Source organism: Fundulus heteroclitus, chromosome 7 (genome assembly GCF_011125445.2).
Source record: "Fundulus heteroclitus isolate FHET01 chromosome 7, MU-UCD_Fhet_4.1, whole genome shotgun sequence".
NCBI lineage: Eukaryota > Metazoa > Chordata > Actinopteri > Cyprinodontiformes > Fundulidae > Fundulus > Fundulus heteroclitus.
The window spans coordinates 29,019,797-29,091,885 of record NC_046367.1 but is presented as its reverse complement, the minus strand read 5'-3'; the positions used below and the strand labels follow the sequence as shown (position 1 = coordinate 29,091,885).

General features: G+C 38.2%; 1 long non-coding RNA gene across 2 annotated transcripts; it reads left to right on the top strand.

The window, feature by feature from the left end:
• Positions 1–24,243: 24,243 nt before the first annotated feature.
• LOC110369249 lies at positions 24,244–42,964 on the top strand. 2 transcript variants are annotated; one of them, XR_002428849.2, is made up of 3 exons: positions 24,244–24,423; positions 42,324–42,431; positions 42,534–42,964. It is a non-coding gene; the product is annotated as an uncharacterized LOC110369249 (long non-coding RNA). The 2 variants fall into 2 exon arrangements; XR_002428848.2 differs by having other exon boundaries at positions 24,245–24,411.
• The last annotated feature ends 29,125 nt before the right edge of the window (positions 42,965–72,089 follow it).

Below are 72,089 nucleotides of genomic sequence, written 5' to 3'. Positions count from 1 at the left end.
AGAAGAACAAAGCAACTGAAGAACTACTTTTTTTCCCTTATCATTTCAAAAGAAAATCGCAACATTTCAGTTTTACAATTTTTTTTGTCAGATTAGCAGCCCAAGTTAAGCAAAAATAAATAACTAAATAGATTAATCTGACAAATAAGAAGAGATGGGGCAGATCTGATTCGACATCGACTTTGAAACCGATCTCGTTCTTGGATTGGATATCGGATTGAAGCCAGAACCTGTTCACTAATATAGTCACCACAGTCCTATGTCGCAATGTCTTAATTTAGCTGATTTTACTCTACCTTAGAGCCAAATAACTGTCACACAATTATGTAAAAAAATATACACAGTCATCTCATTGCTTATAAAACAAAAAAACTAAAATCCATTATATTGGAAACCCATTTATTTTTTGGTTTTCTTTATTTTTTTCTTTAAATGTTGAAATGCTCTAAATCAATCAGACAAAATATTTTTTTTTTTTGGCAGATTACATAAACTTAAATTAAATCATACTCAAGTACAAGTAAAAGTTCAGCTTTCATAAAAATTCTGCCCCTACTAAGTATTTATATTTTGTACTTCCACTGACTAGCTTACATGGCTATCTCTAAATTAGAAATTAAAAAAAAAAAATTAATTGCATTATATTTCTATAAATACCTATAATTTATACTTCCTTAGTCAGAGGTATTTAGATACTCAGTCAAAAAATAGTATTAGCAGGAGGAGGAGAAAATGTTTTATTTATGGACATGAAATGACAGCATGCAGGTACGAAATAGTCATCCTGTACAACCAACCACAATGACGCAGCAAAAGAGCTGTCAAAACTTTCTTCAAGGAAAGTTCATCTGTAGACCCATTGGCCCACATAGCTATATTCCAAAAATGTTTCAGGTTCACAGGAGTTTGTTGAAAAGTTCAACTGAACTTCACTGCTCCTATGAGTCAATTTAGCTTTTTTTGTCACACCACTCTCCTGAAAGTTGGTACCTTTTCTTTTCCTACACTTTTTTTCCCTCTCAAAGAATTGTCAGCCACTGACGGAGTGGCTTGTCTCACAAATATTGAGTCCATATTTGTGAGACAAGGGTGGTCAGTCATGGTGAAAAGAAAGTATACACTCCTTTAAGTTCAAGGGTTTGACATATTTGGGTTTTGGATCTTACAAAATTCTCCATTTTGTATAATAAATAAGGGTATAATATGTTCTGTATGGTTTCATACACTTGAGGTTGGTTTAAATAATTTTACATTCTCATAAAAATTGTATACATGTCAAAACTCAAAACAACTGCCAGAGGGTGTACTTTTTATTTACCATGACTACAAATTTGATCATTTGTAGTTCCTTGCATACATTCCTCTTTTACAACCAGGAATTAGTCCCATCCGCATCCCTAAAATTCAAAGGGGACATGGAGCAGAGAGATGAGAGAGGAATGGAAAAACTGTGCGACAAGGATGTCTTGTATAAAAAAGAACAGGGTATGCATTAAAGGCATCTACATGCATTTTTAATGTTTGAGACAAGTAATAGCAACAGCTTCTTTCTCATCCCTCTGAATGACACCTGCTAGGAGACGCCATGAAGAGTGCAAATCCCACAAATGACGAAAGTGTAATTAAAGTCCATGCTGATGCAGCTTGTATTTTGTAACACTTCACAGATTTGTATATTCCATTAAACTATGATGTTTTGCCCTGGATTTTTTTTAGGCTATGCATAAGGGGCTGTTGAACCCAACCTTTCAAGCAGATCAACTTCTGGAAATGGTGTTTTTGACTGGAGCTGAGGAGTTGAATGCGATTGATGCTTGGTTTTCTGTCAAAAATAAAAATACTGATGTTCCCTGAACACCTCGCTCAGACGATCCAATGTTTTTATGATCCCTAAATGCCTCGCATATTTTTTGTTAATTAGTCTGTATACTAAAGAAGACAGCCATGAGGATACACTTCAAGAGGCTTGCATAGGCATAAATACAAAATGCATAAAGAGACCCAGAGACCAAGGAACATTATGAACATAACATGATTTAATTGGACACTTGCTTTGGGTTTAACGCTGGGAACCAGGTTATAAACTGTGAGAATATCTTTTTACATCTGTTCCTATTTCATAACAGTATGTGCTACAGGTTGGCTGTAGACTTGTCATACAAAACACCATCTTAAAGACTTCCTGTACAAACAAACGGTAACTTGGAGCAGATAGACAAATCTAATAAAGATACTAAAGCTTCTGATGAAGGCATTAATCCTCCATCATTTTGCCAGTGCCAAAAAAACAAAACAACAACCTTTACCTGCCTCAGTGATTACTGTCCTGTTGCTCTGACCCCAGTCATCATGCAGTGCTTTGAGAGGCTCCTCCTAAAGTACATCAATGACGTCATCCCTGCTGGCCAGGACAGCCTGCAGTTCACCTACAGGGAGAATCACTCTACAGAGGATGCTGTCTCATTGGCACTTCACACACAGCTCTGACTCATCTGCTGCATCCCAACATGTTAGGAGGCTTAGGCCTGTTGCCCTTGAAGCTGCACAACCTGGGTTTATGCTGCACGAGTCTAGAAAAAGTCAAGATGTATCCCGGGCAATGCAGTGTTTGCATTGCCCGGGAACATCAAATAAAAAAGTAAAACATTCAACAAGAGCTTCTTTCCCCAAGCTTTGAGGGCAGCTTTGGTGTGGCTATTCTTACCTTTCTCTAGCAGGGTGCGACAGGTGGATGGCAGCAGCAGGTGTTTCCCATCACAGCTGATTATGAGGAGCATTTAAGGGGTCCGGAGACGGGAGGAAACCATCAGAGCATTAGCTCACCTGAGCGGTAACCGACCTGAGCTTTGTTCTTCGCCTTCCTGGTTTTATGCCCTTTGCCTCGACGAACACTCCTTGTCTTACCTCCTCTGTTGACAGTTCTGAATCCCCTGAGCCTTCCTGGATTTCCGGTCTACCTACAGCTCCTTAACCTGCTAGCATCCTGTTACAATCCTGGCCTGTTCACCCTCCACCAAAGAACAATCTATCGAGCCTGGAACCACACCTCAGCCTGCCACTGATTTCCACTGTCTGACTTACTCCTCCCCAGTTCTACACATCACTACTATCTGTAAGTCACCCACTCCACTCCTGTTTACTAGCCTGTCCTTTGCCAGAGCTCACCGTTTCTTTCTCCTTCACCGCCCTGGACCAGAGCCTTCCCAGTCGGCCACAGTCTCATCCGCCTCCATAACCCCTCTGTTGTCTTTCACTTCATTAAACATTCTAAACTGTAATCAGTCTCCCTGTTTGTCTTGACATCCTGGCTGAAAATCAAATAAACCACCAGTCCAGTTCAAAGTCTGTTACTTTTTTTTTTACAAACACGCTACTGGTTCCACAGGATCTTGGTCCAATCAGAATTATTTACACTGTCTCTCACATGCTAATGTGTATTTGCACACGTTTAGCTCTTAAAGAGTGTTTGTTGGGACATCCATGCAAATTGCACAGTTCTTTGACTTGAAAATTTAAATTACTTGCTCAGTATTTTACATCATCCAGTAACTGCTAACAGTCTTTTTGTCTTGCGCATCAATTAACTTGAAGAGTTCAACTTGAACACTTAAATGTTTGCTCATGACTGTTTGCACGCTTTTTAACGGTGCATTCAACTACTTGAAAACATTGTCCTGTTGTGTTTTGTGAATCTGTGTGCATTCTGAGCCAGTGTCTTGCCAAAATATCATTATAGTACCATATAATGACAATAAATATTCTTAATTCTTGTTGTGGTCTACATAAAGGTTCCAGTCGGAGGCACTGCAGCCTCCACACACAGAGACAGCTGGTCAGAATGCTCTCTATGGTGCTTCTGTAGAAAGTCGTGTACTCAGCTTGTCCTGCTATTGGGGAATCTATCTATCTATCTATCTATCTATCTATCTATCTATCTATCTATCTATCTATCTATCTATCTATCTATCTATCTATCTATCTATCTATCTATCTATCTATCTATCTATCTATCTATCTATCTATCTATCTATCTATCTATCTATCTATCTATCTATCTATCTATCTATCTATCTATCTATCTCCAGGCAGATGTGACATCATTTGAGGAGTGTGACATTGCTTGTTATTGTTGCCCTACAGCGCCTCTGATGCCCCTGTTCAGAGGTGTGTGTGAGACCAACTCGTTTTGGTGCTCTTTAAATGCAAACGAGGCACTTCACCCATTGTATTTTACCAGAATACAAAGCCAGATAGATCGTGGTGTGGCAGAGAGCTGGCTCCCCAGGCGGTGACAGAAAAATCATGCAGCTAGCAACAGCTTTGCTCGTCGGTCAACTGGATTTTTCAGTTACAAACACACCTATATTTATATCAAGTGCATTGTGACAAGGCGTGTATTTTTGTGAATGTATACAGAGATCTGAACTCTGGTCTGTTTTTCTCTAAGAGCTCTCCACAATATCCAAAGTGGGATGTGCGTTATTAAAATGATCTAGGGATGCTCAATTATAATGTTCCTCTAATACTGTCATGGTCTCTATTTAAATGATGTGAGGTGGTTGTGTTGTCCGTGTGTTGCACTGTGATGGCCTGGTGAGTGGTACAGGATTTACTCCGCCTCTAGCCCAATAACCACTAGATTTATGAACCCCAAACCCTACAGGGATGAACGGGTATAGACAATGGATGAATGGATGGAAATGAAAAGTGGGATTTTTTTCTATGGAGGGTTAATTTATTTATTTAGAGAGTTTTCACATAATTCTATCAGGGGTGCCAATAAATACGGACAGGACCACATGACATAAATAAGGCTGACCTAAATAACTTCCTGAATACTGTTTTACATTGTATGGTTTGCATTAGTATAGATGGTAAAGCAGTCTGCCGATATACAAAAAAATACATAAATATATAACAAATCAGTGTGATGAAATGTTGCCATGTGTGCATAGCACCATGAAATTGGGCACAATCTGGAAAGAAGCTCATAGTCACTTTCATGGTACATGCAATGTGTGTCCAATGCAGAGTGTGAAGATTACCCTGGGCACTCATCCATTCAGTTGTGACACCAAGGAGGATTGGTCAGAGGTTATGTAGGGTTGGTCTAATACTGTTTATTGTGGTGGTAAAAGACAAAAACATGTGAATACTTCATATTGTCAGCCTGTTGTTAGTCTATATTTATAGTATGTAGTACATTCTATGTAGATACTATTGCACAGTATTTGTTTTGCACTGAATAAAACAGAATATTAAACCATATTATGTATTACTAAAACAGATTTCCTTCAGACTTTTCTTTTCTTTTTTCTTTTTTTGTCCTCCTTTTTCTTTTTTTCTTTCTTTCTTTTTTTCTCCCTTTCTTTTCTCTCAGACTTTTAGATTATAAAAGTAACCAAAAGTAACCAAAAATTAAAAGTAACACAATAACTGAAATGATCAATTAAACTCCATATTGGTGACTTAAAGGCAAAACATCAAATTATCTTAGAAACTAGGCTAAAATTGCTAGCCACTTTAGTTGTTAATTTTGATCTGCTGAAACGAAACAATAGAGATGAATCACTCATCTGTCGAAGTAGTTCCTCATAGACGACTTTTCAATTTCAGCATCCTATTGCCAAGCTTCTCTCCCATGCAGTACTTATGGAGTATAAATAATCTGGGTACGCACCAGTGAGCTGAGATATGCTGTTGCGTTACTGCTGCTCTTATGTTTGATAAGATTGTTTCTTTTTTCAAGCAAAGTATTGAATCATGTAATTAAGCTGGAGGAAACGCTCAAGGAACATAACTAAGATCTTTCTTAGAAACGCTAAGTCACTCTGCTGCAGTGTTCAATGTAATACTTCTGATGGAAAAGAGAATAATAAAAACAACTTTGTAGTGTAATTTAAGCTGAACATATATGTGGCTTGAAGAACATGTTAAAATAATTATGGTTGAACTAATCATACATTTCATATTTCCATTTCAAATGCAATAGAATGTAAATTACTATATAGTTATAATAGTTACTACTAGCCACTCAGACCTTATTACTGGCTGACCTGTAGAATTGGGAAATTGTTAAACAGAACCTGTATAACAACATGAAGGAGGCCAATAGATCTCATCCACACATCATACCCTGATCTAAAGAATTTAGAGTCAAGGACTCAGAGAACCACAATGAGCGCAGATATCCACGTATTGGGGCACCATAACACAGTGGTGAAGCTTCTCAATAGTGGCCAGCCTACCAAAATTACTCCAAGTGCACAATAATGACTCATTCAAGAGGTCACAAAAAGTATAATGTAAAAGACTCATTGGCAGTAATTGCAAACTCCTCATTTCAGTTGTTGCTGATAAAGGTTGCACAGCATATTAGTAGGTAATGCAGCAATTAACTTTTCACGTCAGGCCATGGAGGTATGGAAAGCTTTTTTCCCTTTAATACAGAGAATCATTATTCGTAAACTGGTTTTGCTTTTTTTTTTGATGACCTGAAACATTTATGTCTGGCAGTAAAGCAAAAGCAAAGGAAATCTATGAGGATGTAAATATTGTTTTACAGCATTATATAAACAAATAATCAATTTTAACTTTGTTGATTCTAAGTCCTTCCTTTTAAAATCCAAAATGATTTGGTGAAAAACATTGTTTTTGGCCTATAGTGTTGCTCCTCCTGCTAATATTACTACATTTAGAGTTCATATGCAATGCTCTGTGTAATTACATTTCAAAGGAATAAAATGCTTTATTAAATGAAGTCACACATTTACTCAACAATATGAGACAGAATAGTTTCTGTCAGGGGGGCAAAAGGAAGACATTTCACTTTGGAGCAAACCGGGACACTGTTTCTGTTTTGGAAAGTGCAATTATGAGTGTTTTCAGACATCCAGTGACATGTCATTTGTAAACCAACTAGCACTTCCAAGAGCAACGATATTTGTCACACCTACTGTAATGCACCATCGAGTTGCTGAAGCACTGGCTCTTCCCGACGGGGCCCAGGAGGGAAATCAAGGAATCTGTCGAATTAATACATGCAGCAAAGATTCCTCCTGTCATCTCCACTCTCTTTTACCGCTGCCTTTAAAAGCCATTTAAAGGCACCAAACTGAACAGTACAGACAAGCTTGACAGCGACTCTTAAAATACCATCTGTCTCCTTTAACACTTAAATAAACTATGATACTGGCTTTTACACATGAGCTTAATTTTAATTAATGAATTGATTTATCTTGTCAGTGACAAAGCTATATAGTTTAAGATATGCCAGAAGCAGTCTATATATTTCTTCCTAAAAGGAAAATCCCTCTACAGAATCCTTTTTCTAATTGGACAAGTGCTCAAAATTACAAAGCATCGTTAGAGCTTTTGATGTATATTGCAATGAAAACGATTTTTCAAGCTGTTAGGATCAATTTGACAACAGGACATCTTGAATCACTATGTTCACTCCGGGTGGCTTCATGGTTACATTCCTTGGAAGTAGTGACAGAGATTTCAAAGAAGTTAGGCTCATCTTGCTGCGGGTGGAGAAAAAGGACAAAAGTTTCACGTTGATAAGCTCGTGTTTCTGAGTGCTATTGTAGATAAGGAACTGTAATGTTCCACCATAGCGGGGGGTGATCCAGATTAACAAGCTTAAGGCTGCTTCTCGTTATCTACCTCAAATTTATATTTCTACCTCCCACCAAACAGGAAAATAATTGAGCCATTTCCTGGGCTAAATATATTTGCTGTTAAATTAGAGCTCACTGAATTTCCTAAGATAATTCAACCAAGGAAAGTAAGCTTAAAAAAGAATAAAGTAATTTATCCCAGATAAAGACAAAGATGTACATTTATTATGTCTCCTCTGCCTGCTGTAAACTACCTGACAATTGTTCATTAATGATTCCCAGTAAATTCCTTAAAATGGTAATTTGTCATCCTGTCACTTCATTTGTGACCTAAAATTCCTCACTAGGGGCATCATCAAATAAATTAATCACTACCCAGGATCCATTTCTCCCTTGTGCGTGCTATTAGACCCGGCTCTCTTGTGTTTCTCTTCATTTACATATATTTAATGGCCCAGTTGTGCTTGGTTGTGCCACGCGACTTGCATGGCGCGTGTCAGGTGAAATATTCCAACTGCCACAGTCTTTAACAGTGCGAACCATGTCTTGTTCATTTTCTCAGTGAATTCCCCGAAACACAGGAGAATAAAGGGAATTAAAGTCATTTTGTGGAACTGTAAAACCAGAAGTGCACAATTTGCAGGTTTCTGGATGGGGGATTACGCTAATAGGATGGCACACTTTTATGAAATACATAAAATTATGTTTTTCACCTATTTTCTTTTTTCCCTGTCATTTGGTATTGCATTTTATTTTGTTTGCAAAAGAATGGATTAAAGCGGTTTAAATCTTTAAAAAGATGTTAATTAAATACAGGAGTTGTCAACACAATTTGGCTTTATTTAATTGTATCTCATTACTGCACACATGTACAGTACATTAACCAACAAATAGATTGCTTGTTGTGTTCCTCAGGGGAATTGTGCTATTAAGTGTGAAGCTCAAAGCTTGCGCAGGCCTGAACTCCAAGCGTGGACATTTTACAGCCAAAGAAGTCAAGCAGGGACAGACTTTTGTCCATCTTACTTATAACAGAAATATTTAAAAATAAATTGATAACAACCCTGTTTTTAGTTTATTTAAAATGTGTATTAATTGGATAATTAATTTCAAAATGCCCTTTTCTGGTCTTTTGTGTCACACCTAGTAGGACAGGAACTATTAATGGACTATTAATGGATGATGAAGCATCTATAGCATCTATCCCTAGCAGCACTGCCTTGGAATGTGTCAGTGTCTAAGGCTGGATACATACAATGGATTGTTTGCCCCCAAAATATTTGACAGAAATATGTTAAGTAGATGTGTGGCCACTTATTGAAGACAAAATAGGATGTAGGGATCACTTTTACTGCAAAGATCATCCCAGCAGGAAATTTGGCAGTGCTCCATGGATGTAAACACAGATTTACAAAGATTTCTCCTCTACATTAAAAGTAGTCTACACACATAGTCTAAAATCACATGATATAGCCCTTTGAATGTATTACGATATGTGGTCTTTATTGCAATATAGAACGATAAAAAGTCTTCAGTCTTAAAAAATCTTTACAGTAATACATCAGTCACTACATACCATGCAATAGTAGCTCTAAACAGCACACAATAATACTGTTCAATCATGATTTAAAAAAATATACAGAAATGTATCAATATTTTGATGGAACCAGCAGTGTAAAAAAATGTTTTAACAGCAAAAGTAACGATCCCAACCTTACTGTCCATATTTGGAGTCCACTAATGTCATTGAGTAGAGTTTATCATTAGCACAATAAATCATAGCTCTTTTAAAGATAATGTTTTTCCCCCAATAAAGAGGAGCAATATGATAATAGCCCACCTCTACCTTGATGTTTACATTAGAGAAAAACAACGTGTTGTTGTGTGAGAACTACCCGCAGATGGACTGTTAGAGTTTAAGCGGTGTGACAGATAGGGCCGGAGAATAGGTTTGACATCTGCATTAATGTTACGCAGTTAAACAGTCATCAATTAAACATGGGCTGATTATGTGGGAAACAGTGAGACTTGAACAATTCCTCCATGACCACCCATAAACCATTCTGGTAGCACAGTTGTTTGGTAAAATGGTATAGCTGACACATGTTGGGATCAGGGAAATACTGCTGGACAGCAGAAAGAACCTTTAACCAGCACAGAGCTGCCAGAAGTTACAGATTTTGTCACAAGTGGCCACTCCCACTTTTAAATCCCGCCGTAGTTTGCTGGTTTGTTTAGTCTCCAAGCTAAGCGAACATTCCTCCTCTTTCTATTTTATTTTTCATATCTAAAATGCCAACATTTGGCTCTCAGCTGGTTATTGTTTATGTTTCTTTGGATATAAACAAGTGTTAAATGATGATCTAAGCATCCTGGTTACACAACTTTTAGTATAAAAAACTACTTTTTTATACTTCTTACATTTTCATTAAAATGCCTGAAGTTAAAGCATTTTTTGTGAGATTTTATTGACAGATAAAGAAAACAGCCCAATTACTTTTATGACCTGAAAGCGTGTCATGTTTTGATCTTGCATCCTCATTAGGGCTTCCTAACACCAGAGGACATGTGAATGTGTGAGGACTACCAGAGACAACAACAGCAGCATGCATGTCGCCAGAGGATCCCCTCTCTTATCCTCCCTGTTAGAACCTCCCAACCTGTTTCAAAGGAAATTAGCATAATTAGGAATTAACATGCATAAATTGTTGTGCTTGATGCAAACTGAGGACAAATGTGTCACTTACTGCAGAAGAGCTTCTAAATGCTTTGTCATCTCCCCAGTGGCGTTTTGATGAAACGAAAAGAAACAAATAAACCAGTGGGCAAGTAACTATTTTAAATAGATGCAAGGAAGATTTGAGTTATTTACAGTGTAGGTCGTTCAATGCAGGTAATTAATGGACTGAGTGTTACACTTGCTGTCATGCTTGCTTAGAGGCCCACATTTATTTGTGGTGTCAATTAGAGCTGTGAAAAAGCTGATGCTTTCATGCATTTATTCCCAACGAAAATTCCTAACTCACCTCTGTGTCATTCACACAAAACACACTAGTGAAAAAAAAACCTTTATTAAGGCCTTGAATACAATACTACGAATAATTTCCCAAACCAATGGCAGGTCTTTAGGTGGCGATAGAATCCACATGAAAGTAAAAAAAGCAAAGAATCATACCAATGAGGTCAGATGTAACCAATGTTGATAAACTGATTGAAATTGCTTTAATGTTTATGCATGCGTTATTGTTTTTCTACCCTTCACCAATTTATTCCCCTAATTAGTCATCTTTCGTTATCATTTCACTCCAATATGCTTCCTTTATGTTTATTAAACCATTTGGTACCAATGTACTTGGATCTCAGCGTATTTTGAGGATCTACAGGACAAGAACCATAAAAATACTTACAGGTGTGCCCCAAAGCTCTGTCCTCAAACCACTTCTTTTAAGTCTGTATATAAATTATTTACCATATTCATGTGCTGGTGTAGAATTGGTGGCGTATGCTGACGTCACAGTTTTAAATGTAGCATGTACTAATTTAGTACTGATTGCAACGGTTTCAATGCAAATGCCTCTGTTTTTGGAGTCAGTTGCAGCATGGTTTAACAAGTCAGTCACCCTATATATTAATCAAACTGTTTCGATATGAGTTTTGTCAAAGGTACAATCTTTTACTTCAAGTAATATTTTAAACTGCCTACATATTTTGTGAGATGTTCCACATTTCTCACAATTTCTGCTGGTGGGACGAAGCGGGGGCAGGGGTGGTAAAATGTATGATTAGCTAGTTGAGCCGTTTCTTTTCCAGCAGTCACCCACTGCACACCTGTCAATACACCACAGAGAGGGACTGTGATGCCGCCTGTCCTTGCAACCACCTGCTTGGAGCAGCTCAGTGTATCAAGTTTGGTGTCACATATAAAACAGCTTGATGTGAAGATTTCTTGCCGGTGAGCAGTTTATATTGTGACACCGTGTGTGTGGTCGTAAAAATGTAGCTCTGCATGTACCTGTTGTGCACAGAGTCTGCCTTGAGTATGCGAGGACTCCATGCGGACATCCACTGACTCATGTCCGCTCAACTATGTGGGAACCTTTAGGGTGCTCAGGGGCCTTTTGGTTCCGCTTACAAGTTCAGTACATCGCGGAGCACCTAGTGGTTATTGTAAGATTCCTTTATCTAGAACATTTCTGGGACAAACAGCATTCCCTGCAGGACTTAACATGTGTAATACTCAACCTGCAGAACTAAAACTGAGTTCAAACATCAACCTAGACATCAATCTAGGTTTAGGTTTAAGCTGAAGCAGTTTCTCAAGAAGGATCAGCTATGTAGTCCTGTATGTTTGCCAGATTTTTCTTCTTGATAGTATTGTAAGCCATTATTGTTCTGACAGGGTTTGGTAAGTTTTGTGATTTTGTTTTGGATTTATACTTATATTGTATTTATTATTTTTATAACCAAAAGCTCAGCTTGGGCCAGGCATTGCAAATTAGCCTAGTGTAACGAATAATGCTGGTGAACCCAATATTCAGCCAAACAGAGTTATATTTTAAAAGGTTTATTGAAAGAGATGAGTAGGGGCAGGTGAGGCAGGTAAGCAGAAGCCGACTTGACAGAAGAATAATGGCTGATGACGCAGGCAGGCAGGAATGAGCATGCGATCAGAAGATGCAGGTAGTGACAGGTCAAACCAGTGGTGAAGGCAGAGACAGACCAGAACAGGTGATGTGGACTGACGAACCACCAGAAGAGGCAAAGCAAATGGCTGGAACTCACAGGCTACAGACAGTCTTGTGCAGCACGCAGAAATAGGCAACTTTCATGAATACGGGGAAGCAGAGGAGTCCAGCTGGCTGAGAACACATGAACTAGTAGAGGCAGCGCACATCACACGAGACAAGACCTTCTGCCGGTGAGTGGATGACTGAGTCAGGTATAAGTCTGCATGTGAACAGGTGAGCAGAGTTGGCAGTAATTACTGGCAGCAGGTGGAGCTGATCTGGGCTGATTGACAGGTGACTGAGCTGATACAGTGGAGACAGATGGCTGTTGACTGAGTGGAGTGGAAACTAGTTAGTCCAGAAAAGTTCAAAACCAAGCATACACAACCGCCAATAAAAAATCAAGAAGAAGAAGAACCAAGCATACGAAAACCTAAATCATGACACCTAGATTCTAAAGGTAAGGTATTCCTAATGGTATTTGTTAATAGTTAACACTTGTCCATGTACAAATTTCTATTCAAGTGGGTGAAATTTGGCAGTGTGGATTAGTATTAAGCAGGTGAAAAATATAATCAATAAATTAAACTTAACATTATATATAACATTATGTGTAGTTTCTGTACATTTAAACAATTACTCCTTTTTTATTATTTTCTACAAAGCAACATACACACACACACACACACACACACACACACACACACACACACACACACACACACACACACACACACACACACACACAGATTCCAGGTGTTAATTGTTCCTAAAAAAAATTATATTTCTCAAAACAGATAAAAAAACAATTTTTAATACTGAAATTTTATTGAAAAGTGTGTGGTCTTATAGCGCTCCTTTTCCATGAATTTTCCATGAATCAGCCTGTGGCTCTGCCTATGGCATTATCTGTTGCTTTAATGGCAGCCTTCAGCTTCGCTGTTGAGTCTAGTGTTGCCCACCTTCCCTGTTAAAATACTCCTTATATTTATCTAAGTGACTTTTGAGACTTTAGGCAGTGTGCGTTGGAAAAAGGGAAACATAAAAACTGGGTCGGCCTGGGTCGGCCTTTCTGGTACAGCACTCAACTGGTTTAAATCCTATTTGAAGGACAGGAACTTTTTATGTGTCAGTGGGTAACTTTACATTAGAGACGACAAAAATCACATGTGGGGTTACCCTTGGTCCATCCTGGGTCTCCTCCTATTCAGTATATACCTGACCTCTTCAGCTCAGATCATAACAAACATCAGTTATCATAACTATGCAGATGACACACAGCTCTACATCATCATTTCACCAGGTGACTATGAACCCATCCAAGCGTTTAGTAAATGCTTAGAAGAAATCAATGCAAAACTGAAGTAACTACTTTTGGACCAATAGAGGAGTGATCAAGAGTTAGTGCACAGCTACAGTTGATTTTTATTAATTTATTTAAAAAGGGGCAGTACATATTAATGAACATACATAAATATGCCAGATTGTTCCTATCCCAGAGGACTGTAAAAGTGCTGAAACCCTGAGTTCCTTTAAATCAAGGCAACTCTGAACAAACAAGCAACCTGCTTGTTCAGAGTTGCCTTTAAATGTTAATGTGGAAGTTTGCAGTCCTATACTGTGTTAGACCTGTTGCTACTGTTCCAATGCAATGCGCTTGCCTCTGCTATGTCTTTTGTCTCTGTAATGCTTCATTTCCTCTTTTTGTGTTTTTTTTTTCATGTACAACACTTTGTCTTACTATTGTAAAAGGCTTTATAAATAAACTTGCCTTGCCATTAATAAAAGGTATGTAAACGGCTATTTTTTTAAAACAATTTTTGTAATACGAGGGTAACTTTTTATTCCTTTTAATGTTTTGCTTTCCACTAGAATATTTTCAGAACCATACCAACTACTCAGGAGACTATGCCAAGAGGAGACGTGTTAACGCAACAAACAAACATCCCTAAGCTCAGCGGCTCCTTTGTTAAAAGAAAAAATATCAAGCAGCGTATTGATCAAAGAAGTTTGTGATGTTACAAAGATGGGTTTATAACAAAGGAAGTGGGCACATATGAAGTGCTAACCAGGGCTCAACCTTGTAATAAAGTCTGGCATTTGGAGAGTGCAGCTCACAAAGAAGGTTATGCTGTACTGCAGCGCTTTGGGTGGTGGATGAGCTATCCTTTTTGCTTTCACTCTGTGGTCTGTCAGATGGGAGGATGATGGAAGGATGATCAAAAAGAGATCCAACAGATGTCGGTCTCAGAAGACAGCGGGGATATTCCCAGTTGGGTATTGGAAGGGAAATTTGGTCTCTCATTCCGCTTTTAATTTTTTGCAATTATATCTGAGCTTTGAGAGGAAACAGTTATACATCTATACAAAAATATGTGAAAGCATTATAAAAGCAGGCAATGCACTGATTGACTTTTAAATAAATCTTTAGGATTTTCTTTTATTTATTGTAAATGTAGGAATACAGAAAGAATACATTTTCAGCATGTTGCATTATCAGAACTAATGTTTTGAGTCTGATTGGGCAGCAGAGGACTGGAAAACTACTGGGTTAGTTCAAGGATTTTTCTTTTTTGTCAAACTATACTTTTTCCACTTTGGTGAGCACACTTTCGTCTGGTATTAGCCTGGTTTAGTCTGAGGTGTACCTCACTTAGCGGTTTTGAGCTGTAGTATGGTTTTGCAGTTTCAAAATCACAATTTTTTGCAATACAAAACAAGCTTTATGAGAAACCACAGATTGTATAGTGTTTTCTCCAGTCATATGATACAAAGAGCAGTGCTCCATGTTTGCATTAATGGCCTCAAATTAGCAAGTGTCAAGCAAACCAGGACAGCTAAACTTTATTTCAGGCTAATGAGATTCCATATAATTGAAGTTTGTTGTTAATTCATGGGGAATGAATGCTGGAAAGGAATTAGAAGGTATTTCAACTTAGTATGTGTTCAAGGTTGTGCACACTTATGCACATTTTTGCAGCTTTTTAATTTTTGACATTTTCACCGCTATTCATTTTTTTCCCAGTTACACTGCAGAATAACTGTCACGTGTGAACAAAATTATCTATGGTCTAATTTTTTACATTGCAAAAAAAATGCCACTTTTTTACTGAGGTGTGTACAATTTCCACAACCAATGTATCACTTCCATATGCCGAGTGTATCACCATTAGCAAAACCCGGAAATTTCTCCTACACTGTATAATCTGCCTTCACATTAAGTGACATAATGCAACATATTTTCATCTCCACCTAAAGAATTTTTTAATGTAAAAAAAAAGCACAACTCTCCAAATTTGAAATAGCTTAAATATTGTGCATATGCGACAAATTCAAATGCTATGCCGATATCACTATAATAAGATCGATCACGTGTACACTTGGTAGTTACATGAATCGATCATCTTCACAAATGAAGGTTGTTTCATGTCAGCTTCTTGAATTTTTAAAGCTTCGCCAACAGCAGAGCAGTATGATCCATTTTGTGAACGTTTAAGATACTAATTATTTGACCATTTGGGGGCAGTTAAACAAGTTGTGTCGTGTGCTAACCTTTAAGCCCAAGTTGGTCAATCGTTAAGAAAGGATAACACTTATTTATTTTTTCATCTTGGTAGATTATATATAGTTGTTTCTCAAGTTTATTATTTACGAAGTAGCAGACTTAATGTTACAAACAGGGCCAGATCATAAACAACAAACAGACATAGATGTGACAAGACTTGATGCTTCAAAATCGTGTTTGATTTCTTCACATTTAGAACTTTCTAAAATGCCCTTTTAGATATGTCACCATCGTGGCTGGATAACAGTGTGATAGCAGCTTAAAAGAGATTCTTGATCACGGGTCCTTTAAGCAAGCCAGCATGTTGAGATATGATTCTACAGGATGTTCTGTGAAATTAAAAGTGATGCTAGGAATATTAAGCATACACCGGGATCTCACATAGAGAGAGACAGAACAACATGATCTTAATGGTGTTCTCACCAGTTAACAAATGACAGCTTAACCATGTCATAACAAGCATGTTTAGCTGCTAATGTTAGCAATTACCTCAGAGCACAAACATGCATGGTGTACATGCCATGATCATAGCTTTGTTTCTGTTATCAATATCCTTAAACTGTTAGACTTTATCTGAACAACACTATTTATCTTTTGTCAGTGCTGTAAGATAATCCACTGTGCCAATGTACATGCATAATAATTTGTTGCCAAGTTGCACTTTTTAAATCATGGTTTTCCCTATTTTGGCTTATATTCTTTGTTCATAGTTGCAATGAAAAGGTAATTTGTTTTAAATATTTTTTGCATTTTTTTTGTGTCTCCTTTATACAAAGGAGCAGGGCTATACATTTACAAAGAGGTGGGGGATTTTCCACATTAATCTAAATTTAATATTCAATTCAAAATACATTTTTCCTATTAATTAAAAGTAAACCATGCATTGTATGGTACATTATCCCTCTAACGGCCCCATGTGGAGATTATGAAGTGGAAAACTAATGGTCTGGGCTTTAGCATTTGGATTTTGCCTGAGTCATTTACATATCTTTAAGGGGATGTGGATGTATGTGCAAATAAGCAGAACTTTACGTGTCCCATGCTTTCTCCACCACCACCGCTGTCCACCCCTCCCCTGTTTTTTCAACAGAGGAATCAAAGAAGAAGTGTTGCTTCTCTCCCCTCAGCTAGAGGAGGTAATGAGATTCTGTGCACCCTCTATTACAAGGAGGATGAGAAATCTGATTATTAAGGAGAGGCATGTGGCAGTAAGAAAAATCTGTTTGTTTTTTTTCTTATTGTATCACCCCAAGAAACAAAGGTGACCCCTGTGTTCCATTCATTAAATCTTGCCTCCTCTAATTTATCAAGGTAAACTATCAGAGTTTCTGCTGAGCTAATCAGAATGTGGAAACTTGTTAGGTATGCCTCAAAAGGACAACACAAAATTTGGATATCACTTTATACATACTGAGTAGGGCCTAATTCTGGCTTCCCCAACAGCACAACAAATGTATTATGGACATTAGAATGTTGAGATTTTTTTTTTTCATGCAGGAAACTTCAAGACGAGGAGGATGAATTATGACCTCCATAGCAGTACAAGTGTAATTATGTCAAGGACACAGAGTTGCTGCAGGTGCATGCTTTGATGCAAATATCACAGAAAATATAGATTTTGCTGCATGTTAGGATTTTTATGGTAAAATTCAACTGGTGGAGCCTCTTGCATTTACAGTTCGCTACAATAGCTGAACACCAGGTTGAGCTTCAAAGGTTGGTGAAAAATCTACAGGATTTTTTCTCCTTAACATCTACATAATCAATAAAGCTCAAAAAGCTTCTTCAAAGCCTGTAAGTGTGTATGGGTAACAAACAGTTTAAGAACCTAATTTCAGTGTGAAGTTCGCTTCTAGTTCCCACCAACCACTTGCCATGAGTATCCCATCTTATCTAGATTTACTCAGACCACTGAATACTTGTACATACAATCAGATATCTGTATCCTTGTCTTCTATACCCTCTCTTAGCTGATAAGGGTTTCATTTGTGCAACATTTTTGAATTTGAACTGCAAAAAAAGAAGAAAAAGAAGAAAAAAAAACACTCTCAGTCTCGTAGCAACTAGTTTATGCGCAATTTGGAGGTATGCGTGATTCCTTCCAGGCATAAGGCCAGCATGGCCAGTCCTTTGTTGACTAAATTTATATGTGCTACCGACATGTAATGGACAACATATCACTGTTTCTACCAGGCTCTGTGCAATCTAAAACCACCAGTTCCAAATAAAACAATTTCTGTTCAGACACAGAAAATGTGTCATCAAGAGACTCGGTTGGATGGATTCCTGGACATGACTTGTGCTTGTCAATTCCCTTATATTCATAAAATTTCCAGGGATTTCAACAATTGTTTTTTAGTTGTTCATCATTTTTAGTGGATAAATGCTAGTTATGGACCATAATGGGTGTTAATCATTGGCTCCTACTAGTTTCTAATCTGTCATAAACACAATCCAATAAATGCGTTTAAATCTTAATGTGAACTGCTTAGGGAATTTTGGAGTAGCCAGTGAGAAATTGGCATTTATTACTGAACTGGTAATCACATCAGTACCCCATCACTGCAACCCGTTGCCTCCTGACTGTAGCGGAGGTGCGCACAGCAGGCTCACAAAGCTTCACTCCTCAGCTCAAATGACCTGTCTTAGCAAGCGTGGCCACTGCAAACCTGCGACCCAGTATCACCATGAAGTTCCTTTGTAATTAATATGCGCAGTGAAATGCTCCCTGCACGGCCACGGAGGCGATTGGAATCATGCACGGGGAAAGATGTAATTGGGAATTCTTCACGGTGAACAATTTAGTCAAGTGGCATCTGATGGCGAACAAGTTCTCCCTTTTTTTTTCTTCTTTTAATGTCCTTTAAGACTTAGATTAAGACTTTCTCCTCAAATATGCAAATTAATCCTTAAAACTGGATATTTCCCGACATGAGGAGCACAGTGGGGTGATACTGCAGCCCACTGAGTTCATTTTAATCCCTATTGGCAATTATACTTTCAAATGATATCCTGAAGTTAAATCATGTTACACTTAATTGATTTAAACGCCACAGTTTAGGCATGAAAGTCTGCCTATGCTCCACAAGACGAAACCGTTGTTTAATATGATACAGTAGCCTCTGTGATAAGGGGAGATTTGCTTTGTCCAGTTTATTAATTATAAGTGCTTGTTATTTTGCTGTTTATGTTCACATCTGTGCCTGTGTGTGTGGGGTGGGGGATACAGATAAGACTAATGATCAGACAGTAATGGAGTCTGATGACATTTCTTTGTCTTTTTTTATTCAAGTGATCCAATTTGTGAGCGCTATATTTATGAGCTCAAAAAGAGCTTAAACTACTATGTTTTCATAATATTTAAATTTAACATTCAAAACAACAGTATACTATTACATTTATTTCTTATATTTCTTCACTGGTAATGATTTAACCAAAAAAAATTTTTAGTTTAAAAATAATGATTCTTAAATTATTTACTTATTACTAATAACTATTTACTCAATAATTTAGTAAATGTAATAAACTTTCAATTTTAAAAGGTCAGTGTTCATTATTTTATGTTAGTACGTATAACGCACTCTGAAACCAATTATTTTAAATCACATATAATACATTCTATATAGCATAATTTTACTTACATCCTCAAGAAAAACATGAACCACTAAAGGTATACAACGTCCTAAGAATAGCAGTTTGTTTTTGGCATCCTGATGTTCCGGTGTTACAAAGATAAAATCAGTCTCATACGGTTTTCTTTTCTTCATTTAGTTTGGGTGGCATAGAGTCATATGGCAAAAAACATTTTGCCCAGTAATTAGGAGTCTTATCTCAAAATCTTTTTCTATTTGAGGTGAAGAAACATCTCTAACATTTAACATGTCTTCTGTATGGAGTTTTACTCTATTGGTCATTGCAGTGCACAACACACTGCTGTCGCCTATTTGTCATTTTTTCAGACCTGACTTAATTAATGATATGTGTGGACTATTGTTTCTCATTTTTATAATGAATGCATTACTGTACTGTCACTGGGTCCATTGTGACAAATAGGTGGGTGGATGGATATAAAAACATACATTGGTAGCAGCCAGGGGGTTAGATTTTGAATTAATTGAGGAAAATGAATTCAGCAGTAATAGGCCCTGACAGCAGACTGTGGCAATTCTGATGCCGATGATTGATGGTTGATGCGCACACTGGATTACGACAAATAATGCCTCTTTTTCTCTGCTGAATTTTAAATCTTACTAGTATGTTCGTAAGAAATAATTGCATCAAAAAAAAGGAATATTAAACAAAGAGTTTAAATAGATTCTTTGATAGATTGGCTTTTTAGGTGGCTTTTTGGTGAGTTGGAGTCACCACCGTCTTGTGTGATCTGTATGGGAGTGAGGGAGCCCTATCGCAGTTCCCATCACGCGCTTGTAGTCAGAGCCTTTTGACAGAGGCGTAATGCTGATCAGATAGCTGTGTGGAGTCATTGCTTACATGTGTCACAACCGCCGTCTATGATCATGTCATGCTGGGCGCCAGAGCCAGGTTCAGGGCTCAGTGGACCTGGCTGGTTTTTGTGGCTGACATTTCCCCAGCATGACCAGGGCTAGTGGAGCTCCAGTCACGGCCTCTGCTAATGCGCTTTTGGACGGGCCCCACAGCACAGGACTGGCAGCTGGGAGGTGGGGGCACAGGTGGTGCCAGTCCCTGTTAGCTTTACAGTACCTCCCGGCGAGTCATAAACAATCCCAGCGTGAGTCGGCTTTGATACTTCGGCTTATTAAAAGTCTAACGAGTAAACAAGTCTTTGGAGAGTGCAGTTATCAGACCAAAATGGTGGAATTAACTTCTATTCTGTTAGCTTTCTTAGATTATCAGCACACCTAACTAGCATAATCAGCATCAGTTCATGTATCTGCAATAGGGTTAAGTTTGAGTTTGTTTCCTCAGGACCATTTTACAGCAACTTTAAACCCAGAAGACGTGTGCTGCACCAAATTTGGCATCTGGCCTATTTCCACCTGCAAGTCCTAAAGTTCTAATTAGGTAAATTATCATGTTATTAAAAAGTCTGTTTATTTCAGCAACTCAGTTAAATAAGCGAAACACGTTATCTACATTAACTATAGAAGAACTGATGTTTTTTCTTACAATTTATAAAAACACACCATTTAAGATCAGAATATCACATCAGACCAATTCAAACAATTTACAGTATATATTTGGGCTTTGGAAAAATTATGTTTAAAACCTACTTAAAACTTGTTATTTTCAAAAGGCACTCGGTCTACTCTGACATGCAATCCCCATTAGAACACATATTGTAATTAATTGAATATGTCATCATAAATAAAAGCTACAACTGCATCTCAATAAAATAGAAATATGCAGTAAGTCAGTTCAAAAAGTGAAATCTATTTATTATACAGATCCTTACATTCTTAGACACTGTGTAATGCATTGTAAATAATTTATTTCTGTTAATTTACGTTTACAGTTGATCATAATCCGAAAAAACAGTTTTGGAAAATGATTAAAATGCACAGCACCAATTACAAATATGTTTCTTATAAAGAAATGTTATGTCATGGAATACACAGTGATGGGGAAAATTGCTGATTTTACAATAGTCAAGCAGGCAGTCACTAACACACTAAACAAGGAGGATAATCCACAAAAGGTCACTGCTTGCTGTTGTCAGAGCGCTGTATCCAATCATACTGGAGGAAAGTTGAGTGGAAGGAAAAAGTGTGGTAGAAAGAAAGTTCTGAAAAACAACAGGGGTAAGTGTCATCTTGAGATAATTGTGAAACAAAACCCACTAAAGAGTTTAAAGCTTATTCATAACCTTGCTCCGCACCTGAAGTCAGTGCTTCAAAAACCACCACATGCAGACATATCCGGGACGTCGGTTCGCAGGAAGTGGCACAGAATTCAAGTTGTTCAACTTCTAATGCGAAATTATCACAGTCAGTGAGGATTTGGGCTCTCGTTATAATCTTTGGGTGCTGGTCCATTGTGCTTTCTGTGAAATATTATCATGAGCAATATAGGAGACAAATGGCCCAGTAATGTAAATGAGCTGTAGGGCCATCATCAAAGCAAGCTGGGCTTCTCAGCAGAGCCACAACCTATTTTAAAATAAGTCTGCTGAATGAATTCACTGTTTGAGTGGAGAATCACCCTCTTCTGGTTTGACTTGCCCAAATTCCTTAGAAAATAATTTATATTCTATATCCCAGAGGGGCATGTTGTCCATATAGAAAAACACTTTTGCTTTTACCGCTTGCCTTAGACCAGCAAGACATGCAATCGTAGAATAGGAAACAATATTATTTAATTCAGGTACACCAAAGTTTCTTCCTTCTTAAGAGAATTTCTAAAAATGTACATTAAATATAAATGCTTCATCTGTAATTTATATTGGTACTTTTTTCACAAGGTACTTATTTATAGTATTGTCTGATAGTTAAACAGTTGCTTATAAAACAGGGTTGTTAAACCAGATTGATGTATTAGCTCTTTGCGGCGAACACAAGTATTTGTCGACTCGGGGGATCGGCCTGCTTCCCAAACAAGACTGTTTCCTGTCAGACAGCCATGACAGCTAAATTGTTTCACTGAAGAGGTTGTCCCCTTGTCCCTCTTACCTAAACCACTTGGTATCAGAAAGGTATGGTATAATTGCACCCAGAGGAACTCGCAAGCTTGTGTTGTGGAATCTAGTTCTTTTCAAAAGTGCGGTCCTCTGTGGTTTCTAAAACTGCAGAATGAGGTCTTTATTCCCTTTGTTCGAGGTTGATATTGAAACACACTTTCATGAAGTGGAGCACCGTTTAGAATCACTTATTTTCTCCTGAGGTTTGAGTCTCTCTCATGACAAATCTACTGCTCTTCTCCTGCTGTGTTGATTGTATTAACAGGAAACATGATAAATGTTGGTGGGAAATAAAGTCCACATTCTGTTCTAATTACATATAAAGACTTGTAGCAATTTAACCCTTAATTGCTAAATTTCATGATTCTTTATGGGAAAATATCACCAGTGGAATAGATGTCTTTGCAAGGAGACCCCCCCCCCCACCACCCACCCACCCACACACACACACACACACACATACACACACAGTGAAAGATTCAAGCACAGGTGAACATGGTGGAAGAAAGGAGCTATAAACGGATTTTTCTTCTGTGTCTCCGGTGGTGATGTTCTGGAGGGAAGTTACTCACTGACCATTAGTGTGCTCAAGTGCAGTATATTCTTTGGCCTGTCAACTCATCTACTAATGTGTGAGGAAGTAACTCTATTTCCTCCCCCAGTGAAAATTACCAGCTCCGACATGACTAAAAGTGTACGCAGCGTTCTGAGGACCTTTGTGAATTTGCACAACCCTTATCATAATACAGGTTTTAATAAAGTGTAAGATACATACGATGCATATCCAGCTAAACTAAGGAATATAAGACCTATTAGAAAAACATTTAAGTTTCCTTTAACAATGTCACTTGATGTCTTCAAACTTAAGTGAACATACAATAAATGAATGAGAACACATGACATAAAAGAAAGAACAAAAGAGATCCACTATTGTTCTTTATGTCTAAATATTTCCGCCTAAAGAGGGTTTAAAATCCTAAAGCAGTTTTAGAAGGGATTTTATAAGCAAATGACTTCCAGTTTAAAATTAACTTTGCTAAAGGGAGAGCATAAATTATATTTTTCTGAGTGAAGTAAGCCATCAGAGAAACACATTTTCTCATTATAGATTAACAGTTTAGTACAGCGTTAAAGGATACCTATGAGGTCGAGGTGTCAAGATGAGGCAATAAACAATAATGGCTTCATGACAATGAGATTTTACTTATATTTTCAAGAAACTTAAAGGGACAGTGTGTAACTAATTTGGCTTTTAATTAGCAAAAATCAAGTATTACTTTTATAAATACATATTCTGGCAAAGTCTAATCACCTCACATCAAAAATGAAAGCGTTCTCATAACTTAGAATTAGTAGTTTATACTGTGAATACATAGTTGTGGGTGCTGTAAGGTAGTGAGGTCAAGGGTCAGCAAGGTGAACCGAAGAAACAGCCTCAGTCAACAGTTCCAGCTTCTGAAGACTTTTATTTGCCACAGGATTCTGAACACTCCTCTCCTTTCTCTGAGCTTCCAAGAGCTCTGTTTTATAATCAAGTGGGAACACACCTGCACTTGAGTGGACCAAACCACAATTAAACAGGGAAAAGGAAAATTAAAATTATTAAGCTGAGTTACAAACTCCTCTATATAATAAAATGGTCAGCAAAATAAACCATGTAATACAAGAGAAGTCAAAAAGTTACTTTAAAGAAAAAACAAAGCAATACTCCAAAAGAAACCCTCTAATTGGTAGAACCCAGCCAGACAATCAGTGACATCACTCAGACATTTAAGCAGGAAGTACTGGGCCGGCCCCTCCCATACTCCTGCCCTGCTGCAGATCTACAAGGGACAAACAATGGTGAGTACAAAGGTTAACAAATATGAATATACTTTGAAACCAAATAAACAAGTTCAACCAATAATCCAATAGTAGCTTTAACCTAAACATATAGATGGAAACTGCTACCTAATGCTAACACAAACAAACACGGGATAGTAATTGGAGCAGAGCTGCAAACTAATGTTTAAATTTACGCAATATGGCCAGCTACAGAAAGTAAATTAATCAGAAATAAGAATAAGGGACAAACGGTGAACACAAACTGAACCACTTTGTCACAGGTGCACCCATTGGGAGGCACCATGTTGTGTCGCTATTTCTGATTTCAGTAGTTGAAAGGGGCCAAACTTGTCCGCCATACAAGTTTTCCCTATCTGTCTCTTATATGAACACGTGCTGTCGGTGGAGGAGTGTAAACAAGCAAAGACAACCATATATCATTCTATTCGATGTTCTCTATTGAAATGGAGGACCATTCATACTCTTTGCCCAGCGAGAGGGAAGAGAAAGTAACCAAGAAAAGAAAAAGTAGCAATAACTGGGAGAAAATGAGAGTCTATATTGGCTATTATTACCAGGTGGATATAATTCATGAGGAAGTGGGGATTTAAAACGGATGTAGTTAATTCAAAATAACAGTTATGTTTATTTTCGCTTTATGTTAAAAACAGGGCACTGACACTGCAGTCCAACAACCACTCTTTCCTCCCGGTAGAGACGGCTTGTTTGTTTGTCTTTCTCTCCCCTCTGACGTTAACACCTTCAACTTTATTTAGCAGATAAATACAACTCTCCTTCAAGATTTCTGATTGTGTTCTGACATCACCCAAGGCTTCAGTGTATGGTCTGAGTTTTTCCAGTCGGGTGCTCTTTCATGATCTTTAGAAGGCTCTCTGAGATTTCAGACACCAGGTTACAGTCATAGATAATTGGTTTTGTGTTTTTTCTTGGTACAGAAGTGTTTAATCCCTCTCACAGCTCCATTGCATAATATTAAGGTTTTTGGCCTTGTGTCTTACCCTTTCTCTGGCAGCTTAGAAGAGGACCATTTAGAATGATTTAATTTAGATTGTTGTCATACCATTGATTGACTATTTTCCTGGGTATCATGTATTAAAATGGAGAAAATCTGTTTTGTAGTGGAATTCCATTGGAGATCTGTTTGTTGGCCGAGTTGCTGAGCTGGCTGTCACTGTTTGAAATCAACGGCAGAGTTGTGCCGTTCCCATATTCAGCGTTTACCTCCACATTCACTTCAAGTAAATTAATTTATTTCAATAACAGCTTTTTTTCTGTAGAAGCTTGTCAGAGTCCTCTGTGGTGAAGGGAGGCATCTTGTGCTGATTAGCTGACATTGCCTGATCTTTTTCCACAGAGCCCACACATGGAAAACATTAACATAAGTAAATCCTTGGGAGCCAATGAACTAAAATAGTTTTGTCCAACTTTTCTTTAGTTTTGGCTAAGAGATAAAAAGCATCTGAGCAGGTGGAGTGGTGGAAGTACAAGTTTATGAGTAAAGAGAGTAGGAACAATTCCAGTGGTAAGTGAGGAGTGAATGATCAGAAAAGTCCCAAATCGGCCATGTTAACAGCATGATATGCATCTTTTAAAGCTCAGTAACATTTGTCGAGTATGTTTTTATCTATGGTGGGACACTTAGGATGCTGTCTGTATTTGGGAAGATCAGTTGGAATTTCTTTTCATTTTCACTCTGTGGTTTTATTAAATGTTAAAAGCCTAGTTAAAGAGCTTCTTGATAAAAGTGTTTAACTAGAAGATGAAGTAATTTGCCTACACGTTTGCATGTTTTGGAAATGAGGTGTTTGTGTTTATTCTGTCTATTTGTGTAGAGCTTGCTGTTTAAGAACGCTAGTGGGTGAATGCACTCCTTCATCCATTGTTTATAAATACCACACCTCACCAGGCAGGTATTCATGAAATAATAACTGACAGGAGACTGAGAGCGGTTTGGGCTCTTATTTCCTGATAATCAGGTGGTGCCCTGACTTGATCATTTTGATTAAAATGACTAACTTAAATAATTGCCTTTGGCACTTATTAATAGTTATTCATAGCCAAATTAAACCTATAGTTGCACAACACTCATTTCTTTCTGTGATTGTGGTGAACTGAGGTGTGTTGAGGGGTTAACCCCTGCTGTTCCCGTCCAACATCCCACTGCCAACCCACCTCACCTCCAGCTCCACCCTCCCCCTCTCTTCTCTCAGTGCCTCACTCCTCCGTAGAGCCAATACAAACAGCATTATTTATGCTCAGCAAAACACCCCTTAATTACTCATGAACCAGCACTCGCTCCAGAGTCTGCCGCTCCCCTACCTCCCACCATCAGCCATTAAACACTCCCTAAAAGCTTGCTATTTGATATTAGCACACTTGAGCCTTTGAGAAGAAATTAAAAAATAAATAAACCCAGGAGTGATTTGCATATGCACAGCAGCTGATATTTATATTCGGCCTTGTGTCCCTCAAGGGCTTGTCTTATTACCTCCATCTTCGGGTCCTAGTGCTGAGACCGACGAGGCAGGCAGGTGATTAATTCTGTCCTCATGAGAAGCCAGCAGTTGAGTTTTTTCCCTTTTCCTCTTATTTCTTCCAGAACCATTTGTTCTTTTTACATCGTGTTGTTCCTTTGCTATTTATTTTTTCTTTTCTTTTTTAGTAAATCAGCTTGTTAGAATATTTTCTTGTAATTAGGTTACAAATGCAAACAGTCCAGCATGCCAGAATGCTGTGGATTGTATATGGTATCTTGAGGAAAACGGTCAGTACTAAAACTTAAAATGCTTTATTTATACGAAGTTTCCCGAGTCTCTTTCAGTGTTTTAGAGTATTAATGAAACCTGATTGTAGAGATCCTGCTTAACAAATGTTTACATTTTTACAGAATCTAAATGGGTTTAAATCTGAACCTGAATGTATTGATTTGTGTCAGGTCAACAGGAAGATGAAAACTGAAATTACTTACTAAGCAGAGGCTAAAATCAACACTCATATGGACAAATCTTATGGAATTTATAAAGTGGTAAAGTCTGACAATCAATGGAACAGCTGGGATTTTTTTTTTTTACAGCTAACCTTTGGGGGGCAGTATATCATCTAAGCATGTGCTAGACCTCTGCCAATGGCCTATTCTGTAGAAGAAGAACTGAAAAGTAATTTGATATTTGATGTAGACCCGCTTATATGGGGTTTATCTCACCTCATATGAAAAAAATAATATAATAAACCTAAGCAATGTGCACTGACCACTCTTTAACATCATGGCTAATACTAATAACTTTCGCAGATTTCAATTTTGTATCCTGGCACTGAGGAATCCTTGGACTTTTTTTTATACTGTGCTTTAAAATACTTTATAATAACATACCGTTCGACTTTTGCATTTACAAAAAATATAAAATTATTGAATTGATTCTATCAATTTTTTCACTATTGCTGTTATTTTTTATTATTATTAACCACATGATCCTTTATAATGGTTATATTAATCTTTCCATCAAAACTGACAAGCTTCCCTAAAACTGCTGAAATCATGTACACTTTTCCTTTCACTCCACTACTATGCTTAATCATTTTGTGTTGCAATATATCAAACAATACCAAAAAATAACAAAAAAAAAAAAAAAAGAAAACTGAAAAAAATTGAGAATTTGAAAATTTAAAACAGTATTTTGATATAAAACTGAATTGGGGAATCAGAACAGATTTCATTGGACACTAAAATGTACATATATTGTGTGCTGTTAATTTTCTTTTAAATATTTTTTAAACAGTGAAGAATAGGTGGAAAACAACTTCAACTTAAAGAACTCCTTACATGTTTGAAGAAGTTAACTATTACGGTCTAAAAACAAGCTCTTTTTACTTAACTGCAACAGCCAGCTAATACTACATTTTACAGATATTGTGACAACTGCAGATTTAGTTACAGCTGTTTACTTTCTATTTAGATCTTCAAAACAGCGCTCTTGCAAATGGCAGTTGAGTTGGTGGATATTTGGTGGCCATACCCTTTGTCGTGGGCTTTGTTGTAATTGATGGAATAAATTTGATATCAAATGAAATACACTGAATTAGATTTTTGGAAAATTGCCTGTGTTTGGTCTTTTAAAAGTGATATATTCTGTGACTGTTGGCCTGCTGATGAACTAAATTAAAGTGTAATTAAATGTAACCTTTTAGCATGTTTGATTTTACTGCTACATACAGTATATACACAGATCTGCAGAGTCAATGTGCATCACCAGCATCTGTCCACGGCTCAAGTAACCATATTATATTTTTTGCATTTTTAAAGAAGAATTTATTTTTGGAAAAATTTCGGCTTTCTTAAATAAGTAATATATATTTACCTAAAAGGATTAATATTATTATTATTGTTGTTACTAAAACAGTTATAAAAGCTGAGATATAAGACTAAAATACCCAGTGCCTGGTCAGCTCCAAACCCAGCACCACCCACCCCCACTTCCCCAAAATAAATAAATATATATATATATATATATATGTATGTATATTAATTACCTGTACGTCTTGTCTGTAAAAGAATGGCCCACCCTCTATCTAGACCTTCTTTAGTTTAACCAGCAAAAACACTGTTTTCAACTTTGTCTCTAATTACATCATCAGATTGAAACAGAAGAACCATCAGCTGCTTGCACAGTGTGTACTATTTAAAATCCCTATGTCTAATTACTGCTTTAGTCCCACATCCCTATGACACGGCAGTGATAGATCATTATTTTCCCCTGCAATTTGTTATTTTCTTTGCAATATAATTGGATCAGATTAATTATTATGATTAATGGATTCTTGGATATCTGTGGGTAGCCACTTATACTAGGGCTTTAAAAGAGGCAGTGAACATGGATTTAAGTGCATGGAGCAATGCGATCGCTATAGTTTGAGCTTCTTGAACTAGTCACTTAGACCTATTTTGTATCAAGCTGCCTCGATCTTTATTCTAAATTTGTTGAAATAAAATGTCTGTTCTTTACTGATACTGAATTTTGTTGTAACAAAATAAATACACTGGGCAAATGCATGGGGAACAAATGGATGATTTATTATTGTTGTGATTTTTTTTTTAATGGTCACTTTTTTGTGACCTTAGCTAAATAAACAGCATTACAGAAGTTTTTTAGTACTCTTAAAACTTTTTCTATTTTGTTAAGTTAAAGCCAAGAACTATATTACATTTCAATGTGATTTATTTAAACTGATATGTGGTTTTGTAATTTTATTTTATTGTTTTTTTTTTTTTGCAAAACAATGTTCATTGCCTATGTCAGCCCCAGGACTCAATAGTATGTAGAATCACCTTTCACTGAAGTTGGGTGTCTTTGGGGGTATGGGCTTTGTACGTCTAGGTACTGAATTTTCATCTTGTACTTTTAGCTCAAACTCAGGCAGATTGGAAAGAGAAGTTTTGCAAAAAAATATCTAATTAATTTAAATCTAGACAATTCTAAAGCATGAACTGTTGTAGTTCTTGCTTCATGTTTAGGGTTATTGTCCTACGGTAAGTTCTGCCACAGTCTTAAGCCTTTTGTAGCCTCCATGAGTTTTTTTTTTTTCCAAGTTCACTCTGTATTTAGCTCCATTAATCTTCCCATCAACTCTGACTAGCTTCCCTAAACTTGCTAAAATCATGTAGGCTTTTCTTTTACTCCACTACTATGTTTAATTATTTTGTGTTGAAATATCTCAATACTAGTAAAATACAAAAAGATCTCTGGTTGTAATGGGACGAAAAAGTTAAAGGGGTGTGAATAATTTTACAAGCGGCTGTATGTGAGTGGTTTGCATCAAAAACTAAATACAGCCACATACATTTTATACATACAAGCTAATCAGCCCAACTGTAAATGAGATTTCAATCGACCCCTTGGGTTTACATCAGAAAGAGGCCAGATAGCGCATATTAACAATTCTCTAGTGAATTTATTTACTTTTGCTCCAGTTCTTCGTTTAATAAAAAATAAAAAAAACATGTCATCCGGGGAAACTTTTTTTCTTTTTACGGCTGGAGGCATTACAATAATGTCACAACATTCAGCACGACCCTAATTATTTCTCATTATATGAATGGACAGTAGTTTTTTTTTTACTTAAATCTCAATTTCAAGTTCTTTGCGTGATAGTTTATTGATGAGACGTGAAACTATAATTCAGTGTCCTAAATCTGCACCACGGCTGCAGTTTAGCACTTCCAAAAAACACTGTCCAGTTATGTTGGATGGACACTAGTCAATGTGCATGGGAATGGCTCATTAACGGACCGAGGTGAGCCGCGTGCGTTTGTATATGGCTGCCGTTGGTTGACGTGCAGAATGGATTTATGGTGTCACTCAGCCCTGGAGAACGACTAATGAGGGTGTGCAGGCTATCAGCGTCCGAGTGAGGTAATTCCACCCACCATCCATTCTGCAAAAGGGGGAAGTGCTGGAGCGAGGGGGGATGTGGGTAGGTTGGGGTGGGTTATGGAAGGAGGACACATCCCTCATTACGTGCGAGTGTCTCGGGAGCTTTCTTTAATAATTTAATAAATAACATCAGCCCAACAAGAAATTAATGAATAGTATCATTAATAATGAGCCCCAGCCTTGTAGTGATAGGACAGATATTAAATTGAACCACTGTGGGGAGATCTCCTGAGACGCAGGATTTTTCCAGCAGCAAACAAGGCCAGTGAATGAGGCAGCCGTCCCTCCGTGCCAACAGCTTTTACAACAGGTTGAAAGTAATAAAGGAGGATTTTCCCAGCGATAAAGTTAAGCCCTAGGAAATCTGCTCATGTAGATCGCTATGAAAGGCACAGCCAAATGTGATCCTTAATTAAACTTTAATCAAGATAATGCTGTTTGCAGGGGAAGTGGCTTAAAAAAGGTGTCCCCAGCCCCCTGTTTTCCATCCAGTCAACCTTCCAGCTTCATATTGTAGCGGCCGTAACCCCACTTATCTGCTTCTTAAACTTCTGTGTGTTTGTTTTGTTTGTTTTTGCTTGCAAAGCCCCGTATTCTTGCTTTGTATGGTTTTGATTCAGCCGTACATTTGTCAGGATTTATTGCTGTTGTGCTGTGATCTAATTTTTATGTGCTAGGTTTAGCCTGTTAACATTAGACAAAGTGCCTAAATTCTCATTTAAATCTAAGTCTCAGTCATATAAAAATAAATCAAACTAAATCATTAAAGAGATGTTTTCTTGTTTATCCTACTACCTTTTATGAACATTATGGTGAAATAGAGGGCAAATAAATTACTTGTTGATTACTATTTTATATTTTAAGCTTTGTACTATCTTATATTCCTTTATTATTATATCAATAAATAAATATAGTTTAATTCTGTTGCTTGCACTTACTAGTTATAGTACAATTTGAATGAAGTTTAAGTGAAATTTGCTATAAAATACATGAAAACATATAACATCTTCCTCCTTCATTATATTAATCATTAGTTTGTCATTTATAGTATTAAATTACTGAAGCAGGCACGACAGAAATATCTTTTATTGTGCCGTGTTACTTAACTGTACTTGCAATTAGGAAAATAAGGTTCCCTTTTCCCACAATAAGATCTATCATGTTACTCTGAAGTGGGATTAGATTTAATTATATAACAGCTAACATTACTCAGTGTTTGGCAGAACTTATCTCAAAGGTAAAATACATTAATTTACATTGAGCAGATTTGGGTCATGTCTTGTACATTTACATAATTGTGTGCATTATCAACACAGGTATACTAGGGTGTGAGGCAAAGCGCTTACACTTGATCATTGCCTGCTACCTTGTTGCATGAAAAGTTAATCTTCCGGTTCAGCATCATTCCCCATAAAATGTTTTCTACGCTGCCAAACTGAACAGTTAATTGTGCTGTATATTCACATGACCCAAGAAGGTTTAAGGTCACATGTTAATTCAAACACATTTTTTAATATTTTAAGTCTTCTGCAATTAATTACATTTTATTTTAACATTAGTGGATCAAGATATAAAAAAAAACTATGAAACTTTAGAAACTTTATTTCATGCTTTTAGAGTTAATTAATTCTGATTTTTTTTTTACTCATCTTTACAAGGGTGCCAATAAAAGTTGAAGGCACGGTATCCTCAAGTTTGTAGAACTGAAAAGGTCGCTTCAAGTAGGGCTTTTAAATCAGGAAATCTTGTATTTGAACTCGTGATTTAAATTTTTGCTTTCATTACACCATACGCCCCTGTGCGGTCTAAAACTTTTTCATCCCCTTCTGTAAAAAATATACCAGTACTTCTTTCATAATAAAAAGTGGATTACAGAGAATCACAAGAAAGAATCACCAGCTGTCACAGGAAACTAAGACCAAGCTGGCCAGTGTCTACAATCATTACAAAGCACATTTAGACATTATATTTACCTGATATTTGATAGAATAAAAAATCAGTAGTGCCACTGATCTTTGTGTTATTTTGAGTGATGATTTTTGCTTGTGATGGCATTTAGTTCAACAAATTTATAAAGTCCCAGACGCCAGGAAAACTAGACCAAGAGCATGCCGGGGCCAACGGCCTCACCTTCTACCCAGCATGCATTAGGATTCCTTATAGCCGTCTTACCTTAGAGCAGTGGTCTCAAACTCTGGTCCTTCAGGGTCTGTGTCCTGTAACCTTTAGATGCATCTCTGCTTCTAAAAACCTAACTCCAGCATGAGCTCATTAGAAGAGCTCTGCTTGACTGCATACGAGTGAGGTAGTTAAGCCATTTGATTCAGGTGAGTAGGGCAAGAGATGCATCCTAAAGTTGCAGGTCACTGGCCGTTGAGTATTTGAGTTTGATACTTTCCAGGCCCTTCCCACGGAGAGACGTCTAGGTTTCCTGTCCTGGACCTGTCAGCCAATGTAGGATGGATGGATGGATGGAATTGTATCTTTATAATGCAAGATTAATCTTAAATGTTTTGTTTATTGATAGTTACATATAATACATACCCTTTTACAATTTTCTTTCAAGTAAATACTGTATAGTTTCAGAGAACTTCGAGGTCATACTGTTGGTACAAATATACTAGGGCAAGGCGAATCAGCCAAGCTATACTTTTTAAGGGCAAAAAAATGGATAGTGGGTGTACTTTTTTTTTATATAGGGGTTGTTCTGAGTCAAAAAATGCTTCAGTCCTCTCCACCTGAAGAATTAGCAGTAGGCTTTGACAGATTACAGTGCAGCTGCTGCTTGTTTAGTTGCCTTCTTTAAAAGCAATACTCAGCAGAACATAGCTTTTTCTCCTTCTGCATGAATAATTACATCATTGATTTCTGAGGTTCCGTTTCCACAATAGAAACAGATGTTACAGATGAGCAATGAAGAGATCTCCGTGGATGCTCCTTCTCTAAATGTTATGAAAAGTGGGTGTTCACATACGAGGAGCCTGAGAAAAAAAAAAAAAAACTACACTTCTGCTTCATGTACAAATTTCTGTAGGAGGCTTGTAGGACAATGACAAATCACGAGTTCTCCGATTTCCATAGTGCTGTACATCTTTTAATCATAATGACTAAACAATGAACAGCACTAGGCTAATGGCATTGGATTAACAAGAGCAGAGAGAGGCTCCCAAGTCCCCCCCTCTCCTGCTGCTGGTGGAATGACTAATGCTCACCGGGTCATGGTGTAAAACTGTTGCCCCAAGGTCAGCGTACTGACACTTAATTGTTTGTCCTGTCATGTGTCACTTTCTTGAAATTTCATTTGTGACCCTTGTTAGCCCTGTGTTTCTGTTTTAATCCCTTGTCTGACAGAAAGATCAGAACTGTGCTGTGATCAAGATGTGTCAGATTACTCGTGTTGGGTCCTGTCATTCTGATGCAATGCAGAGCACAGATACTTGTCTGTCATGTGCCAACGGATGCATCGCTTCGCCCCTAAATGCTGATTTCCCAGATTGATTTGAGAACACAGATTCATTTAAAGACATTTGAAGACATCTGAAAGCATTCACAACATAACATAACATGGAACACTTTAGTTGTAAACTTTCAATGGGAAAACTAGATATGTTTAGGTCCTACCAGTTAATGTCCTACCAGCAGTAGATACATCACTTGGCATCTTTATTTAGTATTGATACTAAGTCCTGGAAGATAAAGCCTTACAACTAACCCGAGAGTGGCCCAGAGGAAAGCAGACTACCATCTTAAAATAACTCCAATCTTAAAAATCTCATGGAGGTTTAAGCAAAGGCAATTTAGCAATCTTTATACTATTGTTGTGCTTGCATTTGGAGAGTATCTACGGAGACGCTGATGATTATTCACCTGGGAAATAAGGTGCTAGAACTAGTATTCCTTCTGTGCGAAACAGAAAGAGAACATGTGAGGTATTTCTAGGATGAAAGACAAAAATAAGGCTGCATAAAAATCTATGAAATACCATCAACTTAAACTTCTACGATATTTTTGTTTTGTTGCACTGCTTCACTTTTATATCAGTTACTCTGTTCTCAGTCGGTGTTAATCAAAGGGAGAATATTGGTGATGGGCCACTTCTAACTTCCATTTCAGGTTTAAATGATAATATAGCTGCACAAATAATCTCCCACTGCAAAAGTGACAACATTCAAAGGCTCATGAAATAAAATCCATGTAAAATACCTGAAGAAGATGTTGAGACAGAAGTTTGGTCAACATCGTAGAAGTCTGCTTTGGTCTTGGTCCCTTTTGTACCTCTAGTACCCTTCAGCGTTCAGCTTAAGGGACCAACTAATCTGGATTTATTCTGCATGAAGAAACCAAGAGAGTCAATAATAATCATCTTTGCCTATTCTAATTAAATTCATTCTCTGCATTACCCTACACCTTAGGGAGAAGTCAGCTGCCACTGTGTGGCGCCCAGGGAGCACTCTGAGGCTAGGGGTCCTGTTCATGGATTCAGAATAGCAGTCTGTGGGATTCGAATAGGGGAACTTGTACCCTTTCCAGGACACTCTTACCACGGGGCCACCACCACCCCATATGTTAGCTATGGAAGGTGAAGTATAAAGTGCTTATGACTTTTTAACAAACATCATTTCAAATATTCGGAACTATCTCTTAAATGTTTAGATTTTCAATATCACTGGAGTTAAAAATTACTTTTAGAATTTAAATATTAATTAGGGGAGGGCACAGAGATTTAATAATCTATTTAGTAGAAAACTATTTTCTACAACATGGGGTGATTGTGAACAAATGAAGCAGGCCAGTAGTGAGTCGTTGAAAGCGCTGTGAACGAAGACGGCCTTCTTTCCATCTATGAACCTTTTTTTTTTTTAACCAGGATAAGCCTCCTTGAGATTAAATTAATGTCCTGATGTCAAGACAGTTAAACTGGCTGACCATGAGTCATTTGCGTTGTGTGAACGAAGCGGCACACGGTACGGGGATCAAACCAGCAACCCACCAATAGAAGGATGAACTCCTTAACTCCTGCACCACTGTCGCTCTGTATAATTCAATTATCTATATGTGACCCTCGCCTGTCCCTTGGTTTATGAAAGGATCTCTACAGTGAGTAAATCTTGCTCTCACCACTGCCAAGTAGAAACCAGCTTGCTTCTGCACTGGTTCCCTGACTGTGTCTAGGTTTCTGTTTTAAATAAACCTTTTAAATGCAACTGTGTCTGGATTGAACTTCAGATCCTCAGTCTGGTTTCAATGACATCGGTTATATTGTCATTGACGTTATCATAATATCAAGTGTCTAAATATATTTTATGTATACTTATAATTCTAATTACTGTTTTTTTTTTTTGTTGTGCAGGTATTTTGGTGGCTACTCTTGAAATTTAAAAGTCTAATATCCTGATTAAAATATAGTATTAAAAATAGCTACTTGTGAACATGTTAGAAACACTGCTTTTCACAATCTTGTGCCACAAAACCTTGCAAATTCTAATCTGTGTAATTTATGATGTCTCTGTTTCACTCCCGCTGTTCCCCATGAGTAACACTGTGAGGTTATCTCCAAACACATTACAAACGACGTGCTTGTGTTTGTATAAATCTATTGATCAGCGTCCTGTTTGGTCAAATATCTTTCTTTATTTAGGTTGGCAGGCTTACAAGCAGGACTGCTGCTTCTCTCCTTCATGCCATGTCTTCTGCTTTTTGCCTCACTGACTTTCCTAAGTGCATCACTTTATTGAATAAATTCAGGCTGTCACTTCTCATGCTGGTGGAATAACTCAAACACAACATATAATAATACGGGAAAAGTAGGATAAAATAATGTTGTCATAGCTGTAAAAGTGATTGCTCGAAGCCATGCTGGGCAATCGATACACTAATTCCATAATTTATACTCGCAGAAATGGAGGAGGAAAGCAGCTCTGATATGGTATTTCTTGGCTCACTGACCAACTTTGACCTTCAACAGAAGAGAAGAGTCGGATTATTGTGTTGTTGGGCTCAAAGAAATCACCTACAAGTGTTGAGAGGCAATGTTTGACATTTTATGTTCAGGACCAAAACCCTAAACTGATTAATTCTTGGTAAGCATCTGCTCTTGAGGCTTCACTATCTTTATGACAGCAAATCCTTGACACTCAGCTGACAGAGTGAAACATAAAAGCTGGCCAGTGATTTTCTCTAACTTATTTCTTTTATCCTTTCTTTTTATGACAGGGAAAGCTCTTTTCCTTTTTTTTTTAGCCTGGAGCAAGAGGAATTTCTCACCAGTGCAGGAACTCATTATCAGTTTCTCATTTTGTCTGCTTCGCTTTTCTGGAGTTGCCAATCATATGCCAACCCATTCTCTATTAATTATGTCTTCTTATTGGTCATTTATGCCTGAACTTCATCCCCGAGGCTGCATGTGTAGAGGAACCTGACTGGGCTGCGCTGAACACTAGAAAATTGATCGGTATATGTTTAGAATTTTTTCTACTGGAAGGACAGCACTGAGCAGCTGCTGGTATTAGGATAAGATCTTTGAAGCTTCACAACAAATCCATGAAGAGCAGAATACGAAAGAATCTGACTGAAAGGAAAAAATTGATTGCAATTAGCAACAAGATTTTTTTTCAAGTGTTTTTCTGCCCCCTCCAGTGATGCTAATAACTTAATGATCCCTAAAAATGCATGCAATTTTCCTCGATTAGATTTAACCATATTGTGGGCTTGTATGCTAGAGATTTCCAATCACCGACGCTCTGACTGAGAGTCTCTGGTTGTATAGTAAATAATGGCATCAACTGCTGGAAAATATCACAAAGTATCACAGCTTTTCTGTAACAGCTGAATATCATATCATCAAACAGAAGCTAAAAGTGAGCTGTGAAGCAGAGCTAAGCTAATGTTAAATTCACTCTCTGTGTCACTTTAAGAGGCTTATTGTCAACCATGCAGTATATATTTGGTAAAGCTTCCAGAATTGGTTTAAAAGCATTAAAGGGTTATTTAGAGCCTACTTACCAATGAATCTTTACAAATTCAAACAAATGCCTTGTAATCTGTAGCATTAAGGTTTTATATGGTAAAATGTGACTGTATTAATTTGTAGACTTATACTAAGTTGCCGGACTTGTTTGGAAGTCCTTGTCTTAAATATACACACACAAAAATCCTAATTAGATGGGAGTAACGTGTTCTGGTCAGATGAGGCTATAACTTAGCTTTTTCGGCCTCCAAGGAAAACACAATGTGTGGTGCAAACATCCTATTACCCCAAGAACACCATCCAAACAGTAAAACATGGTGGTGGCAGCATCATGATGTGGGGATTTATTTTTTTTATTTTTTTCAGCAGCAGAGACTGGGAAACTGGCCTGGGTCGAGGTAAAGGCTGGATGGTGCAAAATACAAGGATAACATTGAGGAAATCCTGTGTCAATCCGCCTGTGGTTTGAGGTTGACACAAAGGTTCACCTCCCAGCAGGACAGTGAACCGGAGCATACTGCTTAAGAAACATTCAAGACGTTTAAGGGGAAACAAATAAATGTGTTGTAATGGTCTAGTCAAAGTCCAGACCCCAATCCAGTTGAGAATTTGTGCTTAGACTTGAAAACCTGCTCACAAGGAAAAAAAAAAAAACATCCAACATGAAGGAGCTGGAGCAGTTTTGCCCTGAGTTATGGGCAAAAGTCCCAGTGGCAAGATGTGACAAAATCATGCAGATCTATCCAAAGCCACTTGCAGGTGTAATTGCTACAATAAATGTCTCATCAAAGTACTGACCTAGGACGGTAAACAGTTATGCACACTGAAGTTTTCTGTTGTTTTGTTCTGTTTGCTTTACAATAAATACATTCAGGGTTAAGTCCAGGTTGTGAGGAAACAATGACAAAAAAAATCTTAAAAATGACAAGGCAGTATTACCATTGTAAAGGACTGTATTAACAAAACAAAAAAAAAGATATTGCAGCATCCGGAACAACATTGGTGAGTGAGTTTAATGAGTGAAATGGGAAACTATCTCAGTACCAATTTAGACCATATAAGGCCCGTTTACACTACACTTTTTGAACCGAGCCGAGTCGAGACCAGTCCGAGCTTGGATCAGTTAACCAAGCTGAGACCACCGTTTACACCACACTATCCCGGTTCCTTGGTTGCTCCTCGCCTCCTAGTGACGATCTGCGGTACTGCTGCTCTCTGGGATTGAAGGCGGGACAGAGCAAATCAAAATGGCGGCGCCCGTAACATTCAGGATGTTATGGTTAGACAGAGTCGGCTTTTGGGACGTGGATAGGACAAACAAACGTCTAATAAGGATTTACAGACGCAGGAAACAACATCAGACACTGAGGTTCATCACACTGCTAAGCAGAATCATCTCTGGAAATTGCTCGGCATGGTATGGAAGCTAGTATTATTATGAATGTCTGAAATTTGTATGAATGGAGTGTGAATCGGGACGTGCAGCCAGACATGCCGGAAAAAAACTGCGGACAGTCAGCTGACTGTAAGGGGATGACGCAGTCTGCTCATGCGCTCTTCGTTATCAGAAAACAGGGATAAAAAAACGGTCTGAGACCTCCTCAGGAACTGGTCTGCAGTTAGCGCAGTCCGGTTATGTTTAGCGCGGTGCCGGTTCAGTCTGCTGACCATTTACACACAAGAGTTACCTCGGTTACCGAGCTCGGACTGGCCTCGGCTCAGTTAAAAAAAGTGTAGTGTAAACGGGCCTATAGTGTAGAGATATGTTTGCACCTCACACTTTAATGTAAAGACCCAAGGCTCCAATGAATGAAATGCACACTTTCTTATCAACTGAGAACTTTGTGGAGAATTTCAGGTTTCAGGTAGGTTTGGGAGTAAATCTGGTTTCCCCCTCAAATTAGCTAAGTATCTATTGATGTTCGCAACTTAAAAAATGTATGTGCGTTGATTTAAAGACCAATGACATTCCAACCATTTTTTTTTTATTTTTTTTTTATTTTTTTAAATATAGCAACATTCAAGTTTCCACATTCGGGTTTGATTTAGTGTAGAATTATTTGTCTTTGCACAACTCTGATATCTCAGTCAAGCATTTTCATGTTGTTAGGCCAGTCTAACCTTTTGCAATTTAATTAGAGAACTGTGCAAACAGTAACTGTGGATTACGATCTGTTGGCAAATGGAGATGGTCCAACCCAGCAGGTGGAGCAGTGGCCCATAGGACCCCTGCTAAGCTATTGAGAACAGAGGGACCTGAGGCTGCTATAATGACCACTAAATGTCTGTGGTGTTCAGTTGCAGCAGGAGATGGGCGAGGAGGAGCGGGACCTTTGCAATACCATATTGACCTCCTGATGTCTACCAAGTGGGATGTTGGAGCAACACAACAAATTAATTAAATAAGAGAAATAAAAAGAAAATACCTGAATCAAATACAGTCTGTACAAACTGACTGATTAGATTGGATATTATGCATTTTATTTCTTTTTTCAAATATATCTAAGTAGTTGGTCATTTCATTGCACATATGCTCATCCATGAACACGTCTGACAACCTCGTTTTTATGTGTTTGGCTTTTGGTGTACTCATCGAATGGCGAGTGATGGGGGAGGGGTGTGACAGAGGAGGTCTCACCTCACACTTCATGTCCCAGATAGATTAGAGGAATTTTTTTCCCAGATTCTGTCGTTGCCTCTGCAGCCTGAAGCAGATTGAGCACTTGTGAGGATAATTAAAATTGATGATATAGAATGACAGAGACATGATTTCTGCCTGCAGCAAAAGGTCTCAGAAGACAGTCTAACTAAACTGTCATGCCACAGCTATTCTGTTTTACATGACTGTTTCACCTCACTAAACTAGTCTAAAGTAAATACTCTATTGGATTAAAGTGTGATTAGCAAGTGGGAGTCTTGAGGTAATTTTCTTTGTAATGGAAATATTTTATTCATGTAATTAATAAAAAAACGTAACAGTGCAAGTGTCATATTGCATCAACATGCACAATCTGCCTGGTATTTGTTGTTACGATGTTATGTGGGGTATCATGAGCAGCTGTGCTATTTCGGCCCTTGATCCACTGATCCCATTATACATGCTCTATTCTGAATGGTAGAACATCAAAAGGGACATAGATTATTTAAAGACATTAACAGACTTGATCTTTTACAAAATTAAGCACATTACCTCTCATGTCAGCACACATAGCAAGACAGGAAACAGAAGGGCAGTAGCTTAAGGTCATCACCCAAGTGCCACCATGTTTGATATGTGACACAAACGGTATAATGTTATTTTTCTAAAAAGGCTATGTTGGTTTTACACCAGATGTAACTGTGCACAACCTTCCAAAAATGTCCACTTTTGCCCTGCCAGTCAGTGGAATATTTTCCCAAAAACCTTGGTTGATTATCAAGATGTTCAGTAAATGTGAAACGGACCTTTTTTTTTCTTTGTGGTCCACACTGATGACCTTGGGACTCTTCCTTGGAGGCCATTTTTTTCCCAGTCTTTCTTCTTGTTGAATTATAAACCCCTTAACCTTAGCTGATGCAAGTGAGGCCTGTAGTACTTTTAGACATTTTCTCCATTCATGGAATCTGGATCTCATTGTGATTAACTGGAGTCCCTAAGATTTAGAAACAACATTTAACCCTTCTAGACTGATGTGATTTAGTTCCAGTAACTTTGTGTTCTATTTAAATAATTATCTTGATCATTGGCAGTATAAATACCACTAAGCTGGACACGTCCCCACACACCAATACCCTGTACAAGAAGAGCCAGAGTCACCTTCAGCTTATGAGGAGCCCTGCCTCTTGTCAGCAATAAGACTCTACAATAAAAACAGATTAATGTACAATAATACCAATGTTTACATTTCTTTTAATGTATACATTGTTCCTGTTTGTGTTAACCTTACTTTAGAGAATAGTGTTTTTTTTTGTTTGCACTGTTAGTTTTTATTAATAATTTCCTTTAAATTCTCTTTCTTGATGTGCACCATTTACTGCTGCTGTAAAGATTCAACTTCCCCTTTGGGGAATGAATAAAGGCTCCCTTATTCTATTTTAACTTATCTTACCTACAGGTCAGGAAGTAATCAAACCCAGGGGTACTGAGTGAAACTAAACCTAACGATGTGATTAATCAAAATAAACTCATGGTTTAACAAGGGTGGTAAAATGTTTTTAAATTAATCTTGATATCGTTCTTAAAAAAAAAAAAACTTTTCAAAGCTACTGTTTGTATTTACTCTTATGTTGATTTGTAAAAAAAAAAAATATTTGATGTTATGAAACATTTAACTGTGGGAATAAAAAGCTAAACCAGAAGGAATCTATAAGAGGAAATGCTTTTTTCGTTTCACTATGTGTGTGGAAATAAACCCATAGCTCAACCTAAACAAATAATCAGTTTTAAAGCATTGATTGTCAGGTTTACAGATCTGTGTACATCTGTGTAGTTGTGCTTGTGTTCTTCCTCTCTCTCTCTCTCTCTCTCCTTGCAGCGTGTGACTGGCAGACTGTAAGGTGCTCATCATCTACTCTGATCAGTGGGAGCATAAACGTGAGCAGGAGACAGAGGAAATGCATTGGAGCTTTGCTCATTCAGAGAGGTACCTGACTAGACTCTTGCTCCAAGAATCGTGTTCTTAGTATCCTGCTAGTTCTTTCAGGAACTTACCTTATGTTCTCTGTTCTCGGGCATCGGTCGGCAGTTCCTCAGCCCCAGTCTGGTGTCGGCTGTAAGAACAAAGCAAGTTGTCAAACCCCTGTTCCATAAACGCTGCAGTTCACCTCCAAGCTCCAGAAAGAGTTTTCCAAAGCCAGCGGTGCTGAAGCCAGAAACCCTGCAACCCAGCACTCCTGTCCAGGTAGGAATCCATCACAAGCCCTCGCTGCAAACCTGTCTGCCTCTCAATCCTCTGAATCCTCCATGCCGGCATAAACCGTTCCCAGAATGCACCAGTTGCCATACAGACTGTCAAACTCAGCTATCTGTGCTGCAGCTCAACCCCTTCTGGACATGCCAGCAAACATTCACAGTAAGCCAGCTACGGCTCAGTCAAAACTTTTTCGCCTGTCTCCTGCCAGTGGTTAAAGCCATTCTGTTCGTTCTGTTTTCATTCTGCGACCAGAGCCATCCCAATCATTCGATTTTCCACTAAACTTTTTCAATAAACCTCTTAAAACAACTCTCCACCTCCATGTTTCCTGCCCCTGTCAGAGTCTATTAGAAAACCTAGTTGTGACAGAATGCTCTGACCAAGAATACTCCTGCTCCTCCTATTGCCTACATTCAAAGCCTTGTGTGATTAAGAACAAGGAAGGGGCTTTCTTCTCTAATGTTTTTCCGGTGGGCACATCGGTGGGCACATTTCCCAATGACTCTAGGAAGATCTCATTATTGGGTTACTTACCCAAAATATGTTCACTTTTTCAGCTTCTGGAGCTGTTTAAACATACCTTTGACTCCCAAGGCTAGTGAGGAGTCCGGCATCAGGAAGTGGTCACTAAACAGGGTAATAGGCCAGTGGCTGCTTTAGCGAACCACTGACCAATTACCTAGTTCCTATCAGTTGCGCCTTAGTCAAGGTGAAATTCATCCGCACTTAACTGTGCATTCCACCACATGCTAAAAGAGAAAATTAAACATGAGTTGGCTAATAGAGATGAACCTAGAACCTCAGAGGATCTCATTTATTTGATTAGACACATAGACAACTGACTACAAAAAAGACGGAATGAGAGGAGCTCCAGACCATTCCCTTTAGCTCTGGGTTCAGTTGGTAAGGAAAGCATGAAAAGAAGCAGTCCAACTGAACTTCCCCAGTATATTTTTGAAGAACCCATGTGACTCGAGCAATGAAGATGTTTTCCTCAATCCGTCTCTACTGTGGCTCCTCAGGCCATTTCAGAGTTAGTTGCCCGAGTCACCCAAAAGTGAATGCCCGCCAGTATAGAAGGGGGTCCTGGTGGCCATGCATGATAAAGATATTCAGAATTATCTCCAGCAAGGTTTCATAGACTTTTTATAGTGTAGCAATTTTGGTGCTGTGTTTTAGATTGAGAGAAGCATTTAAAAATGAATGACTGAATGTATCAGGTAGATAACTACTTAATGGTATGTATAGCAATGCATAGTTTCAGTCTCTTTTTTTGTTTTGCTATTATTATTTGTTGAGCAATATGATTGACTTTATTGTGGGTTATTTTATCTTAAGATTGAGTTTGAGGTTGAATTTATTGAACATTCAACAAAAGGAAAAATAAAATTACAAAAGAAAAAGACAACAAAAGAACAACAGTGAAGTGCAAATAGTATTTACACAACCAAAGGAGTGTTTAGAAAAATAAACTTCAATTAAACCCACTCCATTTGCAGCATCACTCTGATCCCTTTCTATTCCTTAAGATATTAGCTTAATTATAACAGTCTACTTTCTTGATAAATAGATTGATCCAATATAGCTATAATTAGTACAGAGCTTTTCAGATTTGCATGCAAAAGAGCAAGCATTTTTATTAATGTGATGACCATCTTCTAGAATATAATTTGTGCTTGGAAATTACTTTATTTACACAATTAAAATGGTTCCATAGTTCAACACCTGTTAACGATATACAAAGGCTCTCTTGTTGTTCTGACTGTGGAAATTTTAAACTCATGTTTCAAAGTTTTTATCCTTTCAAAGAAAAAGTTTATTTTTCTTTTTTTTTTTTGGGGGGGGGGGGGGGGGGCGCTTTCAACAAGATAATCACTGTTTATAGTTTGTGATGGGCCAAGTTGTAAGCAGGAGGAGTCACACAACATATTAGACAAATAGGATAATGGACCAAACAAAGAAATAACCCACAAGGGTATATATAATGGCAAAGTATAACAACCAACTAAAATAATCTAAACAGTCCAGCTAGGTTTGTTGATAGTCACTTCAACCAATCAGTAGACATGTTGTAATCTAAAGTGTGTCATTGTAAACGTACAAACAATAAATGCCTAAGAGTAACTGACTTTCCTATAGTGTGGCCTAGGGATTGGCCATCATATATTTCCACTATGTCAGTGAAGTTTAACATTTATATTTTAAGAATTATGCCTTTGTGTGATCCAAATAATTGACCTTATTCATTACGCTTATTGCTCGTTTTGTTTTTTCACTTTTATTAATGACTATTGTTGAAGATTTAAAGCAAAATCACCTATCATAGTGTTTACGCACACACTCTCTCTCTCTCTCTCTCTCTCTTTCTCTTTCACACACACACACACACACACACACACACACACACACACACACACAAAAAAAAGCCTTCGTATTCAGATGTTACTAAGGCTGAAGCGTGGGGGCAGAGCCAAATCACTGCAATATACACAAAATTCCAAATATCATTTTAAAAATCTGTGTGGATCCTTTTTTGCCACTTGTACACAGGTGAGAAGATAATGTCAAGCCAATTATTTCAATGAGCAGTATCAGAATAGGACTACTCGACTGCTGATTATTCATGAGTTTAGAAAGCTTCACGTGTAAACGAATAAGCTGGCAAAGAAATTGATTTTATGAAACTTTTTGTAATAGAGTTCACCTTTTTTGTACCAGCTAACTTAAGATGAAGCCCCCTTTGTAAACCAACTCCACACCAAGCTTTCGCTCAATCTATTAAACACATTCAGGATATATTGCACTGGCCCACATATGAGGGTCGTTTAATTATTCACATCATATGTCATTTTCAGTTCTGAGTGGGAACAGCTTGCTCCTGTTTCTGCTTTATTTGAAGGAGCTGAACAGCTGTCAATAAGAAGAGCAAGGAGACGAAAGGCTAGACAGAGGCCTAATGGGGGGATGGTAGGAGACTAAACCCCCACCAGGGTCTCTGTAAAGATAAATATTGATTGGGGACAGTTTTAATTACTTCCTTAAATTGAGCAATTTTGGTTTTCCCTGTTGGCTCTCTGTGAAAAATCTATGTCGGATTCCACATTGAAGGAAAAGGAGAGGGTAAGTGTTGGCATACCATAAATCACTGCAGATACATAATTCATTGGAAGCAAGTTAAAAGGACAAAAAGAGATGCTTTTGGATCCCTGAAAACAAGCACTTTCACACAGGTAAAATCTTCCTCTTTGCTTGCAGTGACCACATAAGTTTTCTTTTTCTCACATTCACAACAGAATGTAGACGAAAGATGGATAACCGTCCCTATTTCTGCAGAATAATCCAACTTTATATCCAACTATATTTTACTTATATAAGCAATATCTTTGACTAGGGATAAAAGGTTCAAATGCAAATCTTCAATATGTTAAGTCTTCTTTAATTTGGGAAAACATTAAGGTATGATTATCCTTTTGTATGTAACTGCTCTTGTGTCAGTTTATCTGCAAGGTTGTGCTTTTTTTTTTTTTTTTTGCAGTACATGTTTCAGGTGAAACAAACAGTAGGTGTCAGTGCAAAGAAAACCAGTCCTGCACCAGAATAAGAGCACTACAGGACTAAAAGACTATCTTAACAAACTGTAGTAACTTTTCCACCGAATGGAAGAAATGTCCCAAATACAAACATTTTAAAACTAAGGAATCTAGATTTTATCCTCAAAGTGCAAATAAATAAAAATTAAAGGTCTCCAATGATAGGTATATCCTAATACTGTACAGGCATGGAAAGATAGTCCAACAAAGTCAATGTATATAATTATTGATTTAGACCAACCATTTAATACAGATCTGGGTATTATGGCACCTGTCATTTTAAGGTTCTTGATTGGCCTACATTAAAAAAATGGAAAACATGCATTCATTTTGTGAGTGAACCTAAACATGCTCCTATTTCTATGAAAATGCTGTACTTTGAATGAATTGTTGTTGGTTTTTGTTCCCTACGTAAGCACCCTCTGCAATTCTCCAGCACAGTTTTTAATAAGACATGGATGCCTGTATAAAGTTTTTATAAAAGTTGAAGTGCCGTGCTAGGATTGTGATAAACAGAGCTGTACTCAGAATTACAAGTTGAATACAAAACATCATTTATTTGTGACAAGTAGTCTGTGCTTTGGGTTAAGAGGTTTTGGTTAATTTGTTTGTTTTGTGTAACTTTTGCTATGTTGACGCAAATCTTAAAAAAGTTGTACATTTGTAGATTTTTGGGTTAATTATTTTTTTCCCCCTTAAGTCTTTCATGCCTGTGAAACTAAACTGAGTATTTTTTGTTTGTTTATTTTACCTTTTAAACTTCTTTATTTTAACACAATTGCAGTTCTATTTCTATTTTTCTTTTATTCTCTGTTTCAAAATTCCTTACAAATATCATGTTTTAATGGTTTCCAGAGTGATGTACCAGAATTTTCATCTACCAGAAATCCTTTTCATCGTTTTCATATAAGTAATAGGAAACAAACTTTCCCTCAGCTTTTTAAACAATATTGCAGAAAAAGAGATTGATGATAGTCAGTCGTACTGCCAATTGACCCTTCCAAGCTCTCATTATACCTCCACCACCAAGAAAAACAAAACAAAAACAATTTCAATTATAAATGTGGGTTCAGAGAAAAAAAATGCCTTTATGAGTTTTCTTAAAAGAAGACAGTTAAAGGAGTAAGAAATTCTGTCACGTTTAATAATATCTGGTGAAGACCAAAGTCAACAATGATATTTATACAAAAATGGAAATAAATATGCTGATATAGTAATACTTTCGCACTCTTAAAAGAGCCTTATTTGGTGTTCAATGCACTAACTTTCAACATAAAAAGAAAGGATACCCAATATTTCTGTTATTAATACAAAAATTGATTTCTCAGTATAATGTAGTGGTTTATTTTAACGTCTCAATCTCTACTGTTGTCATAAAAACCTCAAACTGATGATTACAGTTAATTATAAATCTCATGGAGCAGCCCCTGACAACAGTTAACAGTTGCTTGTTAATGCAAACGTGAAGCCGAATTAAAGCTTTAAGTAGTGTTTGCATTAAATTGAAGAGTTTAAAACTGGAGATGAAGTCTTACTCTGAGCTATCAGCCTAATATATCACTGAAAACTAATCTCTGTTTTTCACAAAGTAAGGTCTGCTATCTACTGCAGCTAAGGCACTGACTGCTCTTAGCCTCCTGCAGGACCATATTTAAAGGAACCTTTTCATTCTCCTTAATACGTGTTGCTTTAAATACTGACTTTTTTTTACTTTATCTCTTTATCTTTATCTCCACTTAACTTCACCTCATTCAGACCAAAGCAGATATAATATACATGTTATTATGAAACGGCTTTAAAGATTGGCACTTTGCTAGAAATGCAGTCACAGTCATGGAAAAACAACTGCTCGTAACTTGTACACTTATTAGTATCTAAAATAGGGATACCTCAAGTATTTGATTGGGGTCTCAGTCAGTCAGTTTTAAAATGGACCGAACTGAACTCTTGTTTCTTGTTGCTGGTGATACATTTATGGCTTTAGGTCACCACTGGTAGCACAGTTATGTTGCCTCACCACTGTTTAAGCACATGCCTGTTTTTCCCATGAAAGCTGGAATGTGGAAAGTAGACATGTCCTGGCACAATAGGACGTTTTGGTCTCCCTGAGTTAACCAGGGGTTAACCTGGTCATTCGTATGTCCCTGGTTAGGACAATATATACAAAAAAGGGAGCAGAGACAATAGTGTCCTGATTGTCCAGACAGTCACAACAGCAACGTGGACCATGTTACTATTGCTATTTATACTGTATTTTACTAAGTTTTAAGGTATCTACAGTTAATTCATGGCAATGACTTTACTCACAGCCACACAAACTCACAACCTCCATAATTTTCTTTTTTTTTTTTTTGCATATTACAAAAAACTAAACAACATTTTACACCCTTGAAGTATAAACAGGACTCTAGGTGTGTTTTCTGAGGTTTATTGTCTGAAAAATATCCACAGTTTCAGTTCTTCAGTTTGTCTTCTTCGTGGCATTCATATTAACTGGAACTGGTTTATTCCCCCCATGCGAATGTGCTCAGTTTTAAGTATTTCCCAAGTGGTGGAAATTGGTATTACACATAAGTTTTACAGCAACTCTAAATGTGGTGTACAGCATTTATTCTTTTTAAATACAATAAAGTAAAATAATGTAATATGAAACGAAATAATGACAAATTGAATGAAAGTATGAATATTGTAAATAAAATAAATGGGGTGGCCTTTTTTTTTTACAGATCAAACACTAAAGTAATTAAGAACTTTACTTGCTATTCTCACATACATACTGTTTATGTATTTATACATAATGTCTGTACACCGTGAGTGCTGTAACTGGAGTCACATTTCTTGATTGTGCCCACATCCATTGCCAAATGAAGCTCATTCTGAGTCTTTTGATTTAATGTAATATGCAATTCTTTATCTGCAAGTCTTAAATTACTCGACTTGGAGACCAAAATATCTTATTGTGACTTTCCATATTAATACCAAGTTATGACTGAGAGTGATGAAAGAATCATAGACTTTCTCCACCTTTTTTAGTAAAAGAGTTTCCTCTTTTATGGAATAACTTTAATTTCCTGAGGAAGATTCAGGCTTTTCATGGATATTGCCCTAAAATTAGAATTTCATCAGGGGCAAGGTGTTGCAGCTTTGCAGCTACGTGGCAGCAGCTTGTGAGCATCATCATCTATTCCTCCTTTCCTAAGAAATTCACTCAGCATCTCTTCAACTGCACAGACGCTTCATAGCCTCCTGCTGCTCATTCGCCCCGAATTTAAACAACCAGATCGGTTCCCCTGAGACTGAGTCATATTACCAGACACATTTGTCACTGGAATTAAATGTTTGAGGTTTTTGAACGAGGCATCATGTTGTTGGATTGTAAAGACCCTTACACTGACCTGTGCACAGAAGCATATAGGAGGGAGTATTTTTACACACTGTTCATCAGATATTCCAGCAACAATTGGCTTGGAGAAGCAAAGGTAGCACTAGCTGGAGCACTGACCTTAATCTAAAGGGTTGGGCTGTTACAGGAAGAGGTGAGTTCGGTCAACTGTGCTTTAACAGCCTGTTGTCCACACATAACATGATGCTAGCTGGGGAAGGTTTACAGACTGAAGCATTAAATTGAGATACTCCAAATGCAGCATTTCAGTAATTTAGAAGTCTTTCTAGACTTAAGGGTCTTGTTAAGACACCCATTTTTCACATACAAATATAATATTAAGAGTCTGCATTGAAATAAACCTGTTTCTCACACCATTTATTAACATCCATCCAATAAGTTAGGAAAAAGAAACATTATTTTGTTAGTACTGATGTAGAACTGTTTAAAACGTGCATATAAATGTAAGCACATCTCAATAAATCAAAATCATCTACCACACTGTTTCCTTCCAATGAATTTGACATTAAAATTGGAATGTGTGGCTTACTCTTGTTGTAAGGGGTGTCGGTGACTTCTTTCAAGACAACAGTCGTCAATGGTGTCCTCATGATTGTTTAGGCCACATTATTTTCTTTGAAGGGGGTGGAAATTAGTGACAGCGCTCCTCGGTCTGCGTTTTTGATTGGTTGGGAGGATGTAATGACTGTAATATTAACCAACATGGCTAGAATGCAAAAGGAAAACTGTTATTCTATTGAACTCATTATTGATCCTTTTTTTCCTATCATCGATATACATCTATCGATCGATTTATATTGTTACTGAATTATCCTCAAGGCCTACTAAGTCATAATCATAAACTAACAGAGATAAATACTTGACATGGATCACTTTGTGTTTAATAAATATACACTAGAAGAGTTTAATGTTTATGTTTTAACAATAAAAACAATTATTGTTTAAATGTTACTCTAAATTACTATGATGGAATTATATAACAGATGACTGAAAACTATATAGCTGTCTTGAAGATAATAGCTATCTTGACTGCAGTCACTAAAGAAATTGTCCATCCGTCCGTCCGTCTTCTTCCGCTTATCCGGGGTGGGGTCGCGGGGGTAGCAGCTTCAGTAGGGAGGCCCAGACGTCCTTCTCCCCGGCCACTTGGGCCAGCTCCTCAGGAGGAATCCCAAGGCGTTCCCAGGCCAGCCGGGAGACATAGTCCCTCCAGCGTGTCCTGGGTCTTCCCCTGGGCCTCCTCCCGGTGGGACGTGCCCGGAACACATCACCAGGGAGGCGTCCAGGAGGCATCCTAACCAGTTGCCCAAGCCACCTCAACTGGCTCCTCTCGACGTGGAGGAGCAGCGGCTCTACTCTGAGTCCTCCCCGGATGACTGAGCTCCTCACCCTATCTCTAAGGGAGAGCCCAGACACACTACGGAGAAAACTCATTTCAGCCGCTTGTATCCGGGATCTCGTTCTTTCGGTCACGACCCAAAGCTCGTGACCATAGATGAGGGTAGGAACGTAGATCGAACGGTAAATCGAGAGCTTCGCCTTTTGGCTCAGCTCTCTCTTCACCACAACGGATCGGTACTACCACAATTTGGTAAATAAAGGACAGAAAGAATTTTTGTTTTATATTTTTGTTCTATATCGGGACAATTTAATGTTATTTATTTGGCAAGATTGCTGGGCTGGCATTCATCAAAAGTAAATATTTTTCAACAATCTTCAAATAATAAGAAAGCCATCGACAATACAGACGACTGTCCACCGTGGCTCCACGCCCTTTCATGAGTGGTGAATGCTGCGTGTCAAGACTCGACAACTTTTTGAACAATCTATATGATTTGATTGAATTTGACTTTGTAAAGTGCCTTGAAGATGTGTGTTATGAATTGGCAATATATTTATATAAAACTGAATTGGATTGATATGAACAAGGTTTGTTCTTCAACAACCACCAAAAACTATATCTAGGTACTCATACTAAAAACAATATATTTTGGTAAAATTTGTAATTTTTTTTAAATAGCTTTTTCTTTTGACTCCACCAATGTGTGCCAATTATTCCTTTGATAAAAAAAAAAAAAACTTTTTAAACTAGGAAAACCTCCCTGAACAAGAAAAACAGAACAGCAGACTCTCTTCAAGTGATAGCAAACTTTAGCTGAGAAGACCACAACAGGATGGTAACATGAAAAAAGAAAAAAAATCCTAAATGATGAATTATGCAATTAACACCTTAAGAGTCTCAAGGAAATTTTTATTCAAAAGAGGGATCCCCTCCGTTTGGCTACATGGAAATACAGGTGTATCTCAAAAATCTGAATGTCATCTAAAACACTTTTTCATTCCACTCAACTTTCCAGTCAGTAGTCTCGCCAATAATTCTGTAGGCCATATACCCTTTCTGATTGGTCATCAATGATATTTTGATTCTCTGAGAATTTTAATTTTAGAGCTTCATTAGCTTTAAGTCATGATCAAAATTACAAGAAATGAAAACTATGATATCACTCTGTGTAATGAATATGTAGAATATATTAACTTTACATTTTGCTACTGTTAGTTATTGAGATGCACTCTTGCAGTAGATGATTGAAGACTGGAGAATAATCATCTTGAAGGCGATCATTAATACTTTTTCCTATATTGTGCAAACAATGGAGGGAAAGAAGTCTTTAATAAAGTGTATTTTTGTTTCATGTGTATTGTGCTATATGAAGGCATTTTCATAATGTTGTTCGTGTGGAAAGATCAGCATATAATCTGTTCATCCAAAGTGTAAACACTTTCTCAGCATGTCAATTATAAAGTTTGTGCTTAAACTGAAACGCATAAAATTCCAAGGTCGCATTTAAACTAAAGTCTTTAAATTATACTTGAATAGAGACTCCTACTTGTGATTATGTTCCTCTCACTTTTTATGCATGAGACTGACAAGCCTACTCTGGAGAGAGGTGTGAAAGGGGTGCGTAGACAGGCCCCCCCTCTCCAAGTGCTAATAGATGATTGGAGGCAGGATAGGAGGCTTCAGTTCTCTCTTTCATCCTGGCCTGTTTTTGACCCAGAGAGACAGTCATAATCGGTCCGGCAGAGGGGGTAATCATCCCCACGTGCAGACTCTGATAAGTTGGAACACCTTCCCTCAGCTCGGGGAGGGAGCTCCCGCAGCCTTCCTGGTTATCGCTGTCCCCGGCACCCCTTCAAGAGCCTGCGTTGTCTCCTCTTCCAGGCTCAAAGGCTCCATCAGCAGCCGCCTCTCTGCTCTGCTTTCATCTGACAGAGCACATAAGCCGGTAAAAGGGAGGAAAAAATAAACTGGTTTCTATCTCTCAAATTGTGATCTTATGAATTCGATTTGGTCACTTTTAAAATGTAACTGCACAATTTGTTATTTTTTCCCCCCCTGTTTCCCTTTCTCAGTTAATATCTGTGGAGATAAATTGGTTCGATTGACAGGCTCATTTTTCTTGTTGTGTGCCTCTGTATTTGTGATAAGGCGGCTGACTGCGGTCACCTGAAGCGGCTAAAAAAGTTCTCTGAGGCTTGAGAGCTGTTACCGAACACCTTTCATGTCGGGCGACGGGAAGATTGTTCGGCTTATTTTGTTGAGGAGCCCCCCCCCCCCATGTTTTGCTTGATTACATTTTGTTACGCTTTTTCTCCTGTTTTTCAGAGAACTTCTTAAGCCTGCGAGATTACTGTTTAATAGGGATGATATTGTGCTGGCTTTATTGGCTATTTGCAGCTGCGCCGCCGGTTCATTTAATAGCCCCGCTGGTTGTTAAAAGGATTACACAGCTGCCACACTCTGGAGTGTACAGTGGGCCTTTGGTGACAAACAAACAGAGACCATTGCTCAAAATAAGGCAGAAAGAAAAAACTGTTTTCTGTAGTTTTTAAGCAAGGACTTGCAAAGTTTACTTGCCACATTTGAACCTGTTCAAGCCTTTGTGATGTGGCTCTGATGATTTCCTATTCCATATCAAAGTGACCTTTAGAAGGCCACAGGCACTACCCACCATTGATTGAATAAATTGATCGCCATACATTCAGAGGATATTAATTAGACATGGAAAACAAGTGAATGAACACAAATTGCCTTTAGTTTGAAGGCGGCAGCAAATAAAACACTCAAAGAAACTTGAAGTAAAAAAACAAACACATCAACAGCTGAAGTCTGATGATGCTTTTTTAAACCTAAAGCCCCCTCCCCCCAGAGGGGCTTTAAAGTGGATGAAAAACATTACATTTCTGCTCTGGTATTCACACCACTTTTATAAATTTGTCACCAACCTCTCTGTAATTCACTAAGAATGGTCAGATGAGACCATTATTTTTTATTTTATTTTTTTTGGGGCTTTTTTGCGGCTCTAGTGGCTTGCTTTTTATGAAAGTAGGCTGACAGGAAGGGGGGTGGAAGAGGGGGAGAGACATGCGGTAAAGGACCGCGGGTCGGACCCGAACCCGGGTCGACCGCGCCGAGGACCAAGGCCTCCGTACATGGGTCGCGCTACCCGCCGCGCCGCGCGATGAGACCAATATTGATATACAACGATCATATTAATGCTCCATCAGCAGGTGGTAACTTCAACATTAACTACACTAAAACTCAAAAGAGGAACATTCTGAACATGATAAAGTGTTGCTAATTTAGCATCCTTGCAGTGTTCAGGATGCTCTAGTTGCCATTACAAAAAAGCAACTTGCCACAAAACTTGTGTCCTTTTCTAGTGCTATTGTAGTCTTACTCTTCTCAACAAGTAGGGCTGCTGCCATGAAAGCTCTTGTCTCAAAGCACTCACAGGCTCCCCAGTCCAAATGACACATTCCATCCCAGCTGCAGTTAGAGCAGGGGATGTTGACCCCTCCCATTTCACACTGAAAAATTACTCAGGCACGCGCAAAGCCAGTGCTGGTTAGGTTGCTCATGTTGTAAGCTCTTCAACGAGCCATAAAGTTACAAATGGAAACCTAAAAAACACAAATAGAGCAATCTGCAGTGGGAAGTCATTGATAAATGATAATCTAATTAATTAACACATTCCTAAGTAATCATTCTGGAGTAAAAGCTACCTAATCAATGAAAATACATACACCTAAATAGTCACATCAGATGTAGATTTACACCGTTTGGCTCTGAAACCATCAGCTGGTCTATTGTTGACTTGTTACACTTTTTGTCTTTATCTGGACTGTCGTCACATCACACTATGTTATGTACTGTTCTGGCCTGACTGTCTGTGTTTCTTCCTCTGCACCCAGTAAATGACGTGATGACACGTAAGATCGCTCCGCCAATGTGGAAATGTACCCCATACTGAGTTATGTCTGGCAAACAAAGATGTTAATGGTAGTGATAGTGATTGGCTGAACGGTCTGAGACCAAGTATTTTTCAGGTGTTGAGAATTAAATGTAATTGTGAGGGACACAAGTTAGCAAAAATTACACAAAGGGATAAAAACTTGTGGCAAAAAGCTTAAACAGCCTAAATAGTGTGATATTTTAATGTTTCTAGGAACTATTTTCATGTTTTTTCACAGGGAAGCTGAAACAAAATGATGGTCAAATTTTTTATTGCAAAAAATCTGAACCTATTTTTGCAATCATCCCACCAAAATCTTTAGATAATCTAGAGATCCGCTTGAGTTCAAAGAGGCCATGAAGAAAGACTTCTATACGGCCTCAATGTGATTCTGGTCCATCATCCGGCATCTCAGGAGGGGGGAGCAGTGTAGTACCAACACTGTTTATAGTGGGGGTGGTGTGCTGCTGACCTCGACTCGGGACGTCGTGTGTCGGTGGGCGGAATACTTCGAAGACCTCCTTAATCCCACCAACACGTCTTCCATTGCGGAAGCAGAGCCTGAGGACTCTGGGTCGGATTCTCCCATCTCTGGTGCTGAGGTCGCCGAGGTTGTTAAATAGCTCCTTGGTGGCAAGGCCCCGGGGGTGGCTCTGGATGTTGTGGGGCTGTGTTGGTTAACACGACTCTGCAATGTTGCATTGACATCAGGGGCAGTTCCCCTGGATTGGCAGACTGGGGTGGTGGTCCCCCTATTTAAAAAGGGGGACCAGAGGCTGTGTTCCAACTCTGGAGGAATCACCCTCTCAAGCCTCCCTGGTAAGGTCTATTCAGGGGTTCTGGAAAGGAGGGTCCGTCGGATACTCGAATTTCGGATTCAGGAAGAGCAGTGTGGTTTTCGTCCTGGCCGTGGAACACTGGACCAGCTCTATACCCTCAGCAGGATTCTGGAGGGGGCATGGGAGTTTGCCCAACCAGTCTACATGTGCTTTGTGGATCTGGAGAAGGCATTCGACCGTGTCCCCCGAGGGATCCTGTGGGGGAGTATGGAGTACCGGGCCCTTTAATAAGGGCTGTCAGGTCTCTGTATGACCGTGTCAGAGCTTGGTCCGCATTACCGGCGGTAAGTCGGACTCGTTTCCGGTGAGAGTTGGTCTCCGCCAAGATTGCCTTTTGTCACCGATTCCGTTCATAACTTTTATGGACAGAATTTCTAGGCGCAGCCAAGGTGTTGAGGGGATCAGTTTTGGTGGCCTTAGGATCACGTCTCTGCTATTTGCGGATGACGTGGTTCTACTGGCTTCATCAGGACGTGATCTACAGCTCTCACTGGAGCGGTTTGCAGCCGATTGTGAAGAGGCCGGTATGAGGATCGATGCCTCCAAATCCAAGGCCATGGTCTTACGGCGGAAAGGGGGAAGACCCTGAGCCGGATCTTCTCTGAGTCAGGGAAGATGTCCTGCCCCAAGTGGCAGGGTTTAAGTTTCTCGGGGTCTTGTTCGTGAATTGAGGTGGCTCATGCATCTGGTTAGGATACCTCCTGGACGCCTCCCTAGTGAGGTGTTCCGGGCACGTCCCACCGGGAGGAGACCCAGTGGGAGACCCAGGACACGCTGGAGGAACTATGTTTCTCGGCTGGCCAGGAAACGCCTTGGGATCCTCCCCCCTCCCTACAGAAGCTGGCCCAAGTAGCTGAGGAACGGGAAGTCTGAGCCTCCATACCTAGGCTGCTACCCAGCGACGCAATCCTGGATATGTCAAAGAAAAAGAAGAAATGGTCCTTCCATCCTGTGAGTAGTCAATACATTGTGTATTCTGAAAATGGGAACAACAAAAATTAGACCTTTGTGCAATGTTTACCCAGATTTTTCATGTCTCTGAGCATATACACAAACTCCCTGAGCATTCACTTGACCACTGTTAGCAACTTCGCATGTGCACATTGAGGCTACATTATGTCTTTCCAAAACCTGAGATTACAACAAGCCACATGGCTTACTAAAAGAATCAAATTACAACAATAATTTATTTTAGATTGCTTAGTTTAGATACAACTGATTTAGCATAATTCCATGAAAAAGACAAAAATCTTGGATTTTATTAAGAGCTGTTAAGTATGCTTTATGTCAGAGTAGGGGTCCTGCTAAGGAAGAACTGAGAGATATGTACATCTTTCAGAGTTCAAATTGTATTACCATTAAATCATTTACATTTTCTGCAGTGAGATTTAGCACAAACATGTGGTACTGTGCAGCCTGGCTTTGGTCAGTCTGCTCCAGGGCAGCTGTGGCTACTGACATAGCTCACCACCGTCAGGGTGTGAATGTGTGCATGAATGGGTGAATGACTGACCAGTGTAAAATGCTTTGGGGTCGTCAGACTTGATAAAGCGCTATACAAGTACAAGACATCTGTAGTACTCAGGCATGCGTTCATATAGAAACATATAAACAGAGCTGCTTTTCAAAAACAGAGGTAGAACAAGAAAGCTGCTCAGAAACCAGCAGGAGTCGTTCACTAGAAAGGGCTCCAACTGCAGCTCACAACACCAGCAGAGCAACAGTGCTCCAGAAACAAACAGCAGGTGTAGCGCTCAAAAACCAACCAAATTTATGGAGCGCAGCTTCAAGAGAACAGTGCCTCTGTGAAAGCTGCCAGACTGTATAATCTCTGAACAATCCCTGCCATTCGGACCTAATGAAATGAAAAGACATATACAGAGGTTGCAACCAACATATTTCCAAAACACATAAAACCTCACAGATCTAGCGTCAAGCTAGCCTCGTGAGACCATCCTGATCTCGCGAGCTTTCAAGGTTTCACTCGCAGATCAGTCTGGCTACTCTCCGTTAAAGACAATTTGGAGCCGTTCACCAAACGAACGTCCAATCAGCGTTGGCTTTGAGGCGGGTTGAGGTGTGACGCAACGAGAAGCGTGACAGTTCAGTCTAAAGAACATGGCGGCTTCAGCCGATGAAACTAGCATTAGCGTGGCTATAGAGCAAGTTTTATCGGAATTACAGAGTATTTCTCTGCTGAGCTAACGAGCCTTTACCTGCAGCAGCAAGAGTAGCTTGGCTTGTGGTTGTGTTTTCGTCGTCGCTCGTAAAGCATGTTGACGAGTACGTCATATTCTTCGTTGATCTGATTGGTTTATTTGGCCCGTCTATCACCAACATAGGCCAATCAGCTAACCAGTATTTTTGCCCCTTCCCAAAATTACTTCAACGGAAGGTTTCCAGATGGATATGCGGAGCAAATACATCTGGCGGAGTCAGGTAAGCGTCAAGCATTACCCTTTAATTTAACGATTAACCATACAATGTGTCTGAACAAAAATTGAGCTACCTTCATACAGACGAACACACGATTGTACCCCATTGAATGTTTGTGAGGTCGATTGGCGGCATATCCACCTTTTACATTTTAGGTTTCGAGAAGAGGAATAAATGCCCTCTTAATATTTGTGATTATGCGTGTCTGAATTGTGCTTCCCTTACTAACAACATAACATGATTTTTACAGATGTTTTTTTTTTTTTAACTAAATCACTCTGACTGCAATACGTTCGAAATACAACATCCTGGGATCTTGAAAAGAGGGAGCAGCTTTTGCAGTTAAGGGGCATTTCATTTTGGGACAAATTGCAATTGCTGATTGATTAGTTACTGACGAGCCTCCAAGATTGATTGACAGGCAGCATCACTAAACCACAAATTCTGTCAGGCCTTCGAAAGCTGTCAGCTACCATTGATCCTGCCCAGTTCTGCCATAGCACACCTGCTGAGAGTTACCTGTGAGCCCTTGCCCAGAGCCATCGTCACACTGCCTGCTCTAAGGCTTGCTTTATTTACTAAATAAACCTTAAAAAAAAATGCAACCCTAGATGTCTGGCTAAATATCGGTTTCTCTGCCTAGTCAGTGCATTACAATTATTCCTCTATCCTACACCAACATGTTTCACACTGAGATGATACTGTAAGCTTGAAGTGCTATGACAATAACAAAACTGTACAGTGAAAAATGTCAACACAACCATGTATTTATTCAAGGCGCCACCAGAACGGGGGAAAAAAACATGCCATGCAATGTTGTTTCATTCTCAATTATTGGTCCCCTATTTACCAAATTTTCTTGTCATTCAATACTTGAATGCATCCTATGTATTTCTCGATGGCTTGAAAAACAAATTGTCTTCTACCAGACAGGGAATGTCTTTTGGATCACTTTTGCAGGTCTCATCTCATGGTAAAAGGGAAAGGCTGCCATTGTGACATAAGAAAGAGACAGTCAGTCGAAGAAAGTGCATTTGTAGGTCAAACAGTTCATATTTTTTAATGCACTTTTTGTCCCACCCCCCATTACATTAGTCCTCTCTCTTAGAATTAAACACCCACAAATGGTTTTTCAAATTAGTTGCCTATATTATTTATCTTTTGTCACTGGTACCAGAGGAACCATCTCCTGATCCATGAGGGGGAACCAAGACACTGGTGGTGGATTTCCACAGGCGCAGACTCACAGGACCCTTACAGGTACCTGGGTGCAGAGGTGGCTAGTAACTAGTTACATTTACTCAGTTACATTTACCTGAGTAACTTTTTGAACAAAATATACTTTTAGGAGTACTTTTACTGCACTGTACATGTATGTATGTGAGTCGTATTATTACTCAAGTATCGCTACTCTTACTTGAGTAAAATTTCTGGTTACTCTTCCTACTGCGAGTAACTTCATGAATAAAGAACAAACTTGTTTTAACCAAAGATTTACCAGAGGGGCAAAAATGTAGAGTTTATGTTAAAGTGAGACTTCATATTTGTACACAAGCTTTGTTATTTTAATGTTATTTTCTATCTGCTGAGCTCATAGAGCCATTTGGAGGTGAAATGAAGGTACAATAAACAAAAGATATCATCATTGGAAGTACGTTGCACTGTTCTAAGATACAGTATATACATTAACTGCTTTTAAATTTGACGTTGAAAAAAATTATTGAGAAAAGTGTTTCTTCTGTCTGAATTTGTTATTTTGTGATTATGTTATTCTTTGTATTTTTTCATTCTTGTCTTTAATAAACCAGGATGTCCACATAACCTTATGTTTTTGTCTGTCCAGTTATATCATCTTTTTAATATGTAATCATCAATTGTTATGATTAGTTACTCAGCAATGGAGTAGCCTTCTTACTAAATACTTTCTTTTACTCTTACTTGAGTAATTACTTGGTTGAATACTATTACTTTTATTTGAGTAAAAATATGTTGACGTAGTACTACTCTTATTTGAGTACAATTTTTGGCTACTCTACCCAACTCTGCCTGGGTGTTCACCTAAACAGTAAACTGGACTGGAGTCACGACACTGACACTATTTAGAGGATGGGTCAGAGCACACTCTTCCTGCCTATGAGACTGAGATCTTTTCGAGTGGAGGGGACACTCGTAAAAACATTTTCTGACTGTCAAAAGCCATCCTCTGTAGTGTATTTTGCGGGAGCAGCAGCTTTTTACAGGAAGTGTTTAGGAGCTCACCAAGAAGGCCAGCTATGTCTTGGGATGTCCAATCACTGCCTCCAACAAACTCAGTAAGTGGTTACATACCTGCTGTATTTGCAGTGTTTTCCAGTCTTATAGTCTGTTGCTTTTATGCACAAATACACATGTGTGTTTTGTAAATTTCTTAAATCACCCTACACAATTGCACATTACTTTATATCATGACTCTGGCAATGATGGAGATGAAGTCTCCCTCATTGAAGTGACAGTGATGGGCATCACTGTCACTTTGCTACTGATACACCAGAATTTTACCACAGTGGAAAGATAAAGGATATTTCTATTATAATCTGTTCTGTCCTCTTCAACCTTTAGCACCCCGATAGCTATTTTTTTTTTTCGAGGAGCTGGCAGTACTAATCACTTCTAAAGAAAAGCTAGGCTATAAAGTTTATCACATCTGTAACTTGTGTTTTCTTTCACAGTTTACCTTTTCCTTAGTCATTGAATTTTTCAGCCTACATTAGCCATAATGGAAACCAAGTCAGGTCTAAGTGAATCGGAAACAGACAGCAAATAAAAACAGATTAAAAATAGCTTCAATATTGTTGTTATTGCTAGCATAGAAAGAAAGGAAGGGCATGTGCAAATCAGGCATGTAAAACATCAATTTTTAATAATCTCCTGATATTCACTCCACATGTACACCAGATACAGACTTTTCTAAATGTCTCAATTTGTGTCACTTAAAACTCTGTTTGCAAGTGGCAGAGATGGCGACTGTTGAGTTTGAGACAATGACTGTAGTTGCACTTAACTCAAAGCAATAAAAAAACTTCAGACTAGGGTTGGGCAATAAATAAATGTTATTGATTAACTTGAATTTGCAATTCCAGAAAATTATATTTTTGGAAAATTAATATTTTTTTGTTTGTATACCATTAACAGCAAAAATTTGTGTTATATTTTGATTGTTTACAATGGCAGAGCCTGCCATCTTGTTTTATAAGCATGTTTCACAACTTGTTTCACAATTTAGTTGCACTTGGAATTCAGGTCAACTCCCATACGAGATTATTAGAATAAAATAAAGTGTTTTTAAATAATTTCTGTAATTTGATTTTATTTAAAACAAATGAGAGGAGAAAAACTAATTAATTATTATATTTTTTTTTTAAATCTGAGATCTTATTTTTAACCCATCATCCAGCCCAACTTTAGACTCAACTTAGATTTGTGCGCTGAAGACTTGAGACTTGACTTGAACTTCTGGAGTGAGACTCGAGTCTCATTAAAACTTTGGCCTACAAAATAACTTACCGTTCATGGCTTTAAAAAAAAACAACTTTAATGTTACACTATAATCCAATAAAAATACATATACTTTCATATTAAATGAATTGAAATATGTATTCTGATGAGTCTCATTTTTATATTGAAAGTACATTAACACAGGTATTAAGCATAACATTTTTAATACATAAATGTTGACTTATTGAAAAGTATCTTTTAATTGTCTAATCTCTAATCTTACACATCGAGTTTTCATCAGATGTAAATTGAAAATCACAATTAATAGAAATAAAGGCTTGAAATGATCACTGTGTGTAATTAAACTATTTAATGTGTTTCACATAGTGAATTAAGTTACTGAAATTAATTTAGTTTTCAATAAAATTGAAATCAATTGAATATGACTGTATACACAGGTTTATGGTTCCATGGTGACTTATTGTGAAAAGGTTGAAGGGGTATGGAAACCTTTGCATGTTACTGCACTGCACTTATAAGTTTAAGTTCAATACTTTAAGTTTAATACTTTCATTAGTATTCATGTCAAATTCTTTTTAAATGTTGTTTTTTTTTGTAATGAAAATGTAAGGGAAAACAAATAATTATTGTTAATGACACAATGCAGTCTGAAGATCAATACGCAACACGACCTCACCAGTCTTCTTTGAATTGGGAGACGAGCTGATGTGTTGCACTTTTAGTGGCATGTGACTTATCCATGTCAGCAGCAGCTGCCGGATAGGTTTCAATCGAGAGGGCAGAGTCATGTAATTTGTGCCAAAGCTAACAGCTGTTAACTACACAACCTTTGGGCTATGAACTGCAGCTCTGTCCATTGTCAGTCCTTCCCCAAGTTAAATATTCCAGGAGGAATTTGTTTCAACAAGGCCACACGCAACGGGTGAAAACCCTTTACACCAATATTGCTCTCAAAATTGGCAGCACAAGAAGGAGGGACATGAGGGATGCTCGAGAGTGGTAACCTATCCCTCTCAGCCCCCTGGGAGCCTCTTGGCCAGCTTTCATCCACATAATTATAATAAATTTGACATTTCATAGATAATATTGATTTCTTTATTTTAGCATTTCACCATAGGTGACAGTCTAGTGTCAAGAATGAAATTTCTATTGATCTTCTGCACATTAATCCCTCATGTGTATGTGATCATTTTTATAAGACCTTTTACTGCACATAAATCAATATTTCATATTTCCAGCCATACCAGAGGAGATGTCATATTTGTAAACTGTGTCTTGACACTAGCAATTCCTTTCTTGCTCAGCTGCAACTGTGCAAGACCAGTCAATTTGGGGTGGTGGGAGCGAAGACACTAGGGAGGAAAGGGGAAGAGGGCTAGAAAGGAAAATTTGCAGTCGGGACTGAACTACCTTCTCTGGGCTGTTGGGGGGGAGTTGAGCCTCGCTAGAAGCATAAAAAGCAGCAGTACTGATGATGACTTACATGTTTCTTCTAATTATTTGGAATGAATTAGCTTGCTATAAAGCAGGCTTGCAAGAATATATCAATTGTGCCATGCAAATGCCGGAAAACCCTTTAAATATCTCCGGGTTTTATCATATTACAGCTTTGAAATTATATTATACTGGGAATTGCTTTTCAATTCATGAGAAAGTTTTGTTTAGTCCTGATATGACAGGAAAGAGATTTGTGGATTTAAAAATTATAACAGTGTGCTGTGCATTTGGATTGAGACCCGTTTAGTCTAATACCCCAAAATGAAATCGAATGAAACCATTAAGAAGTTATTTAAGGAAAAAATACTCCACGTGTGTTATTGAGCAACTCCTAGGTTTGAACACACATATTAAAATGTTACAGTGCCTTGCAAAAGTATTGGTACTCTTAAATCGTTTACATTTTGTCACACTTCAGCCAAATTTATAAGGATTTTGTGTATAATGCCAATACAACGATGTGCATAACTTTATGGTTTTTGGGAAAAGATGTGATGTTTTCAGTTTTTTTATAAAATAGAACTCTGAAATTTGTGCTTTTCTATTTAGCCCCCTTTAGTCTAATACTAAGACATAATAAAATTGGACCAAAGAAAAAACTGAAAATTTAAAACACACAAAGGAAATTCATAAAGTGTAAGATTGGGTCACTTTTTCATCAAACTCGAAACAGTTGCTCAGCATGCAGAAATGATCTGCTTACCTGTTACATAACTTAAAAATAGCCATGGAGAAGTAATTGATACATTGGATTTCAATTATTTTACAAAGAAAAGTATAAAGTGTAAAACGCATTTGCATGTATCCCCCCATACTCAGAAACCCCTAACGAAAATAGTCTTCAGAAGTTCTCCAGTTTGTAAATAGAGTGCAATTGTTTTATTATTTAATCTCAGTATTAATGCCTTGGCTGTTGCGAAACATTGAAAAATCTTACAAATAGAAAGATATACAAACCCTAGAGGCATGGAATATTTAATACACACAGGAAATTTGCAGAGATGTGTCAGGATGACTGACTTGTTTTCCATAATAATTTGAAATAAAATCGCTCTGCATGCAGGAATGTTGCGCTCAGCTGCAATATAACATGACAATAGCCATGGAGAATGCACAACTGTTTGGTGAAAAATATGATCACCTGAGCGGGGCAGACACCTGACCTTTTCTCAGTCTCCCTTAACATGTCCCTTCCATACAATCAGTGTGAGAGAGCTGCACAAGAAAGGCCAGTCCATTAAGAGAATATGCTAATTTTGCCATCCCCTCCTAATTGATGCCATTTTACCAAGTAAACAAGACTTCTGTCTACAATGGATGTGTTTCTGCCAGTTAAAAGGATATTTCAGATCGGCTTTTTCCTGTAATTTCCTCTACGAGAGCTAAAGGTGCGCCATTATTGCAAATTATAAGTCTTTCCCTTTGAAGAGAGGTGCTATTCTAGCTGTGTTTTTTCCTCCTTATTCTCCTTAAAGGCCATCCACTATTTTTTTTTTTTTTTATCAGTCACTGGAGAATCTTCATTCACATGAAAAGGTGTCAGTGCCTGACTGTTTGAGCACGATGACAGACACCCGGCAGAAGTGTGACTGACTGCCTGACACCGTTGAGGTTTGTCAATGATGTCGACGGCAGCTTTACACAGCATTGTCCCGGACGCTCTACAGGACGGCACCGTGATACTGGGATGGAGGGACGTGGACGGGGCGTGATGCGTTATCTCGGCAAACCTCACTCTCATCCCTCAGTCCTCCACCAAAGGCCGTGACTGAGGGTCTGCGAGGGATCCCCCCCGATGCGCCGGCTCGCCTACATTCATCTTCCCCCTGTCAGCCATGTAATGCTGCATGAGCTTGTTCCGCCATTCAAGTAATGCTGATGAATTTGCTGTCCAGATGCCTTTCACTCCACTTTGTTGAAACAGCGGGATAGACCCATCATAATGTACCTCTGGCGCTGACCACAAATGATCATTTCTGCTCTTTTGCCAAATTGTTCCTTAGCAAAAAGCCTACAAAAGTGTGTGCGCGCGTGTGTGTGTGTGTGTGAGAGAGAGAGAGAGAGGAATGGGAAAGGGGAGGGGGTTGGGTGGGTGAATGGCCGGGCAGGCGAGGTTGACTGGCACTCAGTGCTAAGCTGTCTCTCTGAGGAAAGGGCTGTTTAAAAAGCAGGAGCTGGCGGCGGAGCAGACCTCTCAGTTGCCTGTCTAAATACTGCCTCTGTGTGACTGACAGCAAGGCAACAGAACACTGGCATTCTCCTTACGGCCACTCTTCAACGCTTTAACAAAAACCAGAGGATTTAACATAAAAGCCAGCGCAGGGTGTCACGAAATGCCGCACGGCTGCCTTTAAATTATTTAACGTCACTAGCTGTCCCTCTGTTCTAATTGTTGGTCTAAAAAGAGGCATTATGTCTCAAATTAAAATCATGCTTTGTGAGAAAATTCTATCAGATGTCATTTTCTGTCGGGATAACTATGCACGAGAATTCACCGACTGTGATTTATTGTTATTTGCTTAGAAATTGACCTTTGTAAATCAAATCTAAAATATATAAAAGGTTATTTTCCCCATACAAGAAGATAAACAAGAGTCATCAACGAGCAAAAAGGAAGGCATTGTAAATCCAGCAAAGGCTTAATAGCTCAAAATTAACAATCTGCGTTGTTTTGCTGGATTCAATTAGAGTGATATTTTGCTATCTCATGATGCACTTAGGAATGATAAAGCACAGATGTAAGTATTGATTTTTTTTACCCATAACAAGATAAAAATATGTATATGTATGTATTTGCCGGGCAAATTGAATCAAAATGCACATATGACATGGAGGGTCCTGTAACAGTGACAGCAATTGAATTTGTCAGTCAGGAATTTAGTTAAAGAGTTAAAGACCTTCGGGCTACTGGTGGACAATCTTGAGTATTAGGAATACCTTTGGGCACGCAGCAAAATATGCAGTTGTTTAGGATCCCAAGACCTCTTGCATGTATGGATGTCAAACCCACAGACTTGTTGGGGCTGAAATTAAAATAATCCTTATAAATATTGCTAATTTTGCCAATTTCTACTGTTTGTGTCCAAGCTCGGATCACTTTTGTTATAGTAGCTTTCAGAATTACATTATAACTTGTGAACCCTAAACTATTCTTAGTCCCTCTACTTAAGCCACTTCTCTGAGCATGCCTGAGCAAATGAGAAACACAGGGAAATAACTGCTTATTCAGTTTTATTAACATTTTGGGAAAATCTATAATATTTTTATATTGTGAAAACTGCTTCTCAAACATCTCTCCGTGATTCCAGAAGTGTGGGATGCGCCCCCTAAGGTGGTATGGTGACATGACGGTTTGGTGCTAGATCCTTGTTGATTTTTTACTGAAGTGATTTTCTGATGTAGTGACCTAAATTTATTTCCCCATTTCACATTCAACAAATCAGCATTTTCAATATGACAGGACAAAAAGCAATGAGACCACGAGGATGAGCGTGTCCTGCACTCCCCCTGTGTGGAACGCTTCTGTTTCTAGTAGTTGATATTCTGGAAAGTATTTGCTGATGTGAGGACATGCTAACTTAAATCATAAACAGCACCCAACGGAGTGCTAGTAACAAAAGCTTAAGTACCTGTGTGTTAGTTGCAGCCGCAGAAAGAAGACTACGGAAAGCAAAGAAAAAAAATGTACACATGGTCAGGAATACCGTGCCAGTGAAGTCAAATTTTGTTGGAGGAAAATGGCCATTGCAAGCAATAAATTACTTTCAAAACAGCCTAGTTAAGCAATAATGCATCAAACAGAGAACAGCAGATAACTAAGGAAGAAAAATATATTTTTCACTGACGGACTGCTCTGAACTTTTTGGGTTAGATATAACAGCATATTAGGGAAATTGTAGATAAATTAAAGTAAATAATGTTGCCCAGGAGGAATACATTTTCACCAATAAGCGAAAAGAATTTTGGAGTAATTTCTCATATTTATGAAAAATAGAATTTATAACCTTCAATGTCAAACAGTCTTAACTTGCCAAAAGGATAATTCTTCTATGATTAAAATTATAATCATAATATTCTCTGACCTTTGCAAGTCAAAAATGTACATCAAAAAAAATCCTCATTTGTGACAAAAAAAGGCAAACATCCTCTAAGATTGAAGTTATACATTCATAATATGTGTATCTGGATGTGCACATGATTAACTGGAACTACATTTAGGCAGGTTACCAGCCAAATTATCAATGAGTCATATCAAAACAATCCAAAAATGTGTTATAATCCAGTATTCTCTGTAGATTATAGACAAGACAAACAACAATAAACAGGTATGTTAACGTAGTAAAAGATTTATTGGAATGAACGGCCAATCGGAATATGATAGTCGGATTAAGCTCAATCTGAATGAAATTGTATTCCAAGTGAGAGGGGTGGTTTATGCCGACAGATAATCCGATCAACATGCATATAAACGCTTGTCAGGCTCAAGTAATTCCGAATGTGGCAAACTAACCCGAGTGCACATGTGTGCCCGAACGTAAACGTGACGTATATTCGCGTTGGTGAACGGCTCCCGATAAAACCTTTCTGTACGAAAAAATAAAAGAGCTCAAAATTGTTGCTCACTCAGTAAATTTCAACCGTAATTAGAACATTGTGCAAATCCAGCGTGAGCGCTCAGAGGAAAAATTAATTCATATAATGCTAATAATGCTTTGTTTACTGTTTTTGTAGTTAAGCAAAGACGGAAGTATTTCTTCTTCTGTGTTTTTTTTTTTCAAGGAATTTGATAACTGCGCATGTCAGAGTGGTTCTATTCTGAATAAGGCCAGGTGCATTTACATGCACATTATAAACAAATAATAATAGATTGTGTACCCATATAAACGGTACAATCTGATTATTTAATCCAAATATATCTTAATTCAATCGTTGCATTGTGTGCATGTAGACATAGCTACCGACTGCGTATTTATTGGTATCAGCAAAAGGTTATTTAGATCGCCGCGACTAACTATCTATCTATCTATCTATCTATCTATCTATCTATCTATCTATCTATCTATCTATCTATCTATCTATCTATCTATCTATCTATCTATCTATCTATCTATCTGGTTCCAACTGTTACCGTTAAGTATCACAATTTAAGTTTTTGAGAGCACATTTTTTCCTTGTGGCCATGCATACGTGTTTATGTACGTGTGTGTTGGTTGGGTGGGGAGAGTGATTGTGAGCCCCATAAAGCCCAGGGACTGGCTCTATTTGAATACTTTTTATCCAGATCCTGGATCAGTTTTGAAAATAGATTTTTAATCTGCTTTTTTTTTTTTTTTTTTTTTAAGTGTAACTTTGTGTATCTGTGATCTGTGCGCCACCAAGAGCCTGCGAGTTGGGAGAAAGAATGATAGCTATGTTTGTGGATTAATAACTATTAATTCTCCCTTTGACTGTAATTGATGCTTAAATCGCTCCACCCCTCCCCCACTTGGCAGACCTCTTGTCCCCCGTCAGCTCCGTCGTTCTAATAAGGGCATTATTCCAAGGGATTTCATGCATTCTGATAAATCAAATTAGAAGGCCAGTGACTTAGATAGATTGCAGCGAGTAATTAAAGAATCCTCAATGCCTTCCTCGCTGCCACTCATTCACAAGAGTCTTTGTTATCCACCTATCTCGGCTCAGCGTGAGCTGGTGTGTGTTTGCATCGCTTACCCCCCCTCCTCTTAAGATTCCTTCCTGATGTCACCAGAGAGACAGATCCCAGACCATATCTTGTCACCCCGGCCCGAGCACGCCATGCACATCGGATAGCGCAGTGGGACGGCCGTTAATTGGAGCAACTTGAGTTTGGCAAGTACCCACGTGTGCGTCTGTGACATCCAAGAACAAGGAGACGAGCTGACATATGGAGACAGGGGACAACCTGGACCGAGCTGCACCCGCCCAACTTCCCCCTTCCTTCCCACATGCACACACAATGTGCACCGCCCTCACTCCTTGCCCTCTAGAAACAACACCGTGTTCTTGATACTAAGCCAGTGGTCATCATCAGTGCTGGAATATTACTGTAGGAGCAGCACTTAAGCACAAATCTGACATATTCATGCACTAGTCGAGTACTTGCTTTCACGGTACTTAATATTTTTACTCCATCTCAACAGAAGAGGGATTAGTCTTGTACTTTTTTTTTTTTTTTTGCACCCTAAGTTAGTTTCTTTTTGCTCCTTCAATGTATGCAATACTGGGATCCTACAGGACTACTCAGAGGTAATATGTGGTTGTTTATTTTTCCAGATGCCATGTATTCAATCGCAGGTTATCAATAACATGTTTGACCAGTTGAAGACACTTTCACTGTCTTCTATGACCAAATAAGACTGGTGGAGTCGTTTTGATGATGGAAAAGAAAAAGGAAGGGCGAGGAAAAGGTGGGTTAATAGAAATCATCAGTGACTAAGGTCTAAGAAGGCCCTAAGCACTATTTAATTTGGGGGTTCCACCTCCAGTTAATCCCACCAGCCATCATACTGCAACTGACCACTTTTTATCATCATGGCATTAACCTTTCCTTTAAAATGTTCCACTAATGTCATTATTGCAGTATTGAATAATAATGTATATATATATATTTTTTGGTTTTCCTACCTACAAAAATATAATACTATGTCAAAAAAAATAAATTCCATCACATATTAAGTTCCAGATTGGCTATTTTTTCAAATGTATTAAATTTGAAATTTTGCTTTTGTGAAGTTGAGTATAGAAGTATACTGAAGTATGTAGATATGATTTTTTTTTTACTGCGGGAGCTTGTAATCTTTAATTTCTTCTTTTTTTTTATTTTATACCCCTAAAAATTTGTCAAACCAAAGGCAGAAACAGCTCAGCAGGCAGGACCATCTGTGCACCTTAGAATCATCCCCTCTGACAGCTGCACTTCCTCCTCATCTACCGTGTCCTCTCCGTAACATTTTTCTTCCTTCCTTTTCCCACTTCCATGAACTCGGCTGACACAGTTCACTTTTCTCCTTTAGGAGGATGAATGAAGATAAAAAAGCAAGCAAAACGGAGCACGCGAGGTGTCGCTTGCTTTGATTCATGATGACTGGGAGTTTTTGCAGCCTCTTGTCTTGCCTGCCTGTTTGCCTCTTCCCCAGCTCCCTAATGGAGAGCCGCAACGGCGCGCTCGCAAGTGACACCCCTTGAAACCATCAAGAACAGGCTGATTATAGTGCTAAATATTGATCTCTGCCTCACACGTGTCAAAATTCCCCCCACCCTTTAATTAGAATTTCCCCTCCGTGCCTTACAAGAACTAACCGAATATATTAGAGGACTTCATGAGGAGGAGGGGAGCGCTGTAAGCGGGGCATAATTGTGACCTCTTGTCTTGCTTCTTCCCTCCTGAGTTTTGAGATGACTCCCAACTGTCTGTCTGATGCTACCAGCCTCTGTAATAATCAGACCTATTTTCCTCATTTTATCACAGGATGATCGGTCCAGCTGTCTTGTTCTTACATCCTCCTCTCCTGCCTCCTCTTTGATGCTCTGCTGCAACCATTTCCACCTTGTCACTCCAGCTGTTTATATTTATATATATATATATATATATATATATATAGTTCTTTATTTGCTACGACTACAAAAAAACTCAAATATTTCCATTTAACTTTAAAAAGGTCTAGAAATTAGTACGCCTTTGACTTAGCATATTACGTCTTTGCCAATGGCTTTCTAAAGAAGAAAACGACTGAAACTCCTCTGCAACTTCAAGTGACTACCGCAAACTTAGATGTAGATTATATGCTGTAGACCAAAACAAGGTGTTGCATACTAATGAAGGGGAAGGAAAACGATGAATGCTTTGTAAAATATTAAAAACAAACAAATTGTGGTGTGTATCCATACAGAACCCCAGTCTAATACTCCTAACTAAAATCCAATGCAACAGATAGCTTTATTTAAAAAGTCATCTAAATTGTAAAAAAAAAAAAAAAAAAGTTCACCTGTGTGTAATTTGATCTCAGTAAATACAGCTGTCCTGCAAAGACCTCAGATGTTTGTTAAGAGAACATTTTAAAAAACAGCTATATGAAGGCAAAAGGACACAGCATACCCTCAAGGAAAATGTTGCAGACAAGGCCTGCTCACAAACCGCTATGTGGATTGGGAATCTGGCTGTGCATCACCCTGAAAACCCTATCCACATGATGAAACATGGTGGTGACAGCATCATGTTGTGAGGATGTGTTCCTCTGCAGGGATAGGGAAGCTTCAATGTGAAGATGAATGAGGACAAAAAAAGGACATTCGTGGAAGAAAACCACGGCCGCTATTTGATGTATTTTGAGGTTTGACATCTTTTATATTATTCTAGGAAAACCTTGTTGACAATGCAGATTGATAAAAGTGTGAATTAAACTAAGTTCAACAGAAATAATGTTAAACACAGGAGTTTGAAAAAAATCAAAAAAATGTTTTCTCCCATACTGTAATTTATTTCCAGCCTACTTCCATTTTACATCCACATGATTCCAATAGTTTTTTTCCACTGGAAGTTAAGTACGTTGATGAATTATGGCTATAAATAATCATACAAATGCTCAAATATCAAATCGCTTTTAATGTATTTGAGGGGTTTTTTTTTACTGGAATGTTATATTTCAACTTATTTGCATTTACCTTTGTTGTGGTCCCTGTTTCAATCACTTGCTGCCGATAAAATATGAAAATGTGTGACCTCCTCAAACCACTGTAACCCTACGGCAGCTTTCAAAAGTATCCATTCCCACTGACATTTGATCTATTATGTTACATTCTAACCAGTCGTT